This window comes from Malus sylvestris, chromosome 14 (genome assembly GCF_916048215.2).
Source record: "Malus sylvestris chromosome 14, drMalSylv7.2, whole genome shotgun sequence".
Classification (NCBI taxonomy): Eukaryota; Viridiplantae; Streptophyta; class Magnoliopsida; order Rosales; family Rosaceae; genus Malus; species Malus sylvestris.
Genome location: NC_062273.1, coordinates 28413527 through 28485615, shown reverse-complemented (window position 1 = coordinate 28485615; position 72089 = coordinate 28413527). Strand labels below are relative to the sequence as shown.

The following is a 72089-nucleotide window of genomic DNA, read 5'->3' as shown; positions in this document are numbered from 1 at the left end:
AACAACTGGACATGCCAATGGAGGAATTGATACCTGATCTAGGTGTCTCTACAAGTGCTACAAAGAATTATGTGGCCTAGGAGTGAGTTGGGTTCTGGATGTCGGGGAATCTTCTTCATCTAGCTCTCATCCTCGAAGTGGGACGTCTTCCAAACTACAACAATTGGAGAGGGGGCTAGCGAGCCATCGAGAAGAAGCTGGGCGCCAATGAGAAGAAGTTGCTTGTGAGCGAGAGGAAATCCTTTGATGATATATTGCTGGGATAGCCCAAACAATGTCAGCTTCTGGCATTGCATTCTCGTTCCTTCGAGCGACCTGTAGGCGCCTTTCCACCAACCACCTAATCAGCAACCACTGCATAGTCGCACTTAAATAAATTTCTTTAAAGTTGTGATTTATTTTAAGCTTTTTGGATTAGTATAATTAGAATTAAATAAATTCATTAAATGAAAATATCGTAATTAGTTAAATGAAATATTGTTTTAAGTACAAAATTTTAAAAAATGTTTAAAGTCTTTGTTCGACGAATATGTTCACCAAGCGAAATTTTGTGTAATTATTTTATTTCTAGATACTCGAGGAAAAGGTATCGTCAAAGCAAGCTGCATTCGTCAAGCTAGTTCGGTCAACATCCTTGCCCAACGAAAAGCTTATATTTTTTTGGGCATTTACTTGAGCCACGGTTTGCGCTATGAACTTTGCCCGAAAGAATTCTCCGGCAAAATTGTGGGTGACAAAATGGTATTTGGACCGACAATTTTTTTTTTGTCCAGAAATGATTTATTTTATTTTATTTTTTTTGGTAATAACAACTTGTGTGTTCTTTCTTAGTTCTTACAAGGTTTAAAAAGAGAGTTCAGGCTAAGACAAATCATAAGAATTTAGCTCGAGTATTGTGTTTAATTGAGATATATTTTAAGTTTGAGAAGAAGATAGATAGGGGATCGAGAAAGAAGAAAATATAGGAGTAAAGAATTGTGTTACAAAGAAGAGAATTACTGAGATAGGATGAGCCTGAAGTGTAGTAGGCCGGCCAAAAAAAAAAAAAAAAAAAAAACTAAAAGTCATCTACAAAATATCGCCTTTTATTGAACTTATAAGAAATTAACAAAGAGAATTGCTTTGAAAAAAAAGTCGTTGGGGGTAATGGGCACTCAATGCCCCCACTTTAGCTCATAGTTCGGGCAATGCCCCCACTTTAGCTAATAGTTGGGTAAAAACATGGATACTTCATTTAATTAGTATATGTAGAGAATCAAATATGGAGAGGATGCTGGTGAGTTGTAGCAGTGTACGTAAGTCTAATGTTGATAGCTTAATTGGGTGGACTTGATGGTGCCAGTATAAAAACCTCTTCAAATTACAATTCGTGGATAGTACATTTTGATTCTGAACTGTCGGCAACATATATGTGTGACTAATCTAATTGTGGAAGTCTCTGATTCAACTTGCGTGAGAGTGTCTACTCTATAAATAAAAGCGAAAGGCTAATTTTTTTTTTTGAAATAATTGTTTTGTCGGATAAAAGCTTAAAGTTATTAGAATAGAAATAAGTGTTTATATATGGTTACAAATCTATAATAGAAATTATTGTTTTTATTTAAATACTAATTTTATTTGTCACTTTGACCTTACTGTTTATAGTTACATGAGATTTTTTAGTGTGCTGGGAATATACACTAGTACAAAAATATACTTGCGCAACGGAGCCAATTGCGTTGCACAACGTTGACAACTAAGTGTCACACAATGATATTTTGCGCAACAGGATTTTGCACGACGAAGCATTCCGTCGCACAAAATAGTTTAGCGCAACGAAGATCTACCTTCGTCGCGCAATGTTGGTAAAAAAACAGTAAAAGTCTTGGTTTGGCGCCAAAAAATTGCGTGACAGACAAAACGCATTGCGCAAACGGCCTTTGCGTGACGCACCAACCAATGCGTCACGCAAAGAGTGTTTGCGCGACGGAATAACCGCGTTGCACAAAGTGTTTTTGCGCGACGGACAAATGTGTTGTGCAAACAGACTTTGCGCAATGCTATAAATCTCCGTGGCGCAAAGAGCCTTTGCGTGACGTGGTTGGTCCGTCTCGCACTTTTCTGGAAAAAAACACACTTTCATTAAGTATAACATAAGATTTTGTGGTATCCACTAGTGTAAATATTTTAAATTGAAGATCGAAATCATTCATTGTATTCATATAGGGTCAAGGAGTGTAGCTGTAAAAAATCATCTAAATCAGAGTTAAAATAACTGTTAAATCGTGATTGTTCTTTTATAACCCTTGAAAAGTTTTGTCCGTCACGCAAGTCGTGCAAAGTCAACGACATTTTCCTGATCACTAAAGCAATTTGGGAGGCAGAAAATGCAAACCCAGTTGTATCAGCTACCTCCCTCCTCCATCTCTCTTCAAAACCTTCTCCAATCCCTTCCTCGCTCTTAAATTCATCATACAAATATTTCATATCTTTTCGCGACGGGACTTTGCGCGACGAAGCATTTCGTCGTGCAAAATTGTTTTACACGACATGACTTTGACCGACGAAGAATTCTGTTAAGCAGAATTGTTTAGCGCAACGAAGATGTGCCTTTGTTGCACAATGTTGGGAAAAAAGTGGTAAAAGCCTTGGTTTGGCGCTAGAAAATTGCATGACGGACCAAATGCGTTGCACAAAGGATTTTTGCGCGACGTACCAACCAATACGTCATGCAAAGGGTGTTTGTGTGACATAACAACCGCGTTGCACAAAGGGTTTTTGCGCAACGGAAAAATATGTCAGACAAACACCCTTGCATGATGTTATGATTCTCCGTTGCGCAAAGAGCCTTTGCGCGACATGGTTGGTCCGTCGTGTAATTTTCTGAAAATTGCAATTGGAGTTAAAATAACGATTGAATTAGTTCATTATATTCATATAGGATCAAGGAGTGGAGCTGTAAAAAATCATCAAAATAGGAGTTAAAATAACCGTTAAATCGTGATTTTTCGTTTATAACCGTAAAAAACTTTTGTCTCGTTACTTGATCTCTGAATGTTTGTTTTTTGCGATTTTTGGCGTATGCGATCTCGAAGTATATACAAACAAGTTTGACGGTTGGATTGTTGAAAAAGTTTCGTGGAATGCGTATCTCATCAAAACAATAGATTCACTAACACTTAAAGTTTATTTATACTTTCATTAAGTATAACATAAGATTTTGTGGTATCCACTAGTGAAAATATTTTAAATTGAAGATCGAGTTCATTCATTATATTCATATAAGGTCAAGGAGTGTAGCTGTAAAAAAATCATCAAAATCGGAGTTAAAATAATCGTTAAATCCTTATTTTTTGTTTATAACCGTCAAAATGTTTTGTCCTGTTACTTGATCTCTGAATGTTTTTTTTTTCACAATTTTTGGCATATGTGATCTCGAAGTATATACAAACAAGTTTGACAGTTGGATTTTTGAAACTAGTTTCGTAGAATGCGTATCCCATCAAAATAATAGATTCACTAACACTTAAGAGTTTATTTATACTTTCATTAAGTATAACATAAGATTTTGTGGTATCCACTAATGTAAATATTTTAAATTGAAGATCGAGTTCATTCATTGTATCATATAGGGTCAAAGAGTGTAGCTGTAAAAAATCATCAAAATTGGAGTTAAAATAACCGTTAAATCCTGATTTTCGTTCATAACCGTCATAATGTTTTGTCTCATTACTTGATCTCTGAACGTTTGTTTTTTTGCAATTTTTGGCGTATTTGATCTCGAAGTATATATAAACAAGTTTGACGGTTGGATCGTTGAAACTAGTTTCGTAGAATGCGTATCTCATCTAGACAATAGATTCACTAACACTTAGGGGGCGTTTGTTGCACTGGATTATCTTGAACTGGACTAACTTTAGGGACTAAGCTGGATTGGTTTGGCATGGACTAAGTAGTATAAGAATAATGAAGCGTTTGATGTAGTGTTGGATTAAATCACGGACTAAATTATTTTAGAGCTAAAATACTTTTTTGTCATTTTCCTATTCATTTTATTAACATTTACACACTTTTTTTATTTGATTCTCTCTCCCCATCCCCTCTACTTTTCTTTTGTGGTTTGAATTTTCTTTTTCGCAAGCCCAGATTGCTTCCACTAATAATCAAACCCAGAAACTTCCTCTTCTTTTCATTTGCTTTCTCTTCAATTAAAACTCATATTTCTCTTCTTTTAATTTACTTTCTCTTCATATCAAACCCGGAAAGATCCCAATTTTTTTTTTCAATTTGCAAAGGCTCGGATCGTCGGATCTGCAAATCAAGGACAAACTTGTAGACGCATCCTTCTGGCAGAGTGCTTGGCGGCCTCGAGGAGGATGCGACGGTCAGTGGCGTGAGATCTGGAGCTGCAGCCTGTGAGTAGGGCCTGTGCGAAAGCTGGAGCTACCGAATCGGTTGATTGCAGACTGAGAAAGAAGAAAAGCTTAATTGCAGTGGTTGAGGATCTGTGGAAGACGAAGAGGAAGACGACTGAGGAAGTTGAAGCATCAACACGGTGATGAAGCGAAGCGATGGTCTTAGCAATCCCATCCTTTTTGCCCGGCTTCGCTAAGCCCAGCTAGCGAAGAGTTTAGTCGGAACGAGTCCGAGCTAGTCCCATTAAACTTAGTCCTGGCTTGCACCAAACATGGCTTAATATTCTTAGCTATGCTAGTCCAGTCCAGTGAGGCCTAGTGAGTGCAAATAAACACGCCCTTAGAGTTTATTTATACTTTCATCAAGTATAACCCGCTAGTGTAAATATTTTAAATTGAAAATTGAGTTCATTCATTGTATTCATATAGGGACAAGGAGTGTAACTGTTAAAAATCATCAAAATTGGAATTAAAATAACTATTAAATCCTGATTTTTCTTGTGTAGCCGTTGAAATTTTTTGTCTCATTACCTAATCTCTGAATGTTTGTTTTTTTACGATTTTTGACATATGTGATCTCGGATTATATACAAACATGTTTGACGGTTGGATCGTTGAAACTAATTGCGTAGAATGCGTATCCGTCAAAACTATAGATTCAACAAACACTTAGAGTTTATTTTACACTTAGATTTTATACTTCAGCAAACTAGTCTGGTAGAATGCGTATTCCGTCAAAACATAGATTCAAATAGAATCATGCATTTTGACCTAAATAATAATAATAATAATAATAATAGAATCATACATAAATTAAAAAAAAAATTTGGAGGAGGTGGGAGACAAAATTTTTGGAGGGTTGCCAAAATTTTGGCATGGCACCCAAAAACTCAACTCTCTATTTCCAAAGATAGCGCTCAACTGTTTAGCTTTCTCTCCTCATCCTTATTTCTCTCTCACACCTTCTTTGCCTCTCCTATTCATAAACAAAACCCTAGCCTCCATCTTCTCTGTCCTTGCCTTTTTTTTCCCGTAGCCTTCCTTCTTATCCTTCCTCCTTGTCCTCATCCTCTCTCACTTCTCACTTCTCACTTCTCTCACCCTGTCATTTCCCAGCGTACCACTCAACAGCCAGAAAGACACCGCCGACTGCACCCAGCTAGTAGGCAGCAGCACGGAGCCATTTCCTCGTGTGCGATAGACAACACGCTGCAGATTGACCCAGGTATCTATCTTTTCTTAATTCTTTATTTTTCTTCTTTCTAAGATCAGAATCAAGCTTTAATGCCTTAATATGAAGATTTGGTATTGTAATTAGATTCAATTTGGAAAATTAAATTAGAAATTGGGTTTTAGTGTTAAATAGAATTTTAGGGTTAGAAAGTAGGAGCATATATTTCCTAATGTTACAAAGAACACACTTCATGCTCATTGATAGAGACGTCAAAGATTTACAAAGAAACATGAAAGATGATAATGCTAATGCTAATGGTGCATCAAGATCAAGTTCTTCAACATTACACCGTGTGTTCGAGCGTGAGTGTGTGTACTGAATGAGCTCATAAGAGAAATGCTGTTCTAAAAGATTGATTTGTCATTTATAATTGGGTTGTGAATATTTGCAGCAGGTTTTTAGACAAGAAAAGAATGGGGTTCAATTTTGAACTAATTTGAAACCTCCCCAGGTTGTTTTAAATGAGATTGTGTTGAGTACATGAGAACTCTGACGATTATATGATTTTTATTTGTTTATGGGGATAAACAAAATTAACATCAATGTGGTATCTTTGTAATCTTTTAGTTAAGAGTATCTAGTTTTGCCAGTGATGTCATAGCAATCTGGTCGAAAATCCTTATGAATGGGGTGTCATGGAGTTTAAGCACTTTACGGCTCTTTGCAATGCTGTTGATGTTAATCCTTTCGTTGATGTTCAAAAGCTAACTTTCTTTGTTCATGAAAATTGACTGATGTGCAGGCTAAAAAATTGCTTAATAAATACCATGAGTGAACCTGCAGAAGATGAGCCATTTGAAATACAGGCTTGACCTGCTAGGCAAGTTGATTTATTTATCTATTTTGGGTTTAAGAGAGTATAATTATCTTTAGTTGCCAATATTGGCTGTTATTGAGACATTATTGACTTTCTGCAGAACTCTTTATTGAATTTTGCAAGCTTGGACTAGCTTCTGTAGCTCCCCGCCCATCCAAGTTTGTACCTTCAAATGATCCCCTTGAAAGGAAATTACATTACAAGCTGGATGCCGCAAGAAGAAATCCTTATACATGTTCAGGTTGTTAGTACGCCTAAGATGCAATGTTTTTAACTTACTTTATAGTTTCTTAATTGACGTGCATTAAGATAATAACATGTTTGATAACTTGATAACCAGATCCATAGGTTATTCTTCACTGCAGCAGACATTTTCATTTTTTGAGAAACTGCAAACATTTTTAGAGTTTTACTCACTTTCTTTCTGGGCAGTTTAAACCTATAGTCAATGGATTGTTATCCTGGAAATGCATAAAAGAAGCTTTTACGTCACATTTGTCAGAATATGCAACTGTTTGAGTCAAGCATATCTATGACTAATACATTTTACAATTAAAATGGAGCTGTGATATCGAACTGAGATTTCTATTTCCTCACAGTTTAATGATTTTGAGGTACTCCACATGAAATTGCTTTCACACGGCAAAAGATGTAATTTGCCGTTCTCTGTAAATCATGTTTGGGTTTTTCTTGTGCGTCTTTTGCTATTCAAAATGATTGAGGTTCAAATATTAATTACATTTTTTAATTAAATATTAAATGTTTTTTCTTTATTATTACAGGCTGTTATAGTGGAGAAAGACACTGTTGTTCTCCAAGAAGCAGAATCGGAGCTTCCCTTGGATACCCTGATTGAGGATGTCACTGTACCCGAGGATGCAGGTCTTCAGATATTGACTGATATCCTGGATCAGAATCGCGATTGTCGTCATTGCAAGGTTGTTCGGGGTATAAGGAAGGCGCGGGTTCGTGAGACGGATGCCTCATTTTCCAGATCGACCATAGGACAGGTTATCGCTCTAACGAAGGAAGTGGAAACCCTAAAAGGTAAGATTGCGGCCCAAGAAGCAGCCCGGGAAGCCCATATTGCAACCCAATTATCGGCCTAGGACAAGAAGATGAGTATGATTTTACAGGCCTTACAAATGTCCGGCTATCAAATCTCGATGCCAGCACCTGATCTTGCTCCACCTTCGACCTCCCAGCCACTTTGCCCAGCTGATACCCAGTAATCTGATGTATCAAACCTAGACGACTACTTGTTGTAGTTTTTTTTTTTATGTTCGGACATCTTGTAAGTACATTTTCATATATTTTACAATTAAATAATTTTTCTTGGTTTATTAGTTAGTGTTTATAATTTAATTACAATATTTATAAAAAATTAAATTAAAAATATTTTTTCGAAAAAGAAAAAAAAAGGTTTGTGGGACGAAGAAGTAACATGCGTCGCGCAAAGATCTTTTGCGCAATGCAGGTACTATTGTCGCCCAAAAGGTCTTTGTGCAACGCAGGAACTATCGTAGCGCAAAGACCTTTTGCGCAACGCAGGTACTATCGTCGCGCAAAAGCATTTTGAGCGACGCAAGTTACTTCTTCGTCGTGCAAACCCCGCTTTCACGATCTTTGCGCGACGGTTTGTGCGCGACAAAGTTGTCATTGGGCTAATTTTCAGGCAATGTTTTTTGACTTTGCACGATGATAGTACCTGCGTCGCACAAACTGTTTTTTGTACTAGTGAAGCTTGATACACTAAGTGTCATAATACAAGTGGTTGGATACTTGAAAAAAGAATTTCCAACCATTTGTATTGTGACACTTAGTATAGTAAGCCGTGTTCTTAGCACACTAAAAAAATTCCAGTACAGTTACAATAGAAGTCTCAACATGCATCACATGTAGGACACGTACATTTATTCAAGCCACCCGACCTGATATAATTTCTTACAGCATTTAATAAATCGATAGAAAACGGATAAACGTCTATTTAGTCTCCAGGCGGTAGGTCGGCATGGCGAGCAGTGGTTGGGCTTTTGTCGGTACCGAGCCGAACGTCTCAGTCATGTCCAAGTCTTGAGGTAGGAGGCCACTTGGAAGGTCCCAGTTAAAGCAGTGGACAATGTTTGCCAGAGCCAGCCGAACTGTGGTTAACCCTAATTGCATACCAGGGCAACCTCTTCTGCCAGACCCAAAGGGTAGAAGCTGGAAGTCATGCCCCCGAAGATCAACATTGCTATTTATAAACCTTTCAGGATAAAATTCTCCCACATTATCCGACCAAACGTTAGGATCTCTTCCAATAGCCCAAGTGTTTATTAGAATTTTCGATTTCTTAGGTATGTAATATCCGTCGACCGTAACGTCCTGCATGGATTCCCGAGGAACTAAAAATGGTGCAATTGGGTGTAGTCTAAAGCTCTCCTTGATCACCGCATTTAAGTAACTTAACATTCGCAGATCGCTCTCTTCCACCATTCGGTCTGTTCCGATCACACGTTGGAGCTCTTCTTGGAGATGTTTCAACACCCTCGGGTGCCTCAACAGTTCGGCAAGGTTCCGAACAATTGCGGTAGCTGAAGTGTCAAAGGAACCCGTAATCATGTCGAGTAAGATGGCTTTCACATCTGTTCGTTCAATCCTGTAGCCTTGCTCATCGTTGGGATTTAATGGCTGGTATATTAATGAAAGCACAACGTCAACAAAGTCCTTGTGATGATGATGGCCTTGTACTTGCTCACTCTTAGAAACTTGTTCATGTTCCCATATTATCTTTTCAAAAAGTTGGTCGACTATCTTGCTAATTCTCTTATTGCGTTTGGTCAATCCCTAAGAAGAAGAAAAGGTTAATATATGCATGATAAGTAATCTTAAGACCTATTTGATAATCATATAAATTGGGGTTTTAGGGTTTTTTTTTTTAAAGATAGAGAAGGGGAAAAAATAATGTGGGGAAAATGGTGGTGGGAGGGATTTATGGGAAGAGTATACATAAAATATATCGAACAAAAAAGTGGAAAACTAAAAACACAAAATTAAATGATTATCAAATAATGTAATGTTGCATAAACTACGTCAGAGACGACTATGCATAGCATGTTGCGTACCTGAATATCCAGTGGCCTGAGGAAAGGCACATAATCGCCAATATTGAATAAAGCTAGCACGGACATGACATCCCTAATAATTGTCTTGATATCAAACATATCATCACTTTTACTCCCCAATACCATCCTATATGTTATGTCCTCAACAAGCTCACCGACCTTTTCACTAAGATTCACCACCTCACCTGCCTCCGCGGCTTTCTTTAGCGACTGCACCAACAACCCCACCTCCTCCCTTCTTAACGGAGCAAAATCCTCAATTTTTGACGGACAAAGAAGCTGCATCGTGCAAAGCTTCCTAATATGGCGCCAGTATGGACCATATTCAGTAAAGGCAATACCCCTTATACCATACGATATGTACTCAGCGGCTTGGAGTTTGGGGCGGCTACAAAAGACGGTGTCATGGGTTTTAAGGAACAGCTCTGCAGCTTTAGGAGATGAGACCACTATGGTGGGTACCAAGCCGAGGCGAATGGACATTATGGGGCCATATTTTTTGGCCAAGTGTTGGAGGCTGTGGTGTGGGTGGTTGCCTAGCATATGAAAGTTACCAATTATTGGTAGTGCCCAAGGCCCTGGCAGCTGCTTTCGGTGTTTTGGCCTCTGGAAGGCAGTGGTCAGGATGTGGATGAGATACCAAAGGAATGTAAGGAAGAGTAGGAGGATGGATATTGCTGAAGGAAGCATTCTGGCTTTCTGTGTGAGAGAAATGGGGCATTTGCTCATGAACTCAAAGGAGGTGTTTTATAGTAAAAGTGTAAAGTGTGTAAAGTGTAAAGTGTGTAACCTAACCTTTGTCTGGTTTCTCTTTTTTCTCTTCCAGCTATCTTCCCTTGACTTAAGGGAGTTGATGTGATTAGGTGTATTAGATGTAACTAGAAATTAAAATAAGCCCACCGATAAAGTAGGTGTATTAGATGTAACTAGAAAATAAGCTCGCTCTTAGACATAACTGCATGAATAGACACATTTAACCTGAACAGTAAATAGGAAACGTGTCGGCGATATTTATGATTTGGATGAGCTCCGAGACATGCACTATTTGCACACGGCGATGCGGCTGTACCCACCCGTACCGGTAGACTCGAAGGCATGTCTAAACGACGACGTCTGGCTGGACGGTATGGTCGTGGGGAATGGGTGGTTGGTTACATACCATGCTTAAGCGATGGGGTGGATGGAGAGGATATGGGGGAATAACTGCCGCGAGTATTTGCCGGAGCGGTGGCTGACGGAGGACGGCACGCGTACTATGGTGCATGCAATGGGCCTCGATAAAATTCTTAAGACAAGACATGAGAAATAGTACACTGAGAATTCCTCAAGCCGTTCATCTCTCTCTTCCTCTCTTTATTGTACCCCTCAGAGAAAATAAACCACAACATCGCTGCTCTAAGAACTGAATCCCGTTCACAAGATTCATCATTGCAATTCAGAGTTATTAAGAATGAAGAGTAAAGACAACGTTAAAAATAACCAATTAAGTGTGTGAAATTCATTTTCCTATAAAACCAGCTCATAAAATAATTACAGTGGCGCCACAGTTTTCATAAGCAATAGGGATTTGGAAGTCGAAAGTCAAGAAGTTAAGAAGATAGGCAAATCCAATTCAAATATCCCTTTAAATCGTAAGACACTCACACGTCCGCGCAACACCACCTCATCCTCTACGATGCGGTGCGATGCTTCCCCTTGGCTCTGTGGGGGCCATGTGTTCGTCGCAACAACCTTACCAACTACCGCTCCCAAAGACTCGTCCTCCTCCTCATCATCGTCGTCTACTCGTTCGACACTAGTCGCCTGTGGTACAACCCCGTCAAGGGGAGACAGTTGAGATGCAAAAAGCTGAATCAAGAAAGTTACTGATCGGTAACATCCACGTGCTTCATAACCCAACCCGAGGGGAAGTAAAATTAGGCCAGGTACCTTCTTTTACATTCATGTTCATTTCCTGGTGCATAAAGCAAAATGTCTTTTCCCTGACACTGATGAACAAGGTCTATATATCATTTTGTTTCCAGATACATCTTCTCATATCGAGGGCGAAAATCCTTTCGGAGAGATGGGGTAATGCCCCTGTTGTCCTTTGTGGCGATTTCAACAGCACTCCTCAGGTTTGATATTCTTAAGCCCCAGAGTTCATCCATATAACATTGTCATTATTTACTCTACGTACTTTAACAGTGACAAATTAAGTTGAGTTACTTCGCTGCTTATTGAAAGAGTGAAAAAAGTTCTTGTCAAATCTGACGTGACTTGCTGATGCTGTCCGCTTGGATAATAATTTTTGGTCACGCAGATACTGATGGACTTTTTGGTGTTGAAAGTTAACTAACTCAATAAATATGTAGGTGATAAGTTTACGAACTCTATCACACGTCTCATGTTCACTCTCAATGAAATTGGACAGAAAAGATAAAAGAGAAAGGAAGCAGCAAGCTTCTATGATGACAATACTTTGATATATTAAAGGAGTTTACAAACTGATTCCTTGTAGATAGAATGGGATTAGACCCCTAAAGCCTTACGGGGAAGACTGACTTGTATGTGCAGAAAAGAAAGAACCACACAAGCGGTTTTTAATAAACAATACAAAACAACGACATAACATGAAAAATAAATGAAGAAGTTCAAAAGTCTTTACGCCCTTTAAAACACGGAGTAGGACTCTCTTCCCTCTTATTTTCATCCATTTCTCTCATTTCCTTTCACATATTGCTTTTTGTCTTATTGTCTTTATAAAAAAATCAATATAAAATGTTGACCTGGTCAAATCGTAACTGTTCAAATAGAAGGAGAAAGAAGGAGAGAAAGATTAGAAGGGGAGAGAATCTTCCTCCTTAAAACACATGCAGTAGCTTTAGACCTTTGCACACACACTGCATTACTCCAGTGGTTGCAACCACATTTTCGGCTAGCTCAAAAGAAGCATTTAATTTTGGTAAGTGTAGGAAGCCTGAGTCAAAAAAAAGCTAGCAGCACACAAAATTGAAATAAAGTTTTTATTTGAACTTCCAACAGAACGCGATACATCCAAAATGCTTTTTGAAATCTGTCTCGTTTTTTTTACAGCTGAAGATTATGTTATTTGATAGAAGAGAGTTATCTGGGCAGAGAGATTGTCATCCTGCTCAAATCTTAGGTGCCAAACAAGAAGTTAGCAGTCCACTTGTTGGTAGACGGGTGTTGAGTAGATGTAGAAATATGGAGAATAAACTGAAAGATGACTTTGAGGTACAACTTGAATCGTTTCCTTAAAGTGTTATTTGCCCCCACTTAAATAAGTTTGCTAAAAAATTCTTGGCAAATCACTTCCAAGATACAACAAAATATAGAATATTTAATTAGCAAAATTGAATTATATTCCCTTAGAAATAACTAGAAAGAAATTGTATGAATGTGATGGAGAGAGAAGAGAGAGCAAGGAAATTGTGTAGACAACAAATTTCTGAATGAATTTCTCTTCTACCAATTTACCAATATATAGGGGAGATTGCACCTGTTAGACATATCATTTGGTTTTGGATATGCCTTCTCGGCATGAGATACAACCTTTGGTTTTGGGTATGCCTTCTTGCCATAAGATACAATTGAATTAATATTACAGTAATATGCCCAATACGCATGTCTAATGCAAAGCATCAGTTACCAAAGGTTATGTCTGTTAGTAAACTATGCACTAGTCAAGACATGGATCATGTCTTTTAGCAGAGTTGGAAAAGCCACATTGCTTTAATCTGATGAAGAGTAACTGTTGGGCAAATACCCAACTTCTTCCACACGAATATATTAATATATTATTAAAATATTCAACAATCCTTCCCTATTATAAAAATATATAATAAAGGACATATAAGAATTCTCTCCTTATAATTAATCACAAGCATACCGATATAATTATGCATACAATAAATGTGTCTTTCGAATTAAACCTTTAATTAGTGTAACTAATTCAAAGTTATAACGAATGCGATAGTGACCTAAGTTTAAACCAACTATTCTTATGTTAAAACCGGAATCACTACATACATGATTATGTCTGATTTCCTTAAAGAAATTTATGAACTAATTAAGCACTATTCTGGCCTTGTGCTTCATCATAGTTTCATGAAAATTTACAAGAGAAAACCCAACTCTTGGTAGAAGCGGCATCACTTCTTATGTTCACATAGGCGAGGTTCCTTCCCATGTCCTTGCTACTATAGACATAACTACAAATAACTTCATTAAGATAAAACTCATCCTCCTAACGTAGCAGTTTTGCATTGATCATCCTGGAATGAGCCATGTATTAATTATTAGTGTTTTTACAACCACTTATCAATAACTTGTTATTACCTATTAAACTCTTAAACTAGTGATGTTCTAGACAAAGTCGGGTTATCATTATTGGTGGCTAATTTTTAGTAAAGGGTTTTAGCCCCATTCCACTAGATGTACTAACTACCAAAGCTCTTGAAAGTTCTTTCGTTAATGGATCTGCCAAGTTATTACTTGATTTAACATAAATAATATTAATAACCCCATGAGTTATTAATTGCTTGACATATTCATGTCTCAAGCTAATAAGTCTAGAATTTCCATTGTATTCCAATGAGCAGTAACTAGATGACTAGTGTATCTAGAAAGTTTTACTTACTGTAAATGCGATATCTGGCCTGGTACAATGCATAACATACATTAAACTTCCGACTACACTAGCATACTTAAGCTGTGCAACAGAATTGCCAGAATTATTAAGTAAAGTCTCACTAGGGTCATAAGGGGTATTTGCTTCTTTTATTTGTAGATGCTTAAACTTAAGAAGCAATTTTTGTATATAATGTGACTAACACAGCGTAACCTCTACTATGATTCTTTACTTTAATTCCCAAGATATATAGTATCTACTTCATTTAAGTCCTTCATCTTGAATTTTGAATTTAGATACTTTTTAGTTTCAGATACACCTTTCATATTTATACGAAAAATTAGCAAGTCATCAACGTATAAACATATGATAAAATGACAAAATCAAACTTTTAATGTCATTGTTTTGGTGCTTGCTTGAATCCATATAATGACTTTGCTAATTTACAAACTTTCTTTTCATTCCCAAAAACAACAAAGCCATATGGTTGTTCCATGTAGACTTCGTCATCCAAATCACCATTTAAAAATGATGTTTTCACATCCATTTGATGCACATGCAAATTATATAAAGACGCCAATGCAAAGAATATTCTAATTGATGTGACCCTAGCTACTAGTGCATATGTATTGAAATAGTCTATTTCTTTTTTCTGCTTAAAACCCTTGGCAACTAGTTTGGCTTTAAATGTTTGAATAGACCCGTATGTGTCATATTTTCTTCTAAACACCCACTTACAACCTATTGCTTTTGATCCTTGAGGCAAGTCTACTAAAACCCAAGTCTGATTATATATTAAATTCAAATTCATCATCTATAACCTCTTTCCAAAATGCTGTATCTCTCGAAGTCATTGCTTCGCTTAGACTTTTAGGATCATCTTCAACATTCAACAATATAGGTATTGTTTTAAGAACCTTTTTTTTTTCTAAATGAAATCTGGGCCTAGAGTCTTTTCTTTTCTTAGAGTCTTTTCTTTTCTTACACTTTGGCTTTTCCTTGGTTCATTAACAGTTTCAGACTGTTTTATTTTCTCACCTTAAGAAGAACTAGTAGGTGGATTAGAGAAGGGTGTTTGATCATTCTTTTTCCCGGACATTGAGTAGTCATTATAGAATACAGTTTCTATAAATTTGACATCTCTAGACTCAACTATTGTGATTGTGTCTAAATTAAGCAACCTATATGCTTTTGAATTTTCTACATATCCTACAAATATGCTTTTAATTAATCTTGGACCCAACTTAGATCTCTTAGGATGGAGTGCCTCATAAAAAGCTACACAACCTCATACTCTCAAATTTGGTTTTCTTCCTTTCCAAATTTCATATGGTGACACGTGTGTCTTCGTAGATGTAATTTTATTGTGTATATGGCATGCAGTAAATAATGCTTCACCTCATAAATATTTAGGAATATTAGCATTAATCATTATAGAATTAATCATCTCAGTGTGTCCTATTTTCTTTCTGCCAAACCATTTTATTGTGATGTATAAGATGCAGTTCTTTGATGTACAACATCATGTTCTTCAGAAAAAATATCGAGTTCATGTGAAAAATATTCACCACCTCTATCACTACGAATGCATTTAATTTTCCTTTCCTTTTCGTTTTCAACTTCAGCCTTATAGCGCTTAAAACACTAAAAAAAAATCATCTTTATTAGATAATAAATAAACATAAGTGAACCTAGAACAATCATCTATAAAAGTGATAAAATATCTTTTTCCACACCATTAAATTCACTTATGTCAGAATGTATTATGTCTAATAAATTTGTATTTCTTTCAGCAGTTGGAAAAGGTATCTTAGTCATTTTTGCTTGAATACATGTTTCACATTTATCATTATAATCATCATTACAAGCAATTAAACCAAGTGTACGCATGTATTTTAAAGATCTAAACTTTACATGTGCTAAACATATATGTCATAAATGAGAGGAAGATTCAACAATATAAGCAGAAGAATTCACTTCATTATTAATACTTAGTTTGAACATTCCATCATAAGAATACTCCTTTCCAATAAACATCCCATTTTCCCATCACAAGAATACCCATTTCCAATAAACATCCCATTTTTTGACATTATTAACTTGTCGGACTCCAGAACAATCTTTATACCATCCTTACATAATAAATTTGCAGACACAAGATTCTTTCTAATTTCTAGGACATGTAGTACATTAAGCAACGTCAATTTCTTCCCAGAAGTAAACTGAAGTTCAATGGTTCCATTTCCTAGAACTTTGGCGGAATTATGATTCCCCATTAAAACCTTTTGATTGTCAGTTGATGCTTCAAATGTCTTGAATTGTGTCTTGTCATTGCACCCGTGTATAGGTTTGTATTTGTTTCCTTCGAAAGGCGTTTGACACTTTGGATTGGGGTTTTCTTCTTCGGGTTTTGGATGCTTTTGGTTTTTCAACAAGTTTTGTGGATTGGATTCATTTTATTCTAACTTCAGCTCATCTTTCTGTCCTTATTAATGGTTCAGTTGAAGGTTTTTTCCCATGTTCTCGTGGTGTTCGTCAAGGGGATCCCTTGTCTCTTATTCTCTTTTGTCTAGCTGAGGAGGTTTTTAGTAGGGGTTTACAAAGATGGTGGAAGATGATCTAATTGACACTTTTTCAGTTCCCATGGGTATTGCTCCACCATCTCATGTTTTTTTTGCAAATGATATTATGGTTTTCATGCGTGGAACTAAGCGATCTATGCGTAACCTAATGCGTTTTGTAGAGGAGTACAACTTAAATTATGGGAAATGCATAAATAAATTAAAATCTTTAGTTTTTCTTGGGAAATATGCAAGCAGTCGGCATGCTATTATTCAGAAGGTTCTTGGTGTAAGTCGGGGAAATCTGCCTTTTACTTATCTAGGTGTCCCTATCTTTCAAGGTCGTCCGAAAATGATCTATTTTCAAGCCATTGCTGACAAGATTCGTTGCAAGTTGATGGCTTGGAAGGGTTCTTTGCTTTCGCAAGTAGGGAGACTCCAATTTATTAATTCAGTAATTCAAGGAATCTTGGTTTATAGTTTTCAAATTTATGCTTGGCCTACTAATTTGCTACGTGAAGTTCAAGGGTGGATTAGAAATTTCTTTTGGTCTAGTGATCCGTTAAAACGAGGTATGCCTCTAATAGCGTGGAGTTCTTGTTGTAAGTTGAAAGAAAAGGGTGGTTTGGGTATCCGAGATCTTTTTGAATCCAATCGTTCTCTCCTTCTTAAAAGATGTTGGGATGTAATTTCTTCTTCCTCACCGGCTTCGGATTGGTTACGTAACAGATTTCTTAAAGACAACTTTCATTTGCTAAAGTCTTATAAAAAGTCTTCCGTTTGGTTGGGGCTTAAACAATTATGGCCCTCCTTCTATAATTCCCTTCAATGAAGTGTTGGTGATGGTTGTAAGATTGCTTTTTTGTATGATAACTAGCTTGGAACCACTTTGCTCTCTAATATTGGTGAGGTTGACATAATTCCCTTGAATTCAAAGGTAAAAGATTTTATTCAGGATGCAAAATGGTCTCTTCCCATTGTCTTTACTTCTTATTTTCCTCATCTTTCGGAGAAGATTATGAAGACTCCATTGCCAATTGCATACATGGATGATGCGTTATTTTGGACAGGTTCATCTTCGGGTACTGTTTCAGCTAAGGAGGCTTTTTTTTTTTTTCTCATCTCACGCTCCACGTAAAAAATGGGCTAAAATGGTTTGGCATCAATCTATTCAGCCATGCAAAAGCTTAGTAGTTTGGAAAGCTTGTCATGGAAGATTATTGACTGATGATTTATTGCAACGCCGAGGTGTGGCTTTAGCTTCTTATTGCGGTTTTTGTCATAATGCTAGGGAATCTTGTGACCATCTTCTTCTGCATTGTCCTCAAACAGTTGTTTTATGGAAATGGATTTTCATTATTTTTGGCAAGCCTTATGATCCTTGGCAATGCATTGAAGATATTTTTTATGGTTCCTTGGTCTCATATTTCCCCACATCTGTTCGGAAACTTTGGTTATTGGTTATTTGCAGTTTCTTTTGGTGACTTTGGCACGAAAGGAACAAGATCAGGTTTGAGAACAAAAGTTTCAGTATTGTCGAGTCCTAACATTGTCTTTTATGGCATTGAAGGGAGTTAGCTTCTACTTGTTTTTCTTCTTTCACTGGTTGTGTATCGATTCCCATATTCTCTATGTTAAGAATTTCATCCCTTTCTTTGGATGCTCTTAGTTTCGTGCCTATGTTTTGGCGTCCACCTCCTGTTGGGTGGATTAAGATTAACACAGACAAGTCTTGTAAAGGGAATGGTCAAGTGGGTAGTGGTGGTGTTTTTCGTGACTCTAGTGGTCTTTTTTTTATGAGCGTTTGCCTCCTTATCTTCTTATCCAAGTGCAGTTGTTGTGAAGATTGTGGCTGTCATCGAGGCAATTCAGATTGCATGGGATAAAGAATGGCATAACATTTGGTTAGAGACAGATTCTATGCATATCATCAGCCTACTATCAGCTCACTCCAAGGATGTTCCATGGTTTCTTAAAGTTTCTTGGGCAAATTTGTTTATGGCATATTGCTCGCTTGCATTTGCGTTTTTCGCATATTTTCAGGGAAGGGAATTGTTTGGCGGATGCTTTTGCTAATTTTGGTGCAATGAATAGTAGCTTTACGTGGTGGGACTTGGTACCCGATTTTGTTGATGCGTCTTATAGAAGAGATTGTGTCGGGCTTCCATTCTTCCGTTTGAGCTCATGAGGAGCAAATTGTTGCTATGGAAGAGGATTTTGGGAAAGAAATATAAACAATTGAATTATGGGAATTCAATTTTAGGTGACTGAAGCTAAGCAACCTTAAACTAGTCCATATCATTTTCATTAATTGTTTTTAGAGGGTTTTGGCCTAGTCCCCCATTTGTTCTACTTTTCTTTTTTTTTCTTTTTATTATTAATAAAATCTTGTAGAGGGGGGACGGGCGGGGGGTTTCTAGGTGCAATGGTCATTTCTCCTTTGGGAGAGGGTTGGTGCCTCGCACGCGACTGTTGACGAAGAGCTAATCTCGCCTAATCCGTCGCTACAAAAATTAAAAAAAAAAGAATCTGTAGCTACTTCCTACTTTTTGGAACCGGTGACTACTTATGGTAAATTGCTTTTCTTAAATTCTGTAACATCAATTGTAATGTCGCGCGGTGGAGTTGGTTATGACAATGACTATGCCGATGAATCATATGAAATTCTTGTTTCGTATAGGTACTCCGATGGTCTTGTGCCCACTAGAGTTATATAGACACCGTTCCAGTTGATGTTCTCCAGAGGATTGGTAGCCTCCCTTGCAAGGTAGGACAACTTTTGATTCTGCTACTGGACCCATTTGAGGGAAAACTTTACGAAGGCTCTCAATGATTAGAGTGACATATACATGCATTTGTGGGGTTGATGGAGATTCTGTGTGTGCGTGTGTGTGATTCTTTGCGTTTTACTCCTAGTCAGCGTGGCAATGATGGGCTAGCTGTTTCGAATAAATGTATATAATGTTATCTTCAAATCTGATTCTCTCTTCTAGGGTGGGTTCAGAAAACCGAAAATTGAAAAAAACCAAGCTGAACACCGAACCAAAGCCAAAAAAAACCGAACTGAACTAAAATAGGTTGGTTTGGTTTCAGTTTTTGTGGTCCAGAAACTAGACCGAATCAAACTGAACCGATTTATTTTTAATTATTTAATATATATCATTTACAAATACTCAAAATCTAGAGGCCAAATGTTTCGAACCCCTTACCTCCTAGTTGAGAGTGTTTGCTTCAGCCAACTTGACATTAAGCTTTGTGTTGCAATCGTATTAGTAAAATATTTATACTGGTTATGGATCTTTAATTCTTTATAAGATTTCTAAACACAAAACCCTTGTCGTCTCATTTACTGCTATTTCATCTCCTTTTTTCTGACTTTCCAGCCTTTCTCTCTCCCACCGTCGAATTCTTGCACTCCATGATTTCTTCGTTGAACGCTCGAATGTCTACAACTACAAGCGATTTATACAAGGATTTGCAGCAATCCGTTCATCATTTTTAGGTGGGTCACCGCCGCGATGCCTGATTCAAGAAGTTCATGTTCGAAAACGGTGCTCTCGCTATATCAATTTCATCTATTTTGTTCCCAATCTTGTAAATTTGTTAATTTGTGATTGAATGATTGGGTTCAGAATCATTACCCTTTGCAAATTTGTAAATTTATTTTATCTTTTACATTCGCACTCTTGTAAACAACGGAAGCCACTTGGAGGTGGTTCAACAGATGAATTATGCAGATTGATCGAGAAATCTTCCGTTTGGATTTTCATATAATTGTTTAATCAATCTTTCTTTTTGTTTTTGTGTTTTTTGATCATCTAAAAAATGTTGCTGATGTTTGTTTGGACTGTAGGTTTGTGAAGTTTGAAGGAAAATTGGTTGATGTTGTTCTTGGATTTGTCTTTGTGGAGCCCTATATGGTAAAGATCTTTGGTTTTTGGATCTTTACTCTTTATTACACTAGTAAAAAAAACACTTTGCGCGACGTACGTACATTCGTCGCGCAAAGTCAAAACTCGTTGCGCAAGGGTTTGCGCGACGTACCTTCGTCGCGCCATAACCGTCGCGCCAAGGCAGTGACGGTAGGGTTTGTGCAAAGTCACTTTGCGCGACGCATACCTATGTCGTGCAAGGTCACTTTGCGCGACGCGCGTTGTACGTCGTGCAAAGATACTTTGCGCGACGCACATCCGTCGCGCAAACCCTTTTTTTTTTATTTAGTGAAAAATAATTTTTTTTGTTTTAGTGAAATTTGTTTTTAAATTTTTTTTGATAAATATTGTAATTAAATTCTAAAGAATAATTAATTAACCAAGCAAAAATATTTAATTATAAAATATATGAAAATGTACATACAAGATGTCCAAACAAAAAGAAAAAACTACAAGTGAACTAAGTTTAATACATCAGGCTACTGGGTATCGGCAGGGCAAGGTGGCTTTAAGGTCGAAGGTGGAGTAAGATGAGGTGCTAGTAGCGAGATTTGGAGGCCCGACATCTGTATGGCTTGTACAAGTTCTTGCACCCTCCCGACACAGGTCTTCATCTCCTCGCCTTGGGCCCTCAGCTACGCCTTCATCTGCTCATCCTCGGCCCTCAGCTGCGTCATTTCCGCCTTCAATAAAACACAAATACCAGAAGCAAATGAAGAGCAAAAGTGAAGGCAGCCCTAAGTCTGTCAAGTGGGCAAATGGTGCTTTACTTTTACTATCTAGGGTTTTAAAACACAGGCTGCCGGCTCCAGCAGGCGCATTAGTCTTTTAGTTTCCTTGTTCTACAAGAATTATTTAATTCTTCTTTAAGGATTTTAGGTTTAAGTCTTTATAATTTACATCCTTGTAACTCTCTGGGTACATGTTTAAAGATTAATAGAATTGCTGGAGCTTTGCTTCTCTCTAGGTTTGTGTGATGCAACCTTACCCTAGGAGTGATTCCTAGGAACCCCACGGGTGTGATGTTAATAGTTTCTATCCTTTTGATCTTCCTTTATCTTTCTTTTTTTTTTCAAATATTCACTGTGCGTTCTTTCTACAACTCATAATTCAAAAAGACTCAAATCGAGATGTTGTTCATGACGTATTGGTTCTGAAAACACAAACATTACATGCATGCATCCCAATCATGTATGCTACGACCATTTATATCATGAAAACAAGTTCAGTATTTGAAAGGATTAGATCTTTTACCTCCCCTGTACCAATAGTTAAGTCTGCGAATCCAAGAGAATCGTTGACTTGGATGTATAATTTTTGTTTTCTAGGGTTGGCCACAAGTATATCAAAATCCTGTCAGCACATACAAACACATGATTCCAAATTAGCGCATCTTATGAAACTATCCCCTGTGCCCCTCTTCTTTTCCTGTTGTTTGGTGGTTTTGAAATTGAAAATGAACTAGCTTTCACACCTGGAACTTAAATACCTACTCTAGAATTTGAACAAAGTCCTAAACTATACGAGTATGCTTTAGGAATATAATATTGACATTGAAATTAACTTGTTTCATGCAGATTTAAGACTCGCATTCAAAATTGAACACCACCCTAATCTCTTCAGTCACTAAAACAACCTATATACATGATAGAGACTCGAGACTTACATTGAATTTCGGCAAAACCCCAACTTGGAGAAGTCTGATTAGTCACTAAAACCCCAAATCGGCAATACCACCATCTTCCCTTTTAGCTTTCCGAAGCATACCTCATCAACCCAAGCTAATCACAGAGCGGTAGCAAGTTGCAAAACCAACCTAAGCAACAAGAGTGCTGGCAGTGGTTGACTCGCTGTAAAACAAAAGAGAAATCGTAAATTGTTTTATAGAAACAAAAAACAAATCTGCTGACAATAAACTCCAAACATCGGCTGGCAGATATGCAAAGAAGAGACAATATGTATTGGGTACTTCAATTATGTATCCGTTCTTGCAAAGATAGGGAATGATAAAATGATTCTTCTTAATGCTTCCTAATTGAACTGAAAAAAGAAACATTCGGTGGTCAACACCCAATTACTAATTAATTAAGTGGTGACCATGAACACGTGAATAAAATTGTAGAGGTTAATTATACGGAATCTTACCGCAAAATAAAAATTGAAATTATGTGTTGTGCACAGTTATATCGAAGAAGAATAATTTCTATTTAACTGCAATCCAAATTAACAAACCTAATTGTTGTATACACTAAGCTCTCCAACTGAAAATGTTTAATTAAATTTTCCAACTTAAAACCCTAAATTAAATCCTACAAATTGAAATAGCAGAAACAGAATTAGAGAGAAGGAAGAAATCACTGACCTTCAAGTTGTTGAAAGCTCTGATGGGTGTTTCTTTTCATCCAGCCCTAAAAACAGAACCCACAATTGTAATATAATATCCAATCATAGGTCAAGAATCAAATTAACCCAGCCGTGTATAGAAAAATTGAACAAATTTAGACATGTATATGTATGTATATTCCAGTAAAAAAGATTGAAATGCACTGAACCCTAAATTGCAAAACTACGTCAGACTGATTGAAGAAGAGAAACAGAGAGGGAGTGGGACGGAGATTCGAGATTCGCGTCGGCTGCCCGTCATTTAGAACGAGAGGGAGAGATGAGCGAGAGGGAAGAGAGAGGTCTATGGGACAGAAAGAGGAGATGCAGGACTATGGGAAGAGAGATATCTACGGGAAAGAAAAAGGAGATGCAGGTATACGGGAGAGAATGAGCGAGAGGGAAGAGAGAGGAGATGCAGGTCTACGGGTTCAAGGTTGACAAACATGGAAAATTGAAAAAAAAAAACGCCTATTTTTCACTATTGCACCGCCAAAATTTTCACAACTAGCGCGACGTAGGCCTACAATTTGACGTTGCGCAAAAGGGTTTTGCGCGACGACCACATTGAGACGTCGTGCAAGGTAATTTTTTTTTTAAATAATATTATAAAAATTACTGAAAATGTGACTTTACTCCTTTCAAATTTAATTTTTTTTTTACATAAACCCCACAATAATATATTTTTCTAACAAAAACCCACAATAATTTTTTTTACATATATATCATTCAATTTCTTAAGTGTTATAAGTACAAAATAAATAAATGAAAATGTACTTTAAATACATATACCATTGATTTTGATGGGAAACGTATTGTACTCAACTAGTTTAAACGATCCAACTGTCAAACTTGTTTGTATATGCTTCGAGATCGCATACGCCAAAAATAGCAAAAAAAAACATTCAGAGATCAAGTAACGGGATAAAACTTTTCGACGGTTATAAACGAAAAATCACGATTTAACGGTTATTTTAACTCCGATTTTGATGATTTTTTACAGCTACATTCTTTAACCCTATATGAATACAATGAACTAATTCGATCATCAATTTAAAACATTTACACAAGTGAATACCACAAAATCTTATGTTATAGTTGATGAAAGTATTAATAAATTCCAAGTGTTAGTGAATCTATCGTTTTGTTGGGAAACACATTGTACGAAACTAATTTGAACGATCCAACCGTCAAACTTGTTTGTATATGCTTCGAGATCGCATACGCCAAAAATCGCAAAAAACAAACATTTAGAGATCAAGTAACGAGACAAAACTTTTCGACGGTTATAAACGAAAAACCACGATTTTAACGGTTATTTTAACTCCGATTTTGATGATTTTTTACAGCTACACTCATTGACCCTAAATGAATACCACAAACTGATTCGATCGTCAATTTAAAATATTTACACAAGTGGGTACCACAAAATCTTATGTTATAGTTGATGAAAGTAGTAATAAATTCTAAGTGTTAGTGAATTTATCGTTTTGATGAGAAACGCATTGTACGAAACTAGTTTGAACGATCCAACCGTCAAACTTGTTTGTATATGCTTCGAGATCGCATACGCCAAAAATTGCAAAACACAAACATTCAGAGATCAAGTAACGAGACAAAACTTTTCGACGGTTATATACGAAAAATCACGATTTAACGGTTATTTTAACTCCGATTTTGATGATTTTTTTCAGGTACACTCTTTAACCCTATATGAATACAATGAACTACGTCGCGCAAAGTCAAATTTTTTTTTTGGCCCTTTTGCTTATAAGTACAAAATAAATAAATGAAAATGTACTTTAAATACATATACCATTGATTTTGATGGGAAACGTATTGTACGAAACTAGTTTAAACGATCCAACTGTCAAACTTGTTTGTATATGCTTCGAGATCGCATACGCCAAAAATAGAAAAAAAAAAACATTCAAAGATCAAGTAACGGGATAAAACTTTTCGACGGTTATAAACGAAAAATCACGATTTAACGGTTATTTTAACTCCGATTTTGATGATTTTTTACAGCTACATTCTTTAACCCTATATGAATACAATGAACTAATTCGATCATCAATTTAAAACATTGACACAGTGGATACCACAAAAGAAAAAGGATAAGCAAAAGGGACACAAAAAAAAAAAAAAGGCGTTTGCGCGACGTAGGTACAACTGCGTCGCGCAAAGACGTTTTGCGCGACGCAGAGGTACCTACGTCGCGCAAACTCCCTTTTTTATTTTTTTTTTGGGGCCTTTTTGCTTATAAGTACAAAATAAATAAATGAAAATGTACTTTAATGGGAAACTCATTGTACGAAACTAGTTTGAATGATGCAACCGTCAAACTTGTTTGTATATGCTTCGAGATTGCATAGGCCAAAAATAGCAAAAAAAAAAACATTCAGAGATCAAGTAACGGGACAAAACTTTTCAACGGTTAGAAACGAAAAATCACAATTTAACGGTTATTTTAACTTCGATTTTGATGATTTATTACAGCTACACTCTTTAACCCTATATGAATACAATGAACGAATTCGATCATCAATTTAAAACATTGACACAAGCGATACCACAAAAGAAAAAGGATAAGCAAAAGGGCCAAAAAAAAAAAAAAAGGACTTTGCGCGACGTAGGTACAACGGCATCGCGCAAAGACGTTTTACGCGACGTAGAGGTACCTACGTCTCGCAAAGTCCTTTTTTTTTTCTTTTTTTTTGGCCCTTTTGCTTATAAGTACAAAATAAGTAAATGAAAATGTTTTTTAAATACATATACCATTGATTTTGATGGGAAACGCATTGTACGAAACTAGTTTGAACGATCAAACCGTCAAACTTGTTTGTATATGCTTCAAGATCGCATACACCAAAAATAGCAAAAAAAAAAACATTCAGAGATCAAGTAACGGGACAAAATTTTCGACGGTTATAAACGAAAAATCACGATTTAACGGTTATTTTAACTTCGATTTTGATGATTTTTTACAGCTACACTCTTTAACCCTATATGAATACAATGAACTAATTCGATCATCAATTTAAAACATTTACACATGTGGATACCACAAAAGAAAAAGACAATGCAAGAACCAAAACCAAAAAAAAAAATAAAAAATAAAACTTTGCGCGACGAAGGTGCTTCTGTGTTGCGCAAAGCTGTTTTGCGCGACGCCAGCCGTCGTCGCGCAAAGTTACGTCGCGCAAAGGTCGTTGGCGCGACGTTTTGTGTTTTCCGTCGCGCAAACATACTTTGAGCGACGAAATGTTCTACGTCGCGCAATATTCCGTCGCGCAAACATGTTTTTCTACTAGTGTTAAGCCCTTGGTTCTCGTCTATTTGGCTATGTTCGGACAAGTGCTTGTGGCTGAATGTGGCAATCGGCGAGACGTCGGTTGGTTGATGGCGAGGGTTTATGCAAGTAGGGATGCTCAGTGACGGGTGCTGCAATGGAAGCTTAGGTTTTTTGCCTTTACTGTTTGTTGGGTCTTTTGGGCTAGTTTGGCAAGTCCTCTTTTGGGCTAGTTTACCAATATCCAAATTTAAATATTAACAAAAAAAAAACAATTTTCAAGGGAAAAACCACACCGGACTGAAACCGAACCGAAAAAAAATGAAACCGAAAAAAACTGAATGGAACCGAAGAAAAACCGAACCGAACAGTAACTTCGGTTTGGTTCCGGTTTCGACCAAAAACCGAACCAAATGGAACCGAACCTACCCCTATTCTCTTCTCATACTTCTATACAGAAAGTGGGAAGCGATCACTTGGCCTTGGTTTCGGAGTTCGCCTTCGAACTGGGCACAAATGAAGAAAAGAAAGAAACTGCTGCATCATCAAGCAGAACAGCATTTTCCAAGCTTCAGAGAAGGAAACTTGTTGGTATACCATTACTATGCATCTGGAGACTTAATATTCTTTGCGCCTGCAGAACGGCGTTTGATTGCGTGAATAGCAAGTAAAACGGAACATGAAGCTAGAGTGTTCACCTCTCAATAATTCATCTTTAGATCGAAATTAAACTAATTAATATGATTAATATATAGCTTTAGTAATGTGTATATCTTAGTTCCCCTGATTTCTTATAGGCTTTGAACCGTTCATGGTCAAAGAACGACTTCTTGCAATTCGAGCACGACCCCAATGGAGCCATATTATTGGAGTAATTTTATTTTAAATAGTTTAACACAAAACGGAAGTAACATAAGTAACATACAATATGTTGTTCAAATTAATACTTGATTAGTTGTAATTGATAACGCGACAGAGAATAAGGATAAAAATATTAGCTGACTTGAATTCTTAGCTATGCATGTGCTAGTTTGTTGAATCATCCTCGTGCTCGCATTCTTCTTTTTCATTGATCATGTGAAATTTTCAGTATTGAGCCTCTAAAAATATCTACACCGATAAATTTAGCAATGAATGATGGAGTGATTGATCTAAATATGCTAGCAATATTTCCAATGAAAAAAGAATTGGGTTTTCGTTAAAACCGAATCCAACCAAACCAGGCTGATATCCATTATTTATTACTTTACACTTGAAACAAATTCTTCCTTGTAAGAAAGCACTGACCGTGATCGATCATATAACCCAGGCTCATATCCATTATTTATTACTTTACACTTAAAAAAATTCTTCCTTGTAAGAAAGCACTGACCGTGATCGATCATATAACCCATTTAATTACATAAATCATTTTCCTTTAATTTTTCCTACTCATATATGGTCGTCAAGACGTATTCATTTCTCCTAATTCGTGTTTCTGTGGCTGCATGACACCGTAGAGCTCACATGGTCCCTACACTCCTTCAAATCCACACACGACACGTCATAAGATCATTTATAAAGGAAATGTCAAATTTTAAACATAAATTTAAATTTGACAGTCTATGTGGCACTTTGATATATTTTAATGTTTTGCTCTCCACTCGATATGTCAAATTAAACTATTATTTTATTACGTTATTTTATTTTCTTAATTTCTGTTTTATATTTTAAATATTACATATAAAAAAATCATATTAATTGCATTGAAACCTAACACAAAACTACCTTAATTATGGATCAAACGACAATTTCATACATTATCTTTTAAACATTGCAATGTCATACCTCGTCTTATGAATTCATTGCAATATTAGACATCTATTAAATTTTTTGTTAAGAAGTAAAAGAAATATAGCAAAAAGATAAGATTTAATTACGGCCCTTGTTTAGTGCACCGACTGTTTGCTATAAGGCAGGGAACATTGCCACCGCAGCTAACTTTGCCAGGCGGCTGTTGGAAACCAACCCCACCAATGAGAGTCAAGCAAAGAAAGCCCGGCAAGTGCTGCAGGCTGCAGAAAGGAATATGACTGATAAATCTCAACTGAACTATGATTTCAGAAACCCATTTGTGATTTGTGGGGCAACACATGTACCAATTTACCGAGGACAGAAGGACGTCTCTTGCCCATATTATTGTAGCTCACGGTTTGTGGCAACTCAAGAAGGGCAATTCTGTACTGTTTGTGATCTTGCAGTGGTTGGGGCAGATGCTTCTGGGTTGCTATGTTCTCCTTCTCAGGTTCGATAATCAAGCTCACTACTAAGGATTCATCCTTTTGGAAGCGGAAGTGGTCATATCAGTTGACCAAATCTGTCAGTTAATTGGTAAGAAATATTACAAAGAGTTCAACTTTCAAACGGATTGTTTGTGATTTCTTGGATCCATTGATGAAAGTTGATGGTGTTAAAATTGTGTGTAAAAATCATCTCCTTATTTGTGTTGTATCCGTTTCATGTTTCCTTTTCTCCTTTCTTGTCTTGTTTAGGCTGGCTGCTTTGTTTAGTAAGAGGGTCATGGACTAAGTACTGGTTTGGTATAGTGTTTTCATAAAAAGTGGGTATAAAAAAAGCTGAGCTCAAAAAAGTGTTTGGTAAATACTTAAAATAGAAAACTTCATTTTAATCCTTGGTAAAGATGACTTTTTGATTAAAACCATGAGTAAGATCAAAATCTAATTTTAGTCCCTTGGTACATTAATAACCTCATTTATTAATTATATTTTAATTTTTTAATTATTTATCTTTTTCTTTCTAATTTTTAATGTATTAATTTTATTTCATTATAATTTTTATTTTCATTTCATTCATCGTAATATATTTTGTTGTGAACATTTAGATAAACTAATTTTTGTTATACAATATATTTTGATGTACTTTATCTTCTTCATTTAGGTATATTAAATTCATTATAATATATTTCAGTGCATACATTTAGGTACACAAATTTCGGTACATACATTTCGATACAAACATTTAGGTACATTAATTCAATATAATACATTTTCGGTACTAACATTTCAGTGCATACATTTCGGTACATATATTTAGGTACATTAATTTAATATTAATACATTTCGGTGCATATATTTAGGTACATACATTTCGGTACTAACATTTAAATATATTAGTTCAATATAATATATTTCGGTACTAACATTTAGGTACATTAATTGAGTCTTTCAAGTTCGAAGAATGTTAAATAAAATTAATAAATTAAAAAACTCTTTTTTGGTAAAAAAATAAATTAAAATTTGTGTATTAATAAATTTAAATATTTAATGCGAGACATTAAATAAAATGCACATTAATGATTTTGAATTAAGGGCACATTAGGGACTAAAATCAATATTTAATCTAACACCAGGTTTTTTTTTAATTTTAATCTTCTTTAGGGATTAAAGTTCAAAAACCCCTACTTAAAAACAGCTTACTTTAAAAAATTTGGTGAAAAAAAGCTGAAAACGTGAAGCAGTAAAAATGAGCTTATAATCACAGCACAACAGAAACAGTTTTGGTCTGGTCTGGTGATGGTTCAAAGCACAGCAATACCAAACCAGCCCTAATTTATGCATATTATTTTCAGCTAATCACACTTGGTTCTCATATGCTGGTTTGTGATGTTGGTCTGGTCTGGTGCTATATCCTGTTGTGTTGTAATAAGTAGTGTGATGTTTTAGTTCTGTTCTCTTTTGTTTTGCCGTTTCTTAATTTTAAGGTAGATGTAGAGGAGTGCAGTCCTTTTCTGCGCAACCGAGGTTTTTCCTGATACTTTAGTAATTTATGCAGTCCGCCTAATTATGTTGCACAAGGTGTTCCTTGTGGCGTGTGTGCAATTTTGTCTCTTGTCATTGCTTTCTTGCAAAACCAATTTATTTCGACATTAATTTTCTCCCGTGGTCATTCCATAATACTAAACGAAACTGCTCATTCTTCAAAGTTCAAAACGTAAACTTAATCGTGTGCATTCTTTTCTGTTTTTTTGCAGACGATGACGAGCTAGAGAAGGGGATGATTGTTAGGAATGTCAGTATTACAAGATAAAGAATGCACAAAGTAAAGTAGAAAATGGATACCAAGAACTTATGTGGTTCGGCAATTTATGCCTACGTCCACTAAACAAGGATCAATCTTCACTATATGAAAAAGATGAGTACAACAAGAGTAGTCTTACCAAGCCAAAGACAAGGCTTGATGGATACAGGAAAGTATGACACACACTTTCTATCACTCTAAACTTCACTCACAATGTGTAGTGGAACACTCTGACTCTCACTCTTGGAGTGGAACTCTAGCTTTGGACTTGATCCTTTGCTACCCACACTTGGTTCTTAATTGGTTACTTCACTACAACATCACACCCATATTTATAGGTGAGGGTTTGTCATTCTACTAGTTTCTAGTGTATTCTTCAAACCTCTAGCATAGATAATTCTAGACTAGCCACAACATTGTAGCTTCTAGATCTTTCCATTTGCAACCAAGGAAGTTAGTACTCTCTAGCTTCTTCCATCAACTTAATAACATGCTAGAATTGTCTAGCATGCTCCAGCCACCTCACTTGCTTATTAGAATAATCTAGAACATTGATCATGTGCTGGACCATATACCAACAATCTCCCCCTCCGGTCCATAAGGAAGGAATTCCGATCATGACTCCAAGTTACCTGGAGTCCATACCAGCAGCCTTAATGCAGAATTCCAACTTTGATTTTGTGACTACCTTTGTCAATATGTCCGAAGAATTATTATCGGTATGAATCTTCTTCAGCTGTAGCAACTTGTTCTCGATAGCATCTCTAATCCAATGATAACGAATATCAATGTGCTTAGTGCGTGAATGATATGTAGTGTTCTTGCTCAAATCCAGAGCACTCTGACTATCACAATAAATGCCATAATCACTTTGCTTCAAACCCAACTCTTGGAGAAACCGCTTCAGCCACAACAACTCCTTGCATGCTTCTGTAGCGGCTATGTATTCAGCCTCGGTTGTGGACAAAGCAACACACTTTTGCAACTTGGATTGCCAAGACACAGCTCCCCCTGCAAAAGTAAACAAGTACCCAGACGTAGATTTGTCACCTCCCAAGTCAACATCTGTAAATCCTTCCAAGATTGGTTTGGAATTGCCAAAGCACAAGCACATCTTAGAAGTCCATTTCAAATATCTGAGAATCCACTTAACAACTTCCCAATGGTTTTTCCCTGGATTAGAGAAAAACCTGCTCACCACACCTACTGCTGAAGAGTAGGGAACAACTGCCATTTTCTCCTTTTCTTCATATGTTTTTTGACACGACTCTTTGCTCAACTTGATATGATTGGCTAAAGGTGAGCTTACCGATTTGGCTGCTTTCATGTTGAACCTTTCAAACACTCTTTCAACATACTTTTCTTGTGATAGCCACAACTTCTTGGATTATCTGTCACGTATTATCTCCATGCCCAAAATCTGCTTGGCTGGCCTTAAGTTATTCATGTCAAAAGACTTAGATAACTCTTCTTTGAGCTTTTTAATCATAGAAACATCTTGACTGACAATCAACATGTCATTAACATAAAGTAATAAAATGATGAATTTACCTCCAGAAAATTGTTTGATATAGACACAAAAGTCAGCATGAGTTCTCTTGTACCCATTACTCACCATGAATGAGTTGAACTTCCTATTCCATTGTCTAGGAGCCTGCTTAAAACCATATAAGCTTTTCTTGAGCTTGCACACCAAAGTTTCTTTACCTTTGACTTCAAAGCCTTTGGGTTGCTCCATATATAACTCATCTTCTAAGTTGCCGTGGAGAAATGTAGTTTTAACGTCTAACTGCTCGAGCTCAAGATCCATGCTTGCTGCCATACCAAGGATAACTTGAATGGAAGTCATCTTCACCACCGGTGAGAAAATCTCATCAAAGTCAACTTCTTTCTTTTGACCAAAACCTTTGACAACCAAACGAGCCTTGTACCTTGTCATGTTGTCGTCCCTTTTCAATTTGAACACCCACTTGTTTTTCAACGCTTTTCTGCCCTTTGGAAGCTCTACCAGCTCATAGGTTTCATTCTTTAATAAGGAATCCATCTCTGACTCCATTGCCTTCATCCATTTATCACTGTCGTTATGAGCTTTGGCCTCTTCATAAGTTTCAGGCTCTCCATAATTAGTCAACATGATATACTCTGATGAAGAATACTTGGTAGACAGTATTTGACCTCTGCTGGATCTTCTGACCTGATCTTCATTCTCATGTGGGGCTGGAGGCTCCCCCTGATTGGGTTCTCCTTGAATCTGCTCTTCTTGACTAGGCTCCCCCTGATAAGCAATCTCATGGTCTGGCATATCTTGATCAGGCTCCCCCTGATCAACATTATATGGTTCTGTAGGCACTTCATTGGCAGCTGCTTTAGGGATGTCATCGTGACTTTCTTCATCTGAAGCTAATGGATCAACTCATTTGACTGCACCATCTGGTTGTGCCTCTTTATCCGAATCCTCAATTGTTTGATCTTCATAAAAGACCGCGTCTCTACTTCAGATAAACTTCTTCTGGTATGGGTCCCATAATCTATAACCAAAATCTTCACCGCCATAACCAAGAAAGATGCACGGTGTATCGTTGTAGTCTAACTTCGATCTTTGCTCTTTAGGCACATGCACAAAAGCTTTGCAACCAAACACCTTCAGATGAGAGTAAGACACATCATTACCAGTCCATACTCTCTCTGGAACATCAATACCTAATGGTACTGATGGAGATCGGTTGATCAAATAGTAGGCTGTCCTTACAGCTTCACCACATAAATGTTTAGATAACTTTGCAGTTCTCAGCATACACCTGACTTTCTCCATGATGGTTCGGTTCATTCTTTCAGCGACACCGTTATGTTGTGGAGTTCCAAGAACTGTCTTCTTATGACGTATGCCATGTTTCGCACAATACTCTCTAAACTGGTGAGATGTGTACTCGCCGCCGTTGTTGCTACGAAGGCACTTGAGAGGTTTCCCAATTTCCCTCTACACCATGGCATGGAACTCCTGGAATTCTGAAACACCTGGTCTTTGGATTTCAACAAATACACCCAGACCCTTCGTGAAGCATCATCAATATAAGTAACAAAATATTTATTTCTTCCAAGTGACTCAACTTCAATGGGACCACACACATCTGAATAAACAAGATCTAGCAAATTTCCTTTCTTTGTAGATGGAACAGAAAAACTAATTCTTCTTTGTTTTCCGAATAAACAGTGCTCACAAGAGTTTAACGACGTACCTTTGGCAAAGGGAATGTGAGACTTCTTTGCCAAAACTTGTAGGCCTTTTTCGCTCATATGGCCTAGCCTCTTATGCCATAAGTCTAAAGATGAGTCCTCCACAACATTCAACTCACCTTTCAAAACCTTGGCATTTGACCGGTACAACATACAACAAAGTCGTGCTCTTGGTACCACCATTAAGCCTTTAGTAAGCTTCAATTTTCCTTCGCCCATATGGTGATAATAACCTTGTCGATCAAGGGTACCAATGGATATCAGATTGAGACGTATATCAGGAATATGTCTCACATCTTTCAACATCAACTTTTGGAATAGCTTTCATTCCCCATCTTCACTATGCCAAAGTCACCTTCTTTGTATGTACTAAAGAACTCCCGTTTGACGCAGCATGGAAGGAAGCTCCATTGTCAAAGATCCATTCAATGTCTCTGTCAGAGTTGCCTATATGCAGACATTCACCAACAGACAATATTTTTGGTACATCACCACATATGACAGCGGTGGTATTGCCAGTATCATCTTTCTTCTGATTGTTTCCTTCCCTTTGCTCTCTCTTCTAAACTCGACAATTTTTCTTCATATGGCCTTCTTTGCCACAATGGTGGCATGTACCCCTGAACCTTGATTTGGATCGGCTAGGACTTCTGCCATGACCTCTAGGCCCTCTACTCTTGCTTCTTCCGCGGTTCTCTGTGACAAATACTTGGCTGCTATCTGTGCTTGAAGTCTTTCTCCTTATTTCTTCATTGAGCAAGCTATTTTTTACATTATCAAGAGTAAGAACATCAGTAGGAGCAGAGTTACTTACACTCACCACAAAGGTCTCCCAACTGTCTGGCAAGGATCTAAGTAGCAATAGCGCTTCCAGCTCGTCCTCAATCGTCATTTTCATAGTAGCCAACTGGTTGATGATATTTTGGAAATTGTTCAAGTGTTCTGCTACACTTAAACCATCTTTGTACTTCACATGGATGAGCTCTTTGATCAAGAAGGCTTTCTTGGCTGGGGTCTTCTTCTCGAATAAGGACTCAAGGTTCGTCCAAAACTCGCTAGCATTGGTTTCATTAGACACATGATGAAAAGCACTATCGTCCACCCATTGTCTAATTGTGCCAATAGCCTTGCGATTCATCTTCTTCCACTCGGCATCAGACATGCTCTCGAGCTTAGCGGCATCTCCTTCAATTGGCTCATGCAGATTCTTGCAATAGAGAATGTCCTCCATCCTTGGCTTCCATGTTACCCAATTGGAGTTGGTGAGTTTGATCATAGTGCCACTTCCTTCCATCTCGTAGTACGAGCCAACCGGGCTCTGATACCACTTGTTAGGAATGTCGGTACTACAAGATAGAGAATCCACAAAATAAAGTAGAAAATGGACACCAAGAATTTATGTAGTTCAGCAATTTATGCCTACGTCCACTAAATAAGGATCAATCTTCACTATATGAAAAAGATGAGTACAACAAGAGTAGTCTTACCAAGCCAAAGACAAAGCTTGATGGATACAAGAAAGTATGACACACACTTTCTATCACTCTAAACTTCACTCTCAAAGTGTAGTGGAACACTCTCACTCTCACTCTTGGAGTGGAACTCTAGCTTTGGACTTGATCCTTTGCTACCCACACTTGGTTCTTAATTGGTTACTTCACTACAACATCACACCCATATTTATAGGTGAGGGTTTGGCATTCTACTAGTTTCTAGTGTATTCTTCAAACCTCTAGCATAGATAATTCTAGACTAGCCACAACATTGTAGCTTCTAGATCTTTCCATTTGCAACCAAGGAAGTTAGTACTCTCTAGCTTCTTCCATCAACTTAATAACATGCTAGAATTGTCTAGCATGCTTCAGCTACCTCACTTGCTTATTAGAATAATCTAGAACATTGATCATGGGCTGGACCATATACCAACAATGATGTCCTGTTTTTGGCAACATTGGTGATATTTTGTTATTCCGACCGAGGCAAATGCAATTGTGTTTTTACTCCTAGACAACATTTAAGTCTTAGAACTTTGAGCAAAATTTTGTTTTGATTGAAATGGTTATGTAGTATTAAAGCAGAGTATCGCATTGCGCTCACAGTTTTTGAAGGTATAGTTACTTTTAAATGTCCAGGATTACAATTGCAGTTTGTTCTTATGATGTAAATCGTAATCGTGTTTGAAAGATTATTGTTTTAGCACAAGCCATCTTTTAACTTATTTTATTTGCCACTTCGACGCGGATGGGGAGGCCAGGGCCGTGTGCCTGCCCACCTCTTGTTTCCAAATTCGAATCTCCCATTCCCGTATTTTAGAGTAGTTTAGATATATGTGTAGCATTTAATGCTACGAGGTTTTTCTTATGCAGCATAGCATCCATGTTCGGTCAAGACCATGCCCTTTGCACCGTCGGATAAGTACTCAGGGGCTTGGAATTTGGGGCGGCTAGCGAAAATGGTGTCGTGAGTTTTCAAGAGTAGCTCTGTGGCTCGAGGGACTATGGTGGCTTTGGTGCCTAGGCGAATGGACGTTATAGGTCCATATTTTTTGGCTAGGCGTTGGACGGCTTACCTATTATATGAAGGTTACCAATGATCGGTAGTGCCCTAGGGCCACCTGGCTGTTTTCGGTGTTTTGGACTCCGGAATCCAGAGGTTGGGATGTGAACGAGAGACCAACGGAAGCTAAAAAAGAGGACGACGGCTATTGCTAACAGAATAATTATATGGGACTCAAAGTAGGTGTCGGATGTGTATATATATATATACAGCCAGAACAAATCGGGGATATAACATAAATTTTTTGTCATTTGATAAACTGGTTATATTAAGGACAACATATTTGCCGCAAAACCGAGCGCAATAGTATTTTAGGATTCATACAGTAGAACCCACTTAGTACGATAAGGCTTGGTGGTGGTGGTGGTGGTTGTTGTTAAACTAGTTAAATTACGAAATCATGCCAGTTGTGTTAGATTACATTTTGTTTATGGTCCTTTTGAATGATTGGAACAGTGTCATGAATATGATGATGGATCTTTACAGTAAAGTCATTGATCATCTTATTTAGGTTTGGCGATGTAACTTAACAAATGGGATCAAAAAAGTAAAAATAGGTACTTTATTATTTAGTATATGTATATATAAATTGTAAAATATATAAAATAAATTACATAATTGTATTAAGATACATAAATTGTAAAACAAAATAACATAGATTATTCATCTAAATATTCAACAAGTCGCTTACAATTTATTGAAAAAAATAAAATGCAAAATAAAATTTATCTGTTTTGTAAGTGAGAGTTGTGACCAAGGTGGGTTAGGCATCATTTCTTAATTTTCAAACGCCGAAGGTGCACTAAACGGAACTTAGATGGCACTAAGCGGGAATTTTTAGAATAATGGTATATACACACCATATGCAAAACCAAATCTCTATGAATGTTAATTGTGTAGGCGATATGTGGGCACGACAAGCAAGTGTTTGGTTTTTGACAGCGACAGCCCAAAAGTCTCGGTCATGTCCAACTCGTTAGGGAGGAGGCCACTTGGGAGATCAAAATTGAAGCAGTGGACCAAATTTGCCAGAGCTAGACGAACCGTGGTTAACCCTAGTTGCATGGCAGGGCACCCTCTTCTTCCGGACCCAAATGGTAAAAGCTGGAAGTCATGCCCCTTAAGGTCAACGTCACTGTCATTAAACCTTTCAGGGTAAAACTCTTCCACATTATCTGACCATACACTTGGATCTCTCCCAATCGTCCAGATGTTCACAAAGATGGTGGATTTCTTGGGTATATGATATCCATCAACCGTGATGTCCTCCATGGATGCATGTGGAATCAGCAACGGTGCTACCGGATGTAGCCTAAAGCTCTCTTTGATAACCTTGTTCAAGTAGGCCAACTTTGGCAAATCGCTCTCCTCCACCGTTCTATCCATTCCGATCACGGTTTGGAGCTCTTGTTGGAGAAGCTTCATTACCCTAGGATGCCTCAAGAGTTCGGCAAGGTTCCAAACAATCGCGGTCGCTGACGTGTCAAAGGCACCCGAAATCATGTCCAGTAAGATGGCTTTCACATTAGTTCGGTCGACTACGTAGACTTGCTCGTCGTTAGGGTTTAATGGTTGGTTCATCAATGAAAGCAGCATCTCCACAAAGTCCTTATGATTTTGAGGGCGGCCTTGTAGTTGCTTACTTTTAGAAACTTGTTCGTGTTCCCCAATTATCTTTTCCAGAAGTTGGTCGATTGTCTTGCTAAGTGTCTTCATGCGCTTGTTCAATCCCTGAGAAGGAGATCATGCAATGATGAATCGATGATACCGACCTATTGCATGATATATGAATGACATACGTGTATAAAGCATTGCATTTTGTGTTTGTGTAAATGGGAGCGAACCTATTAATGCAATATTTCTGGAGTTTCTTATTTTTATCTTCATATTAAAAAATTTAGCAGTCACATAATATCACAGTTTAGTGGTATAAGTCTTGAAGTTTGAAATTCGCGCTCAAAAATTTTCTTTACTATTAGAGGAACAAATATGGTAACCTAAAAGGACACGTAAACTTATCTCACCATGTTATCATCAGTTCATATTTCATGTCTATTAAAAGAAAATGAACACACACATATATACCTGAATATCAAATGGACTGAGGAAAGGAACATAATCACCAATGTTGACTGCCCCTGTCAACAACATGATCTCCTCAATAATTCCCTTGACATCAAACGTATCATCATTTTTGCTTCCCAACACCATCCGATACGTTATGCCCTCAATAAGCTCACCAACCTTCTCACTAAGATCCACCACTTCTCCGGCCTCCGTGGCCTTCTTCAACGACTGCACCAACAACCCGACCTCCTCCCTCCTCAGCGGAGCAAAGCCCTCGATTTTTGACGGACAAAGAAGCTGAAGTGTGCACAGCTTCCTAATATGGCGCCAGTACGGACCGTATTCACTAAAACCCATACCCTTTGTGCCATACGACAAGTAGTCCGATGATTGGACTTTGGGGCGACTAGCGAAGATGGTGTCGTGGGTTTTAAGGAATAGCTCGGCAACTTTGGGGGACGAGACCACTATGGTGGTTTTGCTGCCTAGGCGCATGGACATTATAGGTCCATACTTTTTGGCTAAGTGTTGGAGGCTGCGGTGTGGGAGGTTGCCTAGCATGTGAAGGTTACCAATGATTGGCAGCGCCCAAGGGCCAGGAGGCAGTTTTTTTGGGTGTTTAGATCTTGAGATTATGTGGATGACAGAGCAGAAGAAGGCAAGAAAGACCAGGAGAAGGATGGGACTCATTCTCGCTGTCTATGTGATAACTGAGATTTGGACATTAATTTGCTCAGGCACTCATATATATATGCAGGAGACGTGTTTGATCGATATATATAAAAGATATATCTGTACTCTCGAAAATTAATAATTCTGAGGTTGCCGTCGGATTTCATCTGGAGAGATTCGACGGCTGATTTCATTTACGTATATTTTTTGGTCAACAGCGGCTGAGTTGAACTAAACCCCAGAATAAATGGAGTCAAACAATGCAGGAGGAAAATGGGCGTGTCCCTTTTTAAGTATATTTTTGTTTGACATTCGTAGTGGGAGGGAAAAATTTATCGGTTCTGGGTGGAAGGGCAAATAATTTTGCAAATAGTCAACTGCGATTTATTTTTTCTTATTTATTTAATAAATTATACTAAAAGTCATTTCTCATGATAGCAATGCTAGAGTCGAGTGGATTTTACAGTTAAATTTAAAAAAAAATGTTCAATAGGCAAAAGAAAAAAAAAACTATAATTTATTTTTGAGTATATATATGCAAGACAAATTATTTTCATGAAGATAGAAGTATTAATTAATGTATTCAAAGAGAGAGAACTATGGACGTACAAAATCTTCCCACTATGATATTATAATTTATAACAAAATAAGTCATATACGACGAACCTGATATGTCACCATATATACCCTTTTTATATACAACTAGCAGGATCGGGGACACCCATTTTAACACAAGTTTGGAAACATTTCATAGTAGTTTTCGTTCGTAACTTTTTAGGAAATCGAAATGTCTTTATTTCAATTCTTCATCCATAGATCTTTGTAAAAAATTAGATAAATAAAAAATCAATAAGACATTTATTTGTAGTGATAAAATGGACGAATATAGCTCTACAAAGAAGACTTAAAGACTCTTTAAATAAAAAAAAAGAACACCTAAGGAATACCATTAAATCTAATAGTTATATGGTTTCAAATTTATGTGACTTTTAGTAGAGATAATCTTTAAGAGAAGATTTAAAAGATAAATGGATGTGTTGTTTAAATAAATTATTAACTAAGCTCAATAAAAAAGTGTCCATTTTGTCCATATTATATTAAAATTTCATGGTCCCGGATACCGTGTAACTAATTTCAAAAGACATTTAATTTGGGATAGTTTAGTTGCAATTCTTAGCCTAGTTTAATTGCAGTACTTGGCCCCTAATTGTTATGCATTTTAGGTTTTGAATTGAAGTCATTCTCCTGCCACATAATAATAAGGCCTAATCGGATAAATGGTCCCCGTGGTCATAAGGTATTCGGATGGTAGCCCCTGTGGTAAAAAAATTCGGATTTAAACCCCTGTGGTTACAGTCTGTTATGATTTAAACCCCTGTGGTCTAAGTCTGTTAGGATTTATGCCTTTCTGTCATTCCTCCATTAGGTTTAGGTTGGCCAAATCGGATAAATGGTCTCCGTGGTCATAAGGAATTCGGAAGATAGCCCATATGGTAGAAAAAATTCGGATTTAAACTCATGTGGTCTAAGTCTATTAGGATTTATGCCTGAAATTAGAGGTTTTGTCATTCCTTCGTTAAGCTTACAGGTGGAGCAGAGTTTCTCTGAGTATCTATCAATAAAAAATATCTTACAATAAAAAGAGGGGGGGGGAGAAAAGATTTTAGTTTATGGTAAAAAAATTCATTCATCTCAGTTATTTCACAAGAAGAAAAAGACGAAAACAGAGGATCTGTTGAATTTCAAATAGTTAGTTTCACCAATAGGATACAAAGACTTACTTCACATTTACAATTACACAAAAAAACTATTTATCTCATAGAGGTTTATGTAAAATTTTGGGAAAACGCCAACGATTACTGTCTTATTTGTCAAAGAAAAATAGAATATGTTATAAAGAATTAATTAATCGGTTGGATATTCGGGAGTAAAAAACTCGTTAATTTTATAAAGGCATTTTGAATTATTTGATTTATTAGATCTTGAATTTTAATGAATTATGTGATTTATTAGTTCCACCTCGTTTTGTCGCGTCTCCTCAGAGAAACTCTGCTCTACCTGTAAGCTTAGTGGAGAAATGATAGAACCTCTAGTTTTGGGCATAAATCCTAACAAACTTAGACCACATGGGTTTAAATCTGAATTTTTTTTTACCACAGGGACTATCTTCCGAATACCTTATGACCACGGGGACCATTTATCCGATTTTGCCAACCTAAACCTAATGGAGGAATGACAGAAGGGCATAAATCCTAACAGACTTAGACCACAGGGGTTTAAATCCTAACAGACTGCGACCACAGGGGTTTAAATCCGAATTTTTTTACCACAGGGGCTATCATCCGAATACCTTATGACCACGGGAACCATTTATCCGATTAAGCCTAATAATAAAAGAGATGCAATAATACCAATAAAGACTCAAACCGTTATTTTGCTTCATTTACACTACCAATTCAATTATTCAAAATTGCTTATGGGTTTCAACCAAATAATAATAATAATAATTGATTATGGATGCATTCTAGATTATAAAAAAAAAAGGGATCTTTTTATTTTTATAAATATAAGTACACTTATAATAAAAAAATTTAGGTACATTTTACATGCATATAAAAAATTGGTAAATTTTATAAATAAAAAAAGGTCCATTTTATACATAAAAAAACAATGGGCACATTTTATAATTAAAAAAAAATTATATTAAACAATGGGTGCATTTAACATAAAAAATGGTATATTTACAAAAAAAAAAGTTTATTTTACATATAACAAGTAAAACAGTTTTAAAGAAATATGGGTACATTATAAATAATAATGGGTAAAAATAAAAGGTTGAAAAAATTTATTTAGTACAAATAAAAATTTAAAATATAAAAATACGGTGCAAATTAAAGCTAGAAAGAAAATTGGTACAAATTAAAAAAAAATTGCAAATTAAAAATGGCTACCATCTAAAAGTAGAAATATATGATACAAAGTTTAGCCATAAATATAAATATATCAAATGTAACGGTCCTATCACTAAACAAACATATTTGGAAATAAAATTTAATTATCTTGACATGTATATATTTTGCTATTGAAATAATCACATTTATTAAAACTTAAGGACCTTGATAAAAAAAATTGAAAAGCCATAAGGTTTTAATCAATGGACTGAGAACCTTATTTTTTTTAATTTTTCATGGGAGATAAAAGAAATTTCATGAATGGAATATTTTCTTGTTTGGATTTTATATTAACCCAAGTTAAGAAGTATTCATTACATCAATAGCTTTCGTCTATGGCATATAGGAGTTACAAATCCTGAAAGGTTAAGGAGGAAGATGGATCGATTTTCACTTTGCGAAATTCCTGAGAAAAATGGAAGCTAAGATCAATTTTGACATTGCAAAATTCCTTTAGTTAAACTATTTGATATGTTTTTTTTTTTTTTTTGAAATTCTTTTAAGTTAATAATTTAGTTAAGGCCTTTAGATAAGCACATTCAATACATACATACATACATACATACATATATACATATATATATATATATTTGTGTGCATAAAAGAAGGGTATGAAAAAGTTGGTGGAAACTGGAAAGGATGTGGAAGAATTAACTACAAATAGTTCATTTGATGAACATTAAAACCTAAAAATTGATAACAATTTTAAGTAATTCTTTTTTTAAATTTAAAACTTTGTCACAATGATCACTTTCCAAACCCTAGTGTTGAACTAAATAAAGACAAAAATGAAATTGTTCAAATTCAGGCACTGGTGGGATTGGGATTGTCTTCAGTCTGCTTTGCCTGCTGAGGCTATGGCTACAAGGGAAGGGGCCCAATTGCTAGTAGATTTGAAGTCGTCAGCCGCCGCAGTGATTGAAAGTGATTCCTTGATGTGCATGTCCGCGTTGAAACTGAAGGAGACAAATCTCCGCGGTTGGCCCGGTACTTGATGCGAGGTTCTTCGTAGAGAAGCATCACGGCCACCGCCACCGCCTATCGTCATCACCACCCACCATCACGATTGCTGCCGCCTCCACCTGCGCTAGTAACATTTTCTAACTTATTATCTTCCACAAATATATTAATGATTCTAGATATACGTTATTTGAATTTCTTTATTCTTAAAGTTAGCCAAACAAAAAATTTTCAAATTCTAGAATATAAATTTCATAATTTTAACATTCCTTTGAAATTTGAAATTTCCTCATAATCCAATGCAGTGGAGGAGATCTAAATCCTCACAAGTACCAGGATTAACATCTCACTTCTCAGGTTGGGAGTCATATTGTTGACCCTAGAAACTACAAAGCCTACGTGGCGCGCAGGCCGAGTAATCTATAAGCTAACTACGTCCTTCGATGAGTGCGGGGCATGCCAACTCGTCGGCCGAGCTCGGCCGAGGAGTAAATTTTTTGATGTTGCGTTGGGTGCGCGGCTGACTTCTGCGTCTTGCGATTGAGGCCGAGGAAGGAACACGTCTCGGCCTCTTGGGCTCTCGAACCTGAAGACAAGGTTACTATTTTTACGAAGTTCAATATCAAATCCGGCTTTCAACGTGCCGAATGTAATAACTTGTAACACCTCACTTCGCCGAGAAGGCTGATGAGATGACCTCGACCAATAAGGATTCAGAAATCCTTCTCGACCGAGACTTGGATAGGTAATCAATCGTTCTCGCCGCAATGCTGTTGATGCCAACGGAAGATACTGCGAGACCGACTGATTCTACGGTGACAGAGCTATCTATGCCGACTTAAGATATCACCGGTTGCTTCCACAGTGCTGTTGATGCCAACGGAAGATGTGTCAGCGAAAAAGAAAAAGAAAAATCACAAGTTGTGAGAATTTGCGCAGGGCAATTTTTGTATTGATTTGCAGGGGGCTTGGATGATGTACAGCTTCCCCTATTTATAGTACTGGATCTTGAATCCGAGTTAAAATCCTACTCGGACTAGGTCTTCCTCTCCGGATCAACACCACCTCGACCAGTCCTATTTTCACTAGGATTGTGAACCTAGTCCTTAACTGAGCCGGATTCGCTTCTGGGTCACTGATCCTGCCGAAACTCTCTATTGTACTAGGACTCGACTTGTGTTATGATCTAACCGACCTAAGCTTGGAAGCCCACGAGCTGAACGATCCATGGCCTTCTTGCCGCACGGCCTCCCGGGCCGAGAATGATCCTAAACTCGGCCCAAACTATTATTTTGGGCCCAAACACATATATTCTCAATTCCGTTGTGTTCTCAGTCCTTATATATTTCTCACTTCCGCAGCCGCACTCTCACTGCATGTGCAATTCACATCGTTGCTTGCCTGATGTGGCGACTCTTTTCTACGACTAGATGGTGGATGCTTCTTTTTTGTCATGTCCATGGCCTTCTTCCTTGGTACTACGGCTGTTTCTAACTTTTTGGGGTTATGTGCGAATTAAAAAAATCTTCTTTATTTAAAATAATAATAATAATTTGGACAATATATTCATACAAAATTCAATAATCAATATTCAAATTTCATTGAAATAAGCATCCCATCCTTACTAATTGAATAATTTCCAATTGCCATGAAATTGTGAATTAAGGTTCATCGATTTAAAACAAAAAGAGCATGATAAAAAAAGAGATACAGAAATATGCTTATGGTTGTGAAAAAAAAGTAATATGGTTAGATTTTTATTTATTGCTAGAGAAAAATAGGAAAAAGTAATACACAAGTTTTTGTTATTGTTAGAGAAAATTGAAAAATTAGTATTTTAAGGACTAGCTTGGGGTTCTGCGTTTTTTTCAAGGCTCCTTCTATAGCTGCGTGTTTTTTTTTTTTAATTTTTTTTATGAAAAAAAAACAGGTAAGTGTTTGGTAAACTATAGTGCTAAAATGGTTTTAGCAAAAAGAAAATGAGGGTAGGGTTGTTAATATACAATTTTCCTTAAATGATACTATTCACTTGCCTTCAATAAAAAAAGTTTGATAAAAGTTTTAATAAAACATATGTAGAGCTGTTTCTGTTGTTTTGAACTCAAAATTTTGAAAAAAATAAACACTTTTTTTTTTATCTACCAAACACAATTAAGGCCCCAACGTTAAAAAACTGCTTTTGAAAAAATTTAAACAACCCCAAACCAGCCCTAAGTGTAGGCTCCACTTAATCAATTGCAATATAAATAAAATCATATGATAAGGATTTTCTTTTCAGTTAAAACTTTTTTATTAAAAAATTTATACTCATATGTAATATATAAGAGGATGAAAATTTTTGATTGCACACCGCACGCTGCTACTCATCGCAACAACATTTCTTCTTCTGTGGCCGCGCTTACATGACAGTGGATGGATGGTGAAATATCTGAGATGGGAGCGGGGTAAAGGTGGTGAAACATTATGGCTGGGGATGGGGACAAGCTACAAAGGGAAGAGGGGGCTGGTGGGGTTGGTTTTTTATGACAAATATACTGATGCTGGATACAATTGATACCTTTTCTCAATATTTTATCAAATATGAAAACTAATCAACATATCCAATCGTCCTTCTATTTTTTACTTTTAGAGGTTCTCTGCTTCTCCTTTACTTCATATATGATTATTTTAACTACTAATTGATTTGTCACTTTGACCTTATTGTTTATAATTGCAATAGACATAATTTATTTTCAACCATGGTCATTGCCGGATACATCGCAAATGGACGAATGTCTAATTAATTAATCTTTAGCCGGTAAGTTGGTACGGCGAGCAAGTATTGGGCTTATGACGGCGCTATGCCGAACGTCTCAGCCATGTCCACGTCTTCAGGTAGAAGGCCGCTTGGGAGGTCCCAGTTAAAGCAGTGGACCAAGTTCGCCAAAGCCAGCCGAACTGTGGTTAGCCCTAACTGTATACCAGGGTACCCTCTTCGGCGGGACCCGAAAGGTAGAAGCTGGAAGTCATGTCCCAGGACGTCAACATTGCTATTTATAAACCTTTCAGGGTAAAATTGTTGCACATTATCCGACCAAACATTGGGATCTCTCCCAATAGCCCAAGTGTTTGTTAGGATTCTCGATTTCTTAGGTATGTAATATCCATCGATTGTATTGTCCTGCATGGATTCACGAGGGATTAGCAACGATCCAGCTGGGTGTAGTCTAAAGCTCTCCATGACCACCATATTTAAGTAACGCAACCTTGGTAAATCATTCTCTTCCACCATCTGGTCCATCCCGATCACAGTTCGAAGCTCTTGTTGGAGATGCTTCATTACCCTTGGGTGTCTCAAGAGTTCTGCGAGGCCCCAAACGATTGCGTTAGATTTAGTGTCGAAGGCACCCGTAATCATGTCGAAGGCCCCAAACGATTGCTTGTCGTTAGGGTTTAATGGTTGATTCATTAGTGAGAGCAGCACGTCCATGTTCTCCAATTATCTTTTCGAAAAGTTGGTCGGCTGTCGCCCTAGTTCTCTTCGCGCGTTTGGTTAATCTCTGAGATGAAGAAAAGTTGGTCCGGTGATATGACTAGCAGTAGTTATTAGACGAGAGACTGAAATGAAAACTAACTTTTGTCCACATTATCACTCAATATTAATGACATCATCACTTAATACTGCAATATCGTCACTTTACTCTTAGTGTCACAACAGATGTTTAATTTTCAAAACATTAGGTAATTATTTGGGATATTTAAAAAGTTAAGGACAATTTAGAATCACCTCTAAGGGTGCATTTGTTTGCACTCGCTAGCATTCACTAGACTGGATTAGATTAAATGGGAATGCAATTCCATGTTTGTTCCACGTCGGGACAAGCTTTAATGAGACTCGCCCCGACTAACCAAGACAAAGGGCTTTGCTAGAGGGGCTTAGCGTGACCCCCCGAAATCTACCGGATTGCTAAGACCAACTCCTTGGTTGCCCCCCTCTACTTGTTCCTCGCAAAATTCAAAACCCAGATCCCATTTACCAACTCCACTCTGCTTCACCCCTCTCATCTACCATTTTCAAAACTAAATCCCTCAAAATTCGAAAACAAAAAAGGCAAAAAATTATGCACGCTTACCATTCTCAAAACCATATCCAAACCCAAAATTCGATACAAAAAACAAAAACAAAATCGTTGTGCATATGAAACTGTTTGGGCCCAAAATAATAGTTTGGGCCGAGTTTAGGATCATTCTCGGCTCGGGAGGCCGTGCGGCAAGAAGGCCATGGATTGTTCAGCTCGTGGGCTTCCAAGCCTAGGTCGGTTAGATCATAACACAAGTCGAGTCCTAGTACAATAGGGAGTTTCGGCAGGATCAGTGACCCAGAAGCGAGTAGGATTTTAACTCGGATTCAAGATCCAGTACTATAAATAGGGGAAGCTGTACATCATCCAAGCCCCCTGCAAATCAATACAAAAATTGCCCTGCGCAAATTCTCACAACTTGTGATTTTTCTTTTTCTTTTTCGCTGACACATCTTCCGTTGGCATCAACAGCACTATGGAAGCAACCGGTGATATCTTAAGTCGGCATAGATAGCTCTATCACCGTAGAATCAGTCGGTCTCGCAGTATCTTCCGTTGGCATCAACAGCACTGCGGCGAGAACGATTGATTACCTATCCAAGTCTCGGTCGAGAAGGATTTCTGAATCTTTATTGGTCGAGGTCATCTCATTAGCCTTCTCGGCGAAGTGAGGTGTTACAAGTTATTACATTCGGCACGTTGAAAGCCGGATTTGATATTGAACTTCGTAAAAATAGTAACCTTGTCTTCAGGTTCGAGAGCCCAAGAGGCCGAGACGTGTTCCTTCCTCGGCCGCAATCGCAAGACGCAGAAGTCAGCCGCGCACCCAACGCAACATCAAAAAATTTACTCCTCGGCCGAGCTCGGCCGACGAGTTGGAACGCCCCGCACTCATCGAAGGACGTAGTTAGCTTATAGATTACTCGGCCTGCGCGCCACGTAGGCTTTGTAGTTTCTAGGGTCAACATTTTGGCACGCCCGGTGGGACCTAGTGCTAAACTACGAAGTTCATGCCAATTGAAACACGATCGGTAAAAAAGAAAACAGCTATGGGAAAGTCGACATCAGATTTGCCGATTCAGAACATAGGACAAAGTGTGCCACAGGCACAGAATCCCCTTAGCGCTGTGACACCTGAGTCCACAAGCGCGACTCGCCGAGAGAGAGAAGTTAATCTCGGCGGTCAATTCCGCGGTCTAGACATCCCTAATAGAAACACCTGCGTTCTCAATGAAGGGATAGTAGAGGTGTGCGACGAGGATGGTGGTGAAGGATCTGACCCACCAACAAGGTCGTTTCTTCGAAAGCGACTAGACGAGCAGTCTCGGTCAGTCGAGCAAACGTTTAGTCGAGGCATTGACAAGCTGCATGACGTGATACTCAGTTCCAATGAGCGACAAACCAAATTGCTCAAAATGCTGGTTAGTAAAGTCAGTGACAGCAGGCCTTTCGATCTTCTCCAGCACTTACCAACAGGAAACAATCCGTTACCAATTGTGCCGGCCTAGCCTATTCCTGCTTGGCTCAAACCAATTGACTTGGAAAAAGGAGGGGGGTCGAATAGTAGGTTAGACGGAATTGACCAGAGGGTCGAAGCAACACCTGTTGATGTGACCGAAGTTCAGCGGATGATCGACTCGGCCATGAAGAAAGGGCCAAAGTTTCCTAAGTTTATCCATCCGTACCCAGCTTACGTGGAAACGTTCGGATACCCGAAGGGTTTCAAGATCCCAGATTTTAGCCTTTTTGCCGGTGAATCGTCCCTGTCTTCGTTGGAGCACGTGGCTCGTTTCACCGTGCAATGCAGGGATGTTAATAGTGATTTCCATAAGTTACGGCTGTTCAACTTCTCATTGACCGGCTCAACATTCGCTTGGTATATCAATCTCCCTCCTAATTCCGTCCAAGACTGGGAGGAGTTGGTCGAGAAATTCCACAAGCAGTTTTATCGGCCAGGGATGGAGATGTCAGTTTCCTCATTAGCAAGGATGGCTCAAGCATCTGATGAGTCACCAATGAATTATCTTACCGGGTTCAAATCAGCCAGGAATTGGTGCCGAGTGCCTTTACCCGAAGTCGAATTTGTCAGGCTTGCTTTGAACGGCCTCGACGTCGAATACAAAAAGAAATTCTTGGGGGAAAACTTTCAGGATATGTACGAATTAGCCCAACATGTCGAGCAGTATGATTACTTGCTCCGTGAGGAAAAGATTTCGAAAGTTCCAACTCGGGGGATGATTTACAAGAATCCTACTGTCAATCATGCATCAACCGAGGATGAATGCGTTAGTGTGGATGCAGCTGAGATAGTGATAGATAAACCATACGTTTGCAAGGCATTGACTCAAGTTGACTCTAGGGAAGTCAAAAGCCGCTCGGCCACTGAAGGAACATTGAAACCGTCAAAAGTTTATACTTTTGATATTACAAAGGCTGACGCAATTTTTAACCAACTGTTATCAGCAAGAATCATCAAGCTTCGGCCTGGTCACAACATTCCCAAGGCCGAAGAGCTTAAAGGAAAGGTGTATTGTAAATACCACAATTCAAGCAAACATACGACAAACAATTACGTCGTGTTTCGCGACAACGTCCAAAGCTGGATTGATAATGGCAAACTGAAATTTCCGGAGAAGAAGATGAGTGTTGATACTGACCCGTTCCCCACGGCAACAGTAAATATGGTCGATGCGTGCCTACCTAAGGACAAAGGGAAAGGAAAGGCCAAAGTTGTTGCGACGCAACGCTTGCGGAATCAGAATTCTCGGCCACGGTTCATGGCTGATTTTCGTTCAAACGAACCACCTACAGCTTTAACAAGACTCGCTATTGTCAAACCTCTGATGGATTATAGCACTGATGAAGACAGTGGGACGACGGTTTTGTGCCGTAAATGTAGAGCAAAGGTCGACAGTGAGCCAGAGGAGAAGCCCTCTTCGCTTATAGCAGAACGACCGATGACCGCAACCCGGTAAAAGGTAGCTAACGTAGGCCAACATCAAGGGGTTTTTGATATGCTCGGTCCTAAAGTACGGATGGAGGAGACACCCCCGGTCAGGCGGCGCCTCGATTTTGATGCTTCATTCTATGACGATGATTACTATAAACGTAATTCTAGCTGTTCAGAATCATCGCGGAGCCAAAAAACCTTCAAACCTCTCGAGCCTAGAGATCAACGATGGTATACATATCATTCTTCGAAAGGTGTCTACACCGCACTGTCCAAATCCCAGAAACGCCGGCACCAAATGATAGATTGCATGGCCCGCCGACCGGCAGCCCAAGAAACTTCGGTCCCTAAATGGCGGCCGAAGGACATAATTGCTACTGATGATGAACGACCACCTCCGGCCATTATGACAGAGTTGGCTCAAGGGAAACGGCTGGTCGACCAAGATGTCGAAACCATGTTTGAAGAGGCCGATAAACGGATCAAACTTCTTCTTCGACCAGGGGAGATGAAGGCACGCATTGAACATTTCAGGAAAGAGGCCTAAATCAAATTAGCCCTGCCGGCTATGCAAGAACCTTTGATCAGAATTCGACGGAATTTGCATCCCCCGTTCCTTGGGGAATCTTTGGAATATATGCGCGAATTTCATAAGAAACATTCGGCCAACGATCTGTATGGTTTGCCGAATGCATGCCAGGACACCATTGATCTAGTCCTGACTTGGCCTGATGCCGAGCGAATCATCCAGAAAACCTCAGACCCAGGATTGAAAGCAAGGTTCCAGCACATATGAGAAGCTCGTGTCCTTGGATTTGAAGTCGACCCATACACTGATATCGATGCAGCCGACCTTCATTTCTCAATGGAGGACCTTCAGTATTTACGATATCACTTCGAAGTATTTTCGGCTGTTTCGCTCTTCGGCCTTACGACCGATGAAATAGCACGTGTTGCACGTCTAGATGCTTATCTCGACACCAGGGATGCCCGGCTACACTACCAGGAATAGGTCCAGGTCCTAACCCCAAGCACACTGTCGATATCAACCTCACCTGAGGCAGTCACGCAGAACCAACAAGTTACCGAAGCAGCACCGCAGGATCAAACCATCGGAGAAGGAACCGAAGAGTCTCGTTGTCCAACTTTGACAACAACGGAGTCCGCAATCGCCGACCAGCCGAGGGATGAGGCTAGCGAGGAGGATGGCATCGTAGATGCCGAGGGCCTTCCATTGCTTGCCGAAGAGCCTTTCCATTCGGACAACCCAGGCTGCCCAGGTTGTGGTCGTCGAGGGCCAGGAGCCTTGGGGTTTTGCTGCATCCCATCTCGACCATTCAAACCCTTGGAGCAAAGATGATAGGCAGTGCTCCTGAAGAAGTCCAGTAATGGTTGACGGTACTGCCGCCTTGAAAAGAGGACCTAAGATTTGGTGGGAAGTGCTCATGTCACTTTCAAACCGTATGGTTTTGATCGAGCTTCGATCAAGAATTTTCTGATGCTGGTCACATTCCCTGGAAAGCTTAGAGATGAAGGATGCCATTGTATGAAGGAAGCACGGTGTAAAAAGTTTTCTGGGTTGGGGGATTTGAAGATGGAGACCTGGAAAAGAGAAAGATGCTGGAGAACAAGGGCAAAAAATTTCAGAGTTTTTGAAAACGTAAAGTAGGAATGAGGGATTTCAGTATTTATAGGATTTTGGCAGGAAGGGCAATCGTTTGAAATTCAAAACAAAGGGTAAAATCGACCGAATGAATCACTGATCATGATGAACATTTGGGAAATGCAGTTGAGAAGATCGAAGGTCTCAGGTTTTGAGGGCGCACGATTGCGTGTGACGGCGAGATTAATGGCGGAAGACGTTTCGACGCCTGCATGATGACAAGTGACTCACGGATTGAGGTAGTGGCTCGCGGATTGAGGTAGAGTGGCTAAGTTCAGCCATAAGGTCATGATGGCATGACGGTTCAGGTAGCCGCACGCCTTAGATGTCATTATTAAGGATTGGTCGTGTTAAAAGGACGCCACGTGGCGAGTTTGGTTAGCAGGATCAAGATCGTGCAATTGTGTTCAATAAATGCGCCTTGGAACTCGGGCACTAGGGTTCTGAGTGGTAGATTCGCTTCTTCAAGGCCGAAACTCAGCCGAAGAATTCAGGCCGAGGACCTCAGAAGCGAGGGGGCAATGTTTGGGCCCAAAATAATAGTTTGGGCCGAGTTTAGGATCATTCTCGGCCCGGGAGGCCTTGCGGCAAGAAGGCCATGGATCGTTCAGCTCGTGGACTTCCAAGCCTAGGTCGGTTAGATCATAACACAAGTCGAGTCCTAGTACAATGGGAGTTTCGGCAGGATCAGTGACCCAGAAGCGAATCCGGCTCAGTTAAGGACTAGGTTCACAATCCTAGTGAAAATAGGACTGGTCGAGGTGGTGTTGATCCGGAGAGGAAGACCTAGTCCGAGTAGGATTTTAACTCGGATTCAAGATCCAGTACTATAAATAGGGGAAGCTGTACATCATCCAAGCCCCCTGCAAATCAATACAAAAATTGCCCTGCACAAATTCTCACAACTTGTGATTTTTCTTTTTCTTTTTCGCTGACACATCTTCCGTTGGCATCAACAGCACTGTGGAAGCAACCGGTGATATCTTAAGTCGGCATAGATAGCTCTGTCACCGTAGAATCAGTCGGTCTCGCAGTATCTTCCGTTGGCATCAACAGCACTGCGGCGAGAACGATTGATTACCTATCCAAGTCTCGGTCGAGAAGGATTTCTGAATCTTTATTGGTCGAGGTCATCTCATCAGCCTTCTCGGCGAAGTGAGGTGTTACAAGTTATTACATTCGGCACGTTGAAAGCCGGATTTGATATTGAACTTCGTAAAAATAGTAACCTTGTCTTCAGGTTCGAGAGCCCAAGAGGCCGAGACGTGTTCCTTCCTCGGCCGCAATCGCAAGACGCAGAAGTCAGCCGCGCACCCAACGCAACATCAAAAAATTTACTCCTCGGCCGACGAGTTGGCACGCCCCGCACTCATCGAAGGACGTAGTTAGCTTATAGATTACTCGGCCTGCGCGCCACGTAGGCTTTGTAGTTTCTAGGGTCAACAGAAATGCATAGGAGTCGTCCAATCACACATTCACAAGAGCCGTTCTAATTACACATGCACTCCAAACTCCCTAATCGCAGACCATCGTCGTTGACGCCAGAGAAGCAGAACAATGTGTACCCATATGACTCAAACTCTGATATGGGTTCTAATTTGCCAATTGCGTCTTAGAAAAATTAGAAAGAAAAAAAAAAGGAATGAACGGACAAAATAGGAAGAAAAAGGTGGAGATGAAAAGGGAGAGGGACAAAGAAAAAGAAGGATTAGGATGAACAAACTTAGGGAGAAACAGAGGGAGTGGGGAGGAATAAGAGGGAGAGGACGGAGCAAAATTATGATGGGTGAGGGAAATGAACAGAAAAGAAATAGGAAAGGACTAGGAAGGTTTCTAGAATGGAAAAATATAGACAAAAGTAAGAATAAAATAATAATAAAATGAATTAATAATATAAAATAATAATTATAGTGAATTAAATAATATAATATTAGAATTTGTTATTGTTTTTTATTCTCAGTCCGACACTACATCAAACACTTCACTAATTGTATTGAGAAACATAATGAGAGTTCATCCAAGTACCACTTACAATGTATTAAAAACAATAAAATGCAAAATGAAAGTCATATATTTTCCGTCAAAGTGAGAGTCACGACCTAAGTGGGTGCCTAAGCGGGTCTAGGTGGGCTTCTAGACTTGTTTATGCGCCTTTTCTTAATTTTTTAAACCCTAGGGATTAATTGGAGCGGTGGTCAGCCACCTAGCGCTTAGGCGGCGCTACACGAAATTTTTTAGAACAATGTAAATATATAGTCCTTTCATCTACGACATTAGAAATATTTGGGATAACAATTAAGTTGGTAAAGACTAAAGAGAAATATTTTTACCTGAAGATCAAATGGACTAAGGAAAGGCACATAATCACCAATATGAAATGACCCTATCAAAGACATAATCTCCTCAACAATTCCCTTGACATCAAACAAATCATCATTTTTGCTCCCCAATATCATCATATATATTATGCTCTCTACTAGCCCACCAACTTTATTACTCATATCCACCACCTCACCTACCTTTACGGCCTTCTTAAGCGATTGAACCAACAACCCCACTTCCTCCCTTCTCAATGGAGAAAAATACTCAATTTTTTACCGACAAAGAAGCTGCTAGGTGCAAAGCTTCCTTACTTGCCGCCAATATGGACCATAGTCAGTTAGGGCCATGCCCTTTTGCCTAGAGGATAAGTAATCACAGACTTCGAGAGTGGGGCGGTTAGCGAAAACTCTGTCGTGGGTTTTCAAGAATAGCGATCTGCAGCTTTGGGGGATGAAACCACTATGGTGGGTATGAAGCCTAGGTGTATGGACATTATAGGGCCATATTTTTCGGCCAAGTGTTGGAGGTTACAGTAGGGAAAGTTGCCTAGCATATGAAGATTACAATGATTGGTAGTGTCGTAGGCCCATAAGGCAGTATTCCTTGGTGTTTCGACCTTCGGAATCCAAAGGTTAGTATGTGGATGAGATACTAGAGGAAGGTAAGGAAGAGTATGAGGATGATTATTGCTGAAGGAGTCATTCTAGCTTTCTATTTGAGGGAAATGAAACATTTTCTCATGGACTCAAATAAGGTGCTTGATGTGTGTGTGTGTGTATATATATATATACACACACTAACTGGACGACAACTTTTTGCTTAACGTTAATGGTTTTGTTCAGTAATGATGTAGAACAAATAACTAAATGGATTGAAGATGGGTGTGTTGAGAATGAATACCACATTGATGGAAGGAGAGACCTTGCATGGGCTTATAAGAGGTTGGGCTATTTCCTATATTGCCAATTGGTTTTCTGATGGAACCCCAACTTTCTTCATGGTATCAAAACAGGTTGTCCCATGTCTAAAGTCAAATGGCCACAGGAGCTCCACGTCACCCTGTTGTGTTGTCCACGTGTTAGGGTTGAAAATTCGCCACACATGAGAGGGTGTGTTGAGAATGAGCCCCACATTGATGGGAGGAGGGACCTTGCATGGGCTTATAAGAAGTTTGACTACTCTCCATATTGCCAATTGGTTTTATAGTGGAACCCCAACTTTCTTCATAATGGACCATCGGAAGACAAAAGGAAGCCAAATGGTCACATGAGCTCCACGTCACCCTGTTGTGTTGTCCATGTGTTAAGCTTGAAAATTCTTCACACATGAGGAGGCATGTTGAGAATAATGAATCCCACATTGATGGGAGGAGGGACCTTGTATGAGTTTATAAGAAGTTGTGCTACTCCCCATATTGCCAATTGGTTGATGGTGGAACCCTAACTTTCTTCAACATGGACTGCTGAAAGACAAAATGACCCAGTTGAAATTTGCAGATTTGGCGTCCAAGCTCTGAATTGGGCATGTGATACATTTTCGGAAGGGGAACGACACCACGGTTGAAACACATTGCTTTGCGATTATATACGATGGATTTTGGCCATTCGATGTCGTTTCAGCCTCCAAAATGCAATTTAAAGTTTCGTAATAAAAATCATTCGATTAATGTTGTTTTTAATTATCAACGTCTTTTGAGTTGTTCTGAGTGGTTCTATCTTTTATTTAAGTCATTGGATTACAAATTCTAATTATTCAATCATTAATCATTTTCAACCCTTTGGAATTTCTCTCAAATTTTTGGTGGACTCCAGACCTCATTCTTTAATAGATTACGTTAGTAACCCTTTTGATTGCTTCATGCTGCGTCAACTAAGCCAACTGTTCCGACAGATTTGGTATATTGTCCTTTTGATTAGGCGTAGTAGGTACATTTAAATTGTGGACAAAAACTGAAACCTAATTTAGCTATCAAAAAGTCATCATCTATCGAAGGGGAATCCAATGTGCCAAGTTGGGTCAAACAATAGAGGTGAAACATGGGTTCTTTAATTATTCAGTATACCATAGCAGTATAGCTATGTGAAAAAACCAAATCACCATGAGGATATATATAACTTTGAAGAAAAATAAAAACCTAATACCGTATAATGTTCATAGCTGATCAAAGGGTGGATTAAGAGTCGTAGCAATCCTGTATAATGTTCACAAACAACTTTTGCATTCAATCTTCATCCTTCAGGTGCACTACTTCTGATTCATTTTTCAGGAGTTTCTATTATCTTTCTATCATTTTGTGAAAAGAAAATACAATGACTGCGAATTAGCCATCTGCCATGCCTGTCGATTAAATTTGACCCAAAAAACGACTATAATAAAAAGAGAATTCAATTTCATTCCTCTATGAAGGTTGTTGTGTAGGCGGTAGCTCAGCAGTTGGCTCGACAAGCAAGTGTTTGGTTTCTGAGAGCCATATCCCCAAATCTCAGTCATGTCCAAGTCTTTAGATACCAAACCACTTGGGAGCTCCCACTTAAAGCAGTGGATCAAGTTTGCCAGACCTAGAGGAACTGTGGCTAACCTAGTTGCATGGCATTGGCATGCGCCTTCTTTTTCCAGACCCAAATCGTAAAAGCTGGAAGTCATGCCCCTTATTAAGGTCAACATTTCTACCAACCAATTCAAATCGCCATAAGCCCTAATTTATTTTATAAGAAATAAATTGAGTTGTTTAATTTGTTAAACTCGATAAATTGGAATCTCTTCTAAACGCCAAATGATACTAGTTATATGCCCATATGTTATACGTTGGTAATTAAATTTGTCTATTGTTATAAACATATTTATGTTTTTTTTTTAACAAACGATAGTATATGCATTAAGGGGTGGGGGAGTAGGCTAAGCCTCACATTGAGCCAGCCATAATAATGTAGTTTAAGTTCGTCTTTAACAAGAATCAAACCTAAGATTTTACTTATAAGTGAAGAAGAATACCATTAGACGGTAGTACTAAGTTGTATTAATGTCACTTTTTAAAGAAAAAACGAATTTTTTTTCTTTCTAAAAACGAAATAAAATTGGGCCTGGAACTTAGAAGAAGGGAAAGAGGTTGAAGTTGATAGATATTATATGTGTGAGGTGGTTAAGTTTGTTTGAGTAGAGATTATGACAAGTGTCAAGATCTTGTGAGTCTTATTATAGCTCAGTAGCTAAGCAATGTAATTAGATATATACAACATATAACTGTAAAGGAAAGAACTCTTAATTCATTCAATATAAAAGAAATACTTTGTCTCTCTACAACTATTCTTTCTTTCTGTGCAAGAATATTGTGCTTCTTTCTGTTTACATAGTATCATTCGCCTGAAAAGCTTCGTGCTTGACGGTTTCTGATCTTGGTTCTTCTGCTTCTGCTCAACTGCTTCCATTGATGGTTGTTCCTCTTCTTCTTGGAATCTTGATCGTTCTCTACTTCCTCGACTGGGTGTCTTCTCTTCTTTGCACACCAAGTGTTTGTTCTAAGTTCTCAGAGAAATTTTCATCTGGGTTTTTCTCCTGATTTGCTACAATGGTGACTTCTGCTGAGTTGCAAATTCTTCAATCTCCTATAACGTCTCTTATATCAATAGTTTCATCTTCTGTGACTGTTAAGCTTGACTATTCCAATTATCTCACTTGGAATTTTCAGATCGAGTTGCTTCTTGAAGGCTATGGTCTTATAGGTTTTGTGAATGGGTCGCATTCGTGTCCGACTCACTTTGTGGTATCCAATTCTGCGGATTCCTCTATTTCTTCAAGCGATGTGTCTCCAACAATTGAAAGTGATGAATTCAAGGTTTGGAAAATGCATGATTGGGCATTGATGCAATTACTTACCACCACCATCTCTCCTTCTGCTGTTTCATGTGCAATTGGTAGTACTAGTGCTTGTGATTTGTGGGTTCGCCTTAAGGAATAGTTTTCGATTGTTACTCAGGCCACGATTTTTCAAATGAAGTCGGAATTGCAAAACATCAAGAAAGGTACCGATTCGATCTCTATGTATTTGCAAAGGATTAAAGAAGCTCATGATCATCTTGCTGCTGCTATGGTTCACTTTAATAATGATGATATTGTCATTTTAACCTTGAATGGTCTATCCTCTGAGTATAATACCCTACGGTCAATCATTAGGGGTCGATTTCCATGAAAGATCTTCGATCTCAATTACTTGCTGAGGAAACAATGGTTGAAAATGTTCCTATTACTCCCTTCTTGTCTGCAATGGTTGCCAGAAATAATAATAATGACTCGAAGTCTTATGGTGAATCTTCCAAGACTGACACTTCTCCAAATGGTACTTTATATGGAGGCTCTTCTGGTTTCAAGCCAACCTACAACAAGAACAAAAACAAGGGCAAATTTCAGTACAATTCTCAGAATCGGTTTGGGAACTCTAAGCCTAACTATAGGAATTATACTGTGAATCAAGCACCTGTAATTCTTGGTACATCTTTACCAAGGCAACAGAGTCTTTCTGGTACATCTTGTCAGATATGTGGGAAATTTGGACACTTGGCTCCTATCTGCAGGTTTCGAAATTCTGATAATGCAGTTTTTTAGGGGTGTCAAATTTAGGGAAAAAGAATCATAGTGCTAAATATTGCCATTTTAAGAACTCAAATATGTCATCTTCATCTCCTACAACTATGCATGTCACAAATACTCTGTTCAGTGAACCAAGTGCTCCTTCTCAACAGTTTTGGCTCACTGATTCAGGAGCTTCTTCACACATGACTGCTGATATGAGTAATATGTCACTTACTTCCCCATATCCCACTAATGAAATAATTCAGACTACGAGTGGTGCAGGTTTATCAATATCTCATATTGGTTCCTCTACACTACATACTCCATTAAAATCCTTGCAGCTTAATTCCGTTTTATATGTTCCTAGATTGTCTTAGAATCTATTATCTGTGCATCAACTATGTCTGGATAATAATTGCTAGTTGATATATGATGCTTTTTGCTTTTGGATCCAGGACAAGGCCACATGGAGGATCCTCTTTTAAGGACATTGTAGTAATAGATTGTACCCCATCCCACTTCCGGCTAGGCGTAAAGCTATACCTACACAGTATCGGGCTGAATATCTTGGACACCAAGTATCTTTTAGCCTTTGGCATAATCGATTAGGTCATCCCTCCAATTCCATGGTCTCTGTCATGTTAAAGAAATGTCATCAGTCTATATTACCTTATTCAGTGTCTGTGATGTGTCATACATGTCTGGAAGGCAAGTTTTGTAAATTGCCATTTGTTTCTTCTGTGTCTAAGTCAATTCATCCATTTCAAGTAGTTCATAGTGGTGTATAGGGGTGATGTATGGGGTCCCTCTCCTTGTACTTTTATAGATGGTGTTAGGTATTATGTGACATTCATTGATGAATGCACAAGACATTGTTGGCTGTTTCATATTATTAATAAAAGTGATGTCTTCTCCACATTTGTTGGCTTTTACAACTATATTTCAAATCATTTTGCCACTTCAATGAAAACCTTACAGAGTGATGGTGGGGGTGAGTATCTTAGTAAACAACAACAACAACAACAACAACAACAAAGCCTTTTCCCACTAAGTGGGGTCGGCTATATGAATCCTAGAACGCCATTGCGCTCGGTTTTGTGTCATGTCCTCCGTTAGATCCAAGTACTCTAAGTCTTTTCTTAGAGTCTCTTCCAAAGTTTTCCTAGGTCTTCCTCTACCCCTTCGGCTCTGAACCTCTGTCCCGTAGTCACATCTTCGAACCGGAGCGTCAGTCGGCCTTCTTTGCACATGTCCAAATCACCGGAGCCGATTTTCTCTCATCTTTCCTACAATTTCGGCTACTCCTACTTTACCTCGGATATCCTCATTCCCAATCTTATCATTTCTCGTGTGCCCACACATCCCACGAAGCATCCTCATCTCCGCTACACCCATTTTGTGTACGTGTTGATGCTTCACCGCCCAACATTCTGTGCCATACAACATCGCTGGCCTTATTGCCGTCCTATAAAATTTTCCCTTGAGCTTCAGTGGCCTACGACGGTCACACAACACGCCGGATGCACTCTTACACTTCATCCATCCAGCTCGTATTCTATGGTTGAGATCTCCATCTAATTCTCCGTTCTCTTGCAAGATAGATCCTAGGTAGCGAAAACGGTCGCTTTTTGTGATCTTCGCTAGATTGCTCCGGTCATTAGTGTGGATAAGAATATAAATGGATAGAGATAGGAAAGCAAACACAAGATGTACGTGGTTCACCCAGATTGGCTACGTCCACGGAATAGAAGAGTTCTCATTAATTGTGAAGGGTTTACACAAGTACATAGGTTCAAGCTCTCCTTTAGTGAGTACAAGTGAATGATTTATTACAAATGACATTAGGAAATATTATGGGAGAATGATCTCGTAATCACGAAACTTCTAAGTATCGGAGTGTGGTGTCGTCTTGACTTGCCTTATCTGTCTCATAGGTAGATGTGGCATCTTCTCTGGAAGTACTCTTCCTCCATCCAGGGGTGGTATCTTTAACTGGTGGAGATGCACAAGGTAATGTATCAATTTCACTTGAAGCTTACTTGTAGTTTCAGGCTTGGTCAAGCGCGATACAAACCATGTAGTAGGAGTCCCCAAGTCGCCGAGCTAGGGGGTCTGCTGAAAGATGTGACAGACAAGGTAAGCAATCAGAGCTCCGACTGATTGTTCACCTTCTCCCCATCTTGCAGCAGCATGAAGGATAAAGAGAAGAAAAATGAGAAGAGATGATATGAGATACTTTTGCTTTTGAAGAAGTAACTTTCCACAGGCTTATTCTTGAACTGAGCTGAAGGGTTTTCTGGTTTCCTCCAGAGTATAAGGCCGACTGGAGAATTTGAGGGTCAAAACAAGTCCATCAAATCTAGAGTACGTTCCACCCTGCTGATATGGGATACTTTTGCTTTTGACAGAGTAATGGATGTATCGGCACGTGTGCTGTTACGCTTGTCTCCACATGTTTCCTTGTATCATTCGCACTTGCCCTATCTGTTCCTCAAGCAGATGCGGAATCTTCCCTGGAAACATAAGATGTTGAAGATGAGTACTCGAGAGCAATGCCAGGTAAGTAATCAGGTAAGGGGTTCCAGGCAGTCAGTTCCTGGCTGGAAGCTTGATTCCAAGTGCTGACTGATTGCTCTCTTTCTCCTTGTCTTGCAGGTAAAAACAAGGCCAAAGGAAAAGACAGGGAAAAAGCATGATATGAGATACTCTTGCTTTTAACCCTGATTATATGAGATATTCTTGCTCTAGTATAGCTTGTTTGCAGAGGTATTATCGGGGGGAAAGAAAGCTGAATATTTCGAAAGGCTTCGTTGGGAGTGCCCTCTCAGATATGATGAAGGGTTGAGCATTTTTGCAGGTCTGCCTGTCCGTTGGGGATGGAGGTCGACATATATAGGAGTCTCCCTAACAACAAGTAGTAATGCTATTCCTTTACCCTGCTTGGTCATAGCACGGTAGTGGGAGCTGCCAGTTTCACATGTTTTAACTCTGTCAGAGCACTTTGAAAAAAGTGGTCTGTGGTATCTGGCTCTCGAGATTCGGAGAACGATGCCTCTTCGATTTTTGAGAAAGCAATCATGCTGGGGGTCTGGCTCTCGAGATTCGGAGAGCAGTGTCTCTTCGATTTTTGAGAAAGTAATCATGTTGGGAGTCTGGCTCTCGAGATTCGGAGGGCGGTGCCTCTTCGATTTTGGAGCAAGCAATCTTGTTGGGAGTGTTGTCTCGAATGTGAGTAAAGGTTGGGCATGTTTGCTAGTCTACCTTGCCACGAAGCACAAAGGTTGACACAGGGACTTTCCAATTATCCAGCAATGGTACTGTTCCTTTACCCTCTCTTCGATTTTGAGAAAGTAGTCATGTTGGGAGTCTGGCTCTCGAGATTCGGAGGAAGGTGTCTCTTCGATTTTGGAGCAAGCAATCTTGTTGGGAGTGTTTTCTCGAATGTGAGTAAAGGTTGGGCATGTTTGCTAGTCTACCTTGCCACGAAGCACAGAGGTTGACACACAGGGACTTTCCAATTATCCAGCAGTGGTACTGTTCCTTTACCCTTGTGGGTAATAATATAGTAGCTAGACCTTCAAAATTTATGTGTTTAAACTTTGTTAGTGCTGTTTCTTTGCTATTCTTTTACCTTTCTTGGTCAGAGCGATGTAGTGGGAGCTGCAAGCTTCACGTGCTCAACTTTGGCAGAGAACTTTGGCAAAGTTATCTGTGGTACCCATGAGCTATTGTTGCGTGTGGGAAGTGGGTGATTGAACAGTAAGATTCATGTGCTTTCTACTTCACCAGAAGTCTTCGACAGAATGCCCATAATTTCTGCTAAGCTGAGTGTGCGTGTGACAGGTGCTGACAAGGCTAGAAAAGTAGGTGCCTCTTCGATTTCTGAGATCGACCCTCGTGGTCTCTGAGCAGCCCAGCTTTTGAGAAAGCGAGCGCCTCTTCGATTGATTCGGAGAACGATGCCTCATCGATTTTTGAGAAAGCAATCATGCTGGGGGTCTGGCTCTCGAAGATTCGGGGAGCAGTCTCTTCGATTTTTGAGAAAGTAATCATGTTGGGAGTCTGGCTCTCGAGATTCGGAGGGCGGTGCCTCTTCGATTTTGGAGCAAGCAATCTTGTTGGGAGTGTTTTCTCGAATGTGCGTAAAGGTTGGGCATGTTTGCTAGTCTACCTTGCCACGAAGCACAGAGGTTGACACACAGGGACTTTCCAATTATCCAGCAATGGTACTGTTCCTTTACCCTCTCTTCGATTTTTAAGAAAGTAGTCATGTTGGGAGTCTGGCTCTCGAGATTCGGAGGACGGTGCCTCTTCGATTTTGGAGCAAGCAATCTTATTGGGAGTGTTTTCTCGAATGTGAGTAAAGGTTGGGCATGTTTGCTAGTCTACCTTGCCACGAAGCACAGAGGTTGACACACAGGGACTTTCCAATTATCCAGCAGTGGTACTGTTCCTTTACCCTTGTGGGTAATAATATGGTAGCTAGACCTTCAAAATTTATGGGTCTAAACTTTGTTAGTGCTGTTTCTTTGCTATTCTTTTACCCTTCTTGGTCAGAGCGATGTAGTGGGAGCTGCAAGCTTCACGTGCTCAACTTTGGCAAAGTTATCTGTGGTACCCATGAGCTATTGTTGCGTGTGGGAAGTGGGTGATTGAACAGTAAGATTCATGTGTTTTCTACTTCCCCAGAAGTCTTCGACAGAATGCCCATAATTTCCGCAAAGCTGAGTGTGCGTGTGACAGGTGCTGACAAGGCTGGAAAAGTAGGTGCCTCTTCGATTTCTGAGATCGGCCCTCGTGGTCTCTGGGTAGCCCAGCTTTTGAGAAAGCGAGCGCCTCTTCGATTTCTGAGATCGGCCTTCGTGGTCTTTGAGCAGCCCAACTTTTGAGAAAGCAAACGCCTCTTCGATTTCTGAGATCAACCCTCGTGATCTCTAAGCAGCCCAGCTTTTGAGAAAGCAAATGCCTCTTCGATTTCTGAGCAGGCGCCTCTTCGATTTCTGAAGCTCCGTCGAGTGCAGATTTTTATAGGGGCTGGCATTAAGTTCCAAAGCACACTTGAATCTCCACCAGTAGAAGCTTCATTCTTGCACTTCTAAGATCTTGATTTGTCCGACCTCTTCTCTCTTCAACAACTTTGAAAATGTCTGGCCCCTCCGACCGTCGTTTTGACTTGAACCTTGTTGAAGAGGCAGCCCCGCCTTCTCCAGACAACATATGGCGCCCATCCTTCGTCTCCCCTACTGGTCCTCTTACCGTTGGGGATTCCGTGATGAAGAATGATATGACCGCTGCGGTGGTGTCCAGGAACCTTCTCACTCCCAAAGATAACAGACTACTTTCCAAACGGTCTGATGAGTTAGCTGTTAAGGATTCGCTGGCTCTCAGTGTTCAGTGTGCAGGTTCTGTGTCTAATATGGCCCAACGCCTATTTGCTCGAACCCGCCAAGTTGAATCATTGGCGGCTGAAGTGATGAGTCTCAAACAGGAGATTAGAGGGCTCAAGCATGAGAATAAACAGTTGCACCGGCTCGCACATGACTATGCTACAAACATGAAGAGGAAGCTTGACCAGATGAAGGAAACTGATGGTCAGGTTTTACTTGATCATCAGAGATTTGTGGGTTTGTTCCAAAGGCATTTATTGCCTTCGTCTTCTGGGGCTGTACCGCGTAATGAAGCTCCAAATGATCAACCTCTGATGCCTCCTCCTTCTAGGGTTCTGTCCAGTACTGAGGCTCCAAATGATCCCCCTCCGGTGCCTTCTCTTTCTGGGGCTCTACCGACTGCTGAGACTTCTCCTAAGCAACCTTTATGAAGGCTCCCTCTTGTGTGTTTATTTTGACTCATGTATATGTACATATTTGTAACTTATTGGGGATATCAATAAATAAGCTTTCCTTCATTTCAACGTACTGTGTTAAAAACACCAAAGCCTTCTTCGCTAAGTTCTTTGAATTTTCTTTTGTTGAAGCTTGTATGTTGGAGCTTTCTGAGTGGAGCATGTAGGTTGGGGTAGTGTTCCCTTAATTTTCCGAGTGAGGAAAACTTCTCGGTTGGAGACTTGGAAAATCCAAGTCACTGAGTGGGATCGGCTATATGAATCTTAGAACGCCATTGTGCTCGATCCTGTGTCATGTCCTTCGTTAGATCCAAGTACTCTAAGTCTTTTCTTAGAGTCTCTTCCAAAGTTTTCCTAGGTCTTCCTCTACCCCTTCGGCCCTGAACCTCTGTCCCATAGTCGCATCTTCTAATCGGAGCGTCAGTAGGCCTTCTTTGCACATGTCCAAACCACCGTAACCGATTTTCTCTCATCTTTCCTTCAATTTCGGCTACTCCTACTTTACCCCGGATATCCTCATTCCTAATCTTATCCTTTCTCGTGTGCCTACACATCCAACGAAGCATCCTCATCTCCGCTACACCCATTTTGTGTACGTGTTGATGTTTCACCGCCCAACATTCTGTGCCATACAGCATCGCCGGCCTTATTGCCGTCCTATAAAATTTTCCCTTGAGCTTCAGTGGCATACGACGGTCACATAACACGCCGGATGCACTCTTCCACTTCATCCATCCAGCTTGTATTCTATGGTTGAGATCTCCATCTAATTCTCCGTTCTTTTGCAAGATAGATCCTAGGTAACGAAAACGGTCGCTCTTTGGTATTTCTTGATCTCCGATCCTCACACATCAATTGTCATACCCTTATACTCCTGAGCAAAACGGTTTAGCAGAGAGAAAACATAGGCATATTATTGAAACAACTATCACCTTGTTAGAAACAGTTGTCTTACCTCCAATTTTTGGTCATTTGCATGCCAAATTGCTGTGTACCTTATTAATAGAATGCCATCATCTACCCTTCACCAAAAATCTCCATTTGAACTATTATTTAAAGCTGTTCCAGATATTAATCATCTCAGGATTTTTGGGTGTTCAGTTTTTCCATTGTTAAAGCCCTACAACAGCACCAAGTTACAACCCAAAACTACAAAATGTCTTTTCTTAGGCTATGCTTCAAAATACAAGGGGTTCATTTGTTATGACATTCTTCATGAAAAATATTACATTTCCAGGCATGTAGTGTTTGATGAGTCTGAATTTCCATATTCCATTTTATCTTTAAAACATCATGTCTCCACCAATCCTACTTCTAAACCTGTCTTTATCTCCTCATCTCCTTCTATATCCATTAATAGGAAGAATCATTTGGTTACAATCCCATTACCTAGGACCATTACTCTGTCTAATACTGTGTCATCCAGCTCTGATCATCACAGTGGTTCCCACAGTGCTTCCTTACAATCCATTACTGCATCAACAGATCAACAATCCCCTGTGGCTCCTAAGATACCATCTGGGACATATTCAGAGCCATATAGTGAGTCTACTTTTGAGAATAATTGTGAGACTAGTATTGAGATTCAGCATGAGTTTCAACCTGATAATCTGCAGGTTATTCTTCCCATTCCTCCTATGAATACTCACTCTATGCAAACAAGAGCTAAGAGTGGTATTTCAAAGAAGAAAGTTTATCTTTCAATTGTTCAAGATACTTTACCAGTAGATTTGTCTCAGACTGAATCGGCTACATATAAGTCAGCTCTCAAGTCTTCTTTGTGGTTGTTTGCTATGGAAGAAGAGTTGCATGCTCTTAAAGTTCAAAACACTTGGTCTTTGGTTCCCTTGCCTACAAACAAGAACTTGGTAGGTTGCAAGTGGGTGTTTAAACTCAAGAAACATGCTGATGGGTCTATTTCCAAGTATAAGGCAAGACTTGTTGCCAAAGGGTTCAATCAATAAGAAGGCATTGACTATGGGGAAACCTTTAGCCCTGTTGTTAAACCTACTATAGTGAGGTTGGTCCTAGCTTTGGCAACAAATTTTGGTTGGTCTCTGCATCAACTTGATGTGAAGAATGCCTTTCTTCATGGCATTCTTCAAGAGGAAGTTTATATGTCACAACCACCTTGCTTTAGTGATCCTAATAACCCCACACATGTTTGTCGATTACATAAGTCCTTGTATGGCTTAAAGCAAACTTAATATAATTAGAATTAAATAAATTAGTTAAATGAAAATATTGTAATTAGTTAAATGAAATATTGTTTTAATTACAAAATTTTAAAAAATATTTAAAGTCTTTGCTCGATGAATATGTTTGTCACGCGAAATTTTGTATAATTATTTTATTTCTAGATACTCGAGGAAAAGGTATCGTCAAAGCAAGCTGCATTCGTCAACTTAGTTCGGTCAATAATCCTTGCCCAAACGAAAAGCTTATATTTTTTTTGGGCAAATACTTGAGCTACAATTTTCGCTATGAACTTTGCCCAAAAGAATTGTCGGGCAAAATTATAGGCGACAAAATGGTATTTGGCCCGACAAATTTTTTCCATCAATAAATGATTTTTTATTTTTATTTTTATTTTTTTTAATAACAACTTGTATGTTTTTTCTTAGTTCTTACAAGGTTTAAGAAGAGAGTTCAGGCTAAGACAAATCATAAGAATTTAGCTTGGGTATTGTGTTTAATTGAGATTTATCTTAAGTTTGAGAAGAAGATAGGTAGACAATCGAGACAGAAGAAAATATAAGAGTAAAGAATTGTGCTACAAAGAAGAGAATTACTTAAGATAAGCCTGAAGTGTAGTAGGCCGGCCAAAAAAAATACTGAAAGTCATCTACAAAGTATCTCTTTTATTGAACTTGTTATAAGAAATTAACAAAGGGAATTACTTTGAAAAAAAAGTCGTTGGGGGTAATGGGCACTGAATGCCCCACTTGTTGGAGTTTTGAGATTTTTAGTGTCCCACATCCGGGAACATTTACTTCCCAATGGTCTTTATATAGGTCTAGTCCTTTTTTCTGTTAATTAGGATTTGGACCATTTGGAAATGAATGGAAGGCTTGGGCTTTATGGTTATGTGGATTAGGCTTGTATAATATAGCCTAATACAATTAATATTAATTAATCAATTGGGGCACTTGGGGCCTAATACGTTCAACAGGTATTTGAAAGGGTGTGAAACAACCTATATATTCACAATCTTAGTTTGAAAGGGTGTGAAACAACCTATATATTTACAACCTATATATTCACAATCTTAGTTTGAAAGGGTGTGAAACAACCTATATATTCACAATCTTAGTTTCCAGTATTTTCATCTTTTCTTCCTACTTCTCTTCCGTACAAAATTTCCAGAGAGTAAACACACAAAATAATTCGCCAAAATTCTATAATCCAGTGCGGGTTATAGAATTAATTGTATCTTGATCGAGCAAACGTCGTAAAACGTCGTAAAAACACAAGCATAAGAGTAGATAATTGTATCCTGATCGAGCAAACGTCGTAAAAACACAAGCACAAGAGTGGGACGGAAATATTGTTCGAAAGATATAGCTTAAGCGCTAGCCTCTATTTGTGATTCAATCAAGTTAGTATCATTTAATTCTTGTATTATTTTTGTTATTTCATTCTGCATAGCAAGTATTTTTTGTTAATAAAGAATTTAGTTTTCAAGTTCTGTTATTTTTATTTATTTCTGAATTGTTCTCCAACAATCTTCGAACAGTATGAAACAATCAGGAACTAAACCTCATTTTGAAAAGCCTGAGGAAGTTAAGGGCGGAGACTTCAAAAGGTGGCATCAGAAAATGCTGTTTTATTTGACAACTCTGAATTTGGCTAATGTTATGCTCAAGACTGTGCCTAGTGCAAAAGGAGATAATATTCCTGCATAAACTTTGACAGCTATAAACTCTAGAATCATAATGATTTCCTATGCAGAAATTATATTCTCAATGCATTAGATGATTCGTTCTATGATGTCTATGTGGTGTGCAAAACAGCCAATGAACTTTGGGAATCACTTAAGAAAAAATATAAAAAAGAGGATGCTGGTTCAAAAAAATTTGTCATGGGCAAATTTTTGGACTACAAAATGGTGGATTCCAAGTCCGTTGTCTCTTAAACTGAAGATCTCCAGAAAATCATCCATGACATTCATGTTGAAGGGATGGTGATAAATGAGTCTTTTCAGGTGGCGTCTTTATAGAGAAATTGCCACCTTCTTGGAAGGGGTTCAAGAATTATCTCAAGCACAAACGTAAGGAAATGACCCTCGAGGATCTCATTGTAAGGCTGAGAATTGAGGAAGATAACAAAAAGAATGAGAAAGGCATGGTTTCGAGTATGGAAGCCAAGGCGAATGTTGTTGAAGGAAGTTCATCGAAGCAAAGGCCGAAATTCCAGAAAACTAAGAAGAAGGAAAAGAACTTTGTCCCTGGTCTGAAAGGGAAAGACTTCAAGAAAATCAAGGGAAGTTGCTAGGTTTGTGGAAAGCAAGGGCATAGGGCTCAAAAATGTCGCCATCGAAGGGATTAAGGTCCTGGAAATCAAGGCAACAGCAACCGCACAAACCTGATTGAAAATGATTGGAAGTCCTAGATGCAATGATTTCTAAGATCAACCTTGTATCTGACCACGCTGATTAGTAGATATATACCGGTGTGACTAGCCATGTATGTGGTGACAGAAATATGTTCTCTTCGTACTAGAAAGTCGAGGGAAATGAGCATCTGTTTATGGGAAATGTGTATGCATCTGTTGTGGCTGAAATAGGGAAATGTGTTCTGAAATTCACTTCTAGAAAGGAATTAACCTTCCTTGATGTGCTGCATGTCCCCGATATAAGGAAGAATCTTGTTTATGGTCCTATCCTTAGTAATAAGGGATTCAAACTAGTTTTTTAGTCCAATAAGTTTGTATTCACTAAAGGGGGAATGTTTGTAGGAAACCTTGCTGGTGGATTATTCAAACTGAATGTACTTGCTAATGCTATGAATGAAAAATTGATTCATCTAATTTATGGCACTCTAGGCTAGGACATGTAAATTTTCATTCTTTTTTAGAATGCACAATTTAGGTTTGCTGCCCAAGCTTGATTATTTAGATAATGTTAAATGTGAGACTTGTACAAAATTGAAATTTGCAAGTCAAAACTTTAAATTAGTGCATGAAAAATCCAATGATTTATTAGATTTAATTCATAGTGACTTGTATGATTTTAGATCATATCCAACTCGTGGTGGAAAGAACTATTATGTAACATTTATAGATGATTTCAGTAAGTATTTTTATGTTTGTTGATGCACAAAATCAGCGAGGACTTTGGTACAACAGAAATTGTTAAGTTTGTGACATTCGCTAGATTACTCCAGTCATTAGTGTGGATAAGTATGTAAATGGATAGAGACAGGGAAGCAAATACAAGATTTACGTGGTTCACCCAGATTGGCTACATCCACGGAGTAGATGAGTTCTCATTAATTGTGAAGGGTTTACACAAGTACATAGGTTCAAGCACTTCTTTTGTGAGTACAAGTGAATGATTTAGTACAAATGACATTAGGAAATATTGTGAGAGAATGATCTCTATTTATAGAAGAGAGTTTCTAGTTTCATTCTGATATTGACACGTGTCGTGTTGTGATTGGCTTCTGATGTTGACACATGTCGCGCTATGATTGGCTTCGGATGTCGACATGTGTCGCACTGTGATTGGCCTCCTGGTTTGAGGGAAACTCTTCTGGGTCCTTGACGATATAACGTTGACTGGTGCTCAGTAGTTTCGGGATTGGTCAAGTATGGTACAAACAGTGCTCCCCTAAGTTCCCGAGTGAGGGAAGCTCCTCGGTTGGGGACTTGCAAGATCCAAGCCATTGAGTAATCACGAAACTTCTAAATACTGAAGTGTGGTATCATTTTCACTTGCCTTATCTGTCTCATATGTAGATGTGGCATCTTCTCTGGAAGTACTTTTCCTCCATCCAGGGGTGGTATCTTTAACCGATGAAGATGCACAAGGTAATGTATCAATTTCACTTGAAGCTTACTTGTAATTTATGGCTTGGTCAAGTGCGATACAAACCCTATAGTAGGAGTCTCCCAAGTCGCCGAGCTAGGAGATTTGTCGAATGAGGTAACAGACAAGGTAAGCAATTAGACTTCCAAGCAAGCAACCTGGATTGGAGGTTCGACTTCGGCTTCCAGTTAATTGTTCTCATTCTCCTTGTGTCGTAAACAACAACAAGGATAAGGAGAAGCAAATGGAGAAGAGATGATATGAGATACTTTTGCTTTTGAAGAAGTAACTTTCCACAGGCTTATTCTTGAACTAGGCTGGAGGGTTTTCTAGTTTCTTCCAAGGTATAAGGCCAACTCAAGAATTTGAGGGTCAAAACAAGTCCATCAAATCTAGAGTACGTTCAACCCTGATGATATAGGATACTTTTACTGTTGACAAAGTAGTGGATGTATCGGCACGTGTTCTGTTACACTTGTCTCCATATGCTTTCTTGTATCCTTCTCACTTGCCCTATCTGTTCCTCAGGAAGATGTGGTATCTTCTCTGGAAGCATAAGATGTTGAAGATGAGTACTCGAGAGCAATGCCAGGTAAGTAATCAGGCAAGAGGTTCCAGGCAGTCAGTTCTTGACAGGAAGCTTGATTCCAAGTGCTGACTGATTGCTCTCTTTCTCCTTGTCTTGTAGGTAAGAACAAGGCGAAAGGAAAAGACAGGGAAAAAACATGATATGGGATACCCTTGCTTTTAACCCTGATGATATGAGATATTCTTGCTCTAGTGTGGCTTGTTTGCAGAGGTATTATCGGGAGGAAAAGAAGCTGAGTATTTCGAGAGACTTTGCTGAGAATGCCCTCTCGGACGTGAAGAAAAGTTGAGCATTTTTTTTTATTTGCAGGTCTGCCTGGCTGTGGAGGATGGAGGTCGACATATATATGAGTCTACCTGGCTGTGAGAGTTGCAAGCTTCACGTGTTTTAACTTTGTTAAAGCACTTTGAAAAAGTGGTTTGTGCTATCTGGAAAGCTGATGTTGCGTGTGAAGATTGCAGACAAGCTTTATCTAAAGAAATCTGGCTCTCGAAGTTCAGATAGCGGTGCCTCTTCGATTTTCGAACAAGCAATCCTATTGGGGATCTGGCTCTAGTGATTCAGAGAACGGTGCCTCTTCGATTTTTTTAGAAAGCAATCTTGTTGGGAGTCTGACTCTTGAGATTCGGAGAGCATTGTCTCTTTGATTTTTTAGAAAGTAATCCTATTGGGAGTTTGGCTCTCGAGATTCGGAGGGCGGTGCCTCTTCAATTTTTGAGCACGTAATCATGTTGGAAGTCTGGCTCTCGAGATTCAAAGAGCGGTGCCTCTTCGATTTTTAAGAAAGCAATCATGTTGGGAGTCTGACTCTTGAGATTCGGAGAGCAGTGTCTCTTCAATTTTTGAGAAAGTAATCTTGTTGGGAGACTGGCTCTCGAGATTCGGAGAGCTGTGCCTCTTCGATTTTTGAGCAAACAATCTTGTTGGGAGTGTTTTCTTGAATATGAGTAAAGGTTGGGTATTTTTGCCAATTTGCCTTGCCACGGATCACGGAGGTTGACACACATTGAGACTTTCTAGTTATCAAGCAGTGGTGTTGTTCCTTTACCCTTGTGGGTAATAGTAGCGTAGCTGGACCTTCAAAATTTATGTGTCTAAACTTTGTCAGATATCTTTGGCAAAGTTATCTGTGGTACCCGAGGAGCTGATGTTGCGTGTGGAAAGTGGTGCCTTTTCGGAATTCGGAGAGTGGTGTCTCTTGA

At 38.7% G+C, this 72089-nt stretch overlaps 3 protein-coding genes, 2 long non-coding RNA genes and 1 pseudogene across 5 annotated transcripts; 1 reads left to right on the top strand and 5 right to left on the bottom strand.

The window, feature by feature from the left end:
- Positions 1–8313: 8313 nt before the first annotated feature.
- Positions 8314–10326, bottom strand: LOC126599871 (cytochrome P450 CYP736A12-like). The gene is made up of 2 exons (XM_050266331.1): positions 9550–10326; positions 8314–9271 (listed from the first exon to the last, which is right to left on the bottom strand). The coding sequence occupies exons 1-2, from the start codon at positions 10276–10278 to the stop codon at positions 8429–8431; spliced, it is 1572 nt and encodes a 523-aa protein (XP_050122288.1). The 5' UTR covers positions 10279–10326; the 3' UTR covers positions 8314–8428.
- A 1039-nt stretch (positions 10327–11365) lies between these two features.
- LOC126599879 (carbon catabolite repressor protein 4 homolog 3-like) lies at positions 11366–20193 on the top strand. Its single transcript, XM_050266343.1, has 5 exons — positions 11366–11474; positions 11574–11666; positions 12625–12786; positions 19424–19510; positions 20127–20193. Exons 1-4 carry the CDS (start codon positions 11388–11390, stop codon positions 19448–19450), a joined length of 369 nt encoding a protein of 122 aa, XP_050122300.1. The 5' UTR covers positions 11366–11387; the 3' UTR covers positions 19451–19510; positions 20127–20193.
- A 1745-nt stretch (positions 20194–21938) lies between these two features.
- Positions 21939–23354, bottom strand: LOC126599881 (uncharacterized). Its single transcript, XR_007615258.1, has 3 exons — positions 23038–23354; positions 22342–22525; positions 21939–22028 (listed from the first exon to the last, which is right to left on the bottom strand). It is a non-coding gene; the product is annotated as an uncharacterized LOC126599881 (long non-coding RNA).
- Positions 23355–36853: 13499 nt separating this feature from the next.
- LOC126599874 (cytochrome P450 CYP736A12-like) lies at positions 36854–39005 on the bottom strand. Its single transcript, XM_050266334.1, has 2 exons — positions 38302–39005; positions 36854–37947 (listed from the first exon to the last, which is right to left on the bottom strand). Exons 1-2 carry the CDS (start codon positions 38971–38973, stop codon positions 37105–37107), a joined length of 1515 nt encoding a protein of 504 aa, XP_050122291.1. The 5' UTR covers positions 38974–39005; the 3' UTR covers positions 36854–37104.
- A 6640-nt stretch (positions 39006–45645) lies between these two features.
- On the bottom strand, positions 45646–54564 carry LOC126599184 (cytochrome P450 CYP736A12-like; annotated as a pseudogene).
- A 5574-nt stretch (positions 54565–60138) lies between these two features.
- On the bottom strand, positions 60139–63025 carry LOC126599880 (uncharacterized). Its single transcript, XR_007615257.1, has 2 exons — positions 62917–63025; positions 60139–62003 (listed from the first exon to the last, which is right to left on the bottom strand). It is a non-coding gene; the product is annotated as an uncharacterized LOC126599880 (long non-coding RNA).
- Between the last annotated feature and the right edge of the window lie 9064 nt (positions 63026–72089).

Coding starts and splice junctions, on each gene's coding strand:
- LOC126599871 (XM_050266331.1), bottom strand. CDS start 10,278: ATGAGCAAATGCCCCATTTCTCTCACACAGAAAGCCAGAATGCTTCCT. Junction 9,272..9,549: donor TCAGGCCACTGGATATTCAG/GTACGCAACATG, acceptor TCTTCTTCTTAG/GGATTGACCAAACGCAATAA.
- LOC126599874 (XM_050266334.1), bottom strand. CDS start 38,973: ATGAGTCCCATCCTTCTCCTGGTCTTTCTTGCCTTCTTCTGCTCTGTC. Junction 37,948..38,301: donor TCAGTCCATTTGATATTCAG/GTATATATGTGT, acceptor TCTCCTTCTCAG/GGATTGAACAAGCGCATGAA.
- LOC126599879 (XM_050266343.1), top strand. CDS start 11,388: ATGCAAAAAGCTGAATCAAGAAAGTTACTGATCGGTAACATCCACGTG. Junction 11,475..11,573: donor GGGAAGTAAAATTAGGCCAG/GTACCTTCTTTT, acceptor TTTTGTTTCCAG/ATACATCTTCTCATATCGAG. Junction 11,667..12,624: donor ATTTCAACAGCACTCCTCAG/GTTTGATATTCT, acceptor TTTTTTTTACAG/CTGAAGATTATGTTATTTGA.